At 38.8% G+C, this 60,948-nt stretch overlaps 1 protein-coding gene across 3 annotated transcripts; it reads left to right on the top strand.

Moving 5' to 3' along the window:
* The first annotated feature begins 665 nt into the window (after positions 1-665).
* On the top strand, positions 666-53,458 carry CSGALNACT2 (chondroitin sulfate N-acetylgalactosaminyltransferase 2). Of its 3 annotated transcripts, XM_068547518.1 has the most exons (8): positions 666-773; positions 19,037-19,971; positions 22,163-22,379; positions 23,682-23,783; positions 27,049-27,227; positions 34,920-35,014; positions 45,512-45,593; positions 51,005-53,458. In XM_068547518.1, the coding sequence occupies exons 2-8, from the start codon at positions 19,311-19,313 to the stop codon at positions 51,295-51,297; spliced, it is 1,629 nt and encodes a 542-aa protein (XP_068403619.1). In that variant the 5' UTR covers positions 666-773; positions 19,037-19,310; the 3' UTR covers positions 51,298-53,458. The 3 variants fall into 3 exon arrangements, with proteins under 3 accessions (XP_068403619.1, XP_068403620.1, XP_068403621.1); XM_068547519.1 differs by lacking the exons at positions 34,920-35,014; positions 45,512-45,593; positions 51,005-53,458 and adding an exon at positions 24,660-24,751 and having other exon boundaries at positions 27,049-27,136; XM_068547520.1 differs by lacking the exons at positions 666-773; positions 19,037-19,971; positions 22,163-22,379; positions 23,682-23,783 and adding an exon at positions 24,672-24,751.
* Positions 53,459-60,948: the final 7,490 nt, after the last annotated feature.

Here is a 60,948-nt window from a genome sequence, read left to right as displayed (position 1 = left end):
GAGTGTAGGGGATGTCAGGGCCACCCACTAAAGTCATACAATTTGAGACCTCGAAGCCATTTTCTAGAAAGTCTACCTCAACCCCCTCCTTTCACATATACGGAAATTCAGATCCAAAGAAATGGAGTGACTGGCAGCCCAGGGCTTCCTCGCTGGGGCCTCACGCGCAGCCCAGCCCTCCTGAGGATGCTCGGACACTTCTTGCGACCTGTCAGTCCTTAGCTCAGTGCCCACGCAGGCACTCATCGCCCCCTCCAGCTCCCAGGGCAAAGGCTCCCGGGCAGGAAAGCGCTGCCATCCTCCGCTGAGTCCCTCCCTCCTGCAAAGCCAGCCGTCCGGCCGGAGGTGGTACTCCCATCCCTGCAGACGCTTGCTCGAGCAAGAGTAGTTTCCTGCCTCCCGCACTCTCCTAGCCTCCACAGATCGTTTTTGGGGCTACACGCGCGCGCGCACACACACACAGACACATTTGTAACAGATACAGGGTTAATCAGTACTAGACGCCAATTGCTGAGCTTTTCTATGCCAAGCACTGGGCGCGGGACGGGCGTGGGCGCGGGACGGGCGTGGGCGGGGCCGGGGCGGGCGCGCGCCGCGGCGGCGGCCTCATTTCCTCACGCGCGCCGGAAGTGGAGGTTGTCGGCGCGGCGGCGCGCCGGGACGGTGGGCGGGGAGTTGGTGGCGGCCCTAGCGAGTCGGGTGCCGCCCAGGTGTGCCCGCGGCTGGGGAGGTGGTGGCGGGGTGGTGGCCGCCGTGCGCAGCCGGTGAAGTCGGTGAGTACCCGGGCCACCCGGCCTCGCCTGCCCGCGGCTCCCAGGGCTCGGGCCCGGCCCGTGCGGGCTCTGGGGCGCGGGCCCCGGACTGTGGGTTCCCGTCGCGGTCGGGTCACCTCACGGACGAGCTCTCCTGGGGGCCCTGTCCCCGTGGGTTCGCCGCAAGCCCTCCAGAGTCTGCTCCGGTGTCAGGAAAAGCCGCGGTTTTTCGGAGCCGTTTGACTTGTCTTTTCAGAACTGTGCTGCCGGAGACCGTTGGTTTGCGTGTGTTTTATTTTTATCCCTTTTTTTTGTTTTTTAAACCAACTCACCACCATCTCTGCTCCCCTCAGTGGGTAAACTGTGTAGTCAGCTGTTACCGCTTTATTGCGTTAAATTAGTATTCTCTGGCGGCAGCCTTTCTATGCCTGCCAGACGCTAGGCACCTTTAAAAGATGCATATTTGTGTAGGAACTAGTGGCGCCGAGGAGACCACGGGACGGGAAGCCTCTTGCATTTTTAGACTTCTTGAAAATTACACTATTCCTGAGCAACTTGCCGAGGAATAATTTGTAAACGCCATAGTGAAGCTTTTATTTATGATGTTATTGGCAGAATGAAAATTTGATTATAAATCTGAAGCTTTTATCCGTCAGACTACTTTTGAGATTTATATGCAATGTCTGGACATTTAACTATCATTGAAGGTTCTCAGGAGCTGGGCCTTGATTTTTGCTGGAGTTAATGTTGTATTAAAACAGGACTTCGAACGTGGAAGTAGGAATCCAAGTAGTAGTTTATGACTGAAGATGTTAACGTTCATTTTGTATTATTATTCTGATACCATTTGTCTAAAGTTGTCTTATTACTTAATGTAAAAAGGATGTTGGATATCCAGTATTTATGGCTCAGAGAATTTTGACATAAGTAAACACAGTTTTAGTTCCCTCAGTTTGGAAATTACATTTTTTTTCTTTCTTTTTGATTGAGATATAAAATATCTATGAAGTCATCAAGCGCATAAATCTTAGTTGTACACCTCAGTGAATTTTTATGTTTTTATTAACTTGTGCAACCACCAGCTTTCATATTATACCTGTAGAACATTTCCATCATTCCAGGAGTTTCCCCCTGCTTCTTCCAAGTCAGTTATACCCCTGCCCACCCCCCATCAGTATTCTGATTTCTGTCATCATCTATTAGTTTTGTCTATTTGGGGCTTGATATTAATGGAATCCTACAATATACTCAGCATATTGATTATGAGATTCATCCATAATGTTTCATGTATCAGTAGTTAATTTCTTTTTTATTGCTGTGTAGTAATCCATTGCATCATTATATGGCACTCCTCTGTTGGTGGATATTTATGTTTCCAGTTTTTGTATATTATGTATTTTGAAGAATGCTATGAACATTCTTATAAATGTCTTGGTGAACATCTGTGCATTTCTGTCAGCTGTGGAATGGCTAAATCATAAGGTAGGTGGAAAATTACGTTTTAACCATCATGGAGTCTTCCTTTTTAAAAAATACAATTTGTTATTTTAACTTCTATAACATTAAAGATTGGTAAAAAGCATAACTATTATGATTTCAAGACTTAAGTGATTCATTACCATATTATTATTATTTACTCCTTGGATTGCACATCTATGACAGTCTTCTACCAGACTGTCATTATTTGTTTAACTATCTGTTAGACAAGTCTGTTAGATAGAGCTGGTGATGTTCTGTCCCTGAAGCTTCTTGTATAACACTTAGGTAAGAACTGTGTTACTCAAGTTAGTGGTTGCTAGGGGAAATGAAACACCAAAAGGATGTGCCTCAAAATGGATTGAAGAATCATAGGATTGCAAGTCAAAAAACTTACGTTGTTGTTGTCATACTGCACAAAGTCCTAGGATAAATGTAAAATTGAATTATAAGGTTAGTTACAAATGTGAATTTACTATAGGAGTACAGTGATTTCCACCTGTACTGAGATACTGATACATTTATAATGGGAACAGACAACAAAAATCACTGAACATTGTGGGAAATCAGTAGCATGTAAGAGATGGCCCAGACTGAACAGATACAAGGACTGGACCTGAAGCAATGTAGTTCATGTAAGAAAAAGAAAAAAACTTTAAGATAAATGTTAATATGCTTAGATTTCAGATGGTATCATGCCTACTGAACATGTACAGGCTGCCCTGAAAACACGCAATCAGTTCTTGAATATTAAAACATAGAAAGTAGGGAAAAATAGCTAATGTGGAAAATGGATCCAGGAGAGGGCCAGTGTACATCTAATAGGAATTCCAGGAGGGAATAGAAATTGGAAGAGGAGAAATAACCACAGAGATAACAGATCATGAAGGTAAGAGTATCCAGGAAGAATCTTGGGCAGCCTGATTAGACTTCTAATCTGAGACATGGAATGCTGGATGACAGTGGAGCAGAGTTTTAAGAGTGCTCGCTGGACATTTTTTTTTTCCATTGGACATAATTCAAATTCAAAATCTTATCCCTAACCAAACTGTCATTCAAAGTGAGGGCAAAATAAAGTCATTTTCACCCAGAACCACTAGGAATACCTCAGGATGTACTATATCAAATGAAAAATTAATCCAAGAAAAATAGATGTGGAATTCAATAAGCAGTGATCAAAGAAAACAGTAAAACTTATTTCTTTACTCCAAGGCATTGATAACTATAGCTAAGAAATTTAATGCAATACAAAGGAAGGATTCATAAACCAGAGTAGTTACAGTTTTCAAGTCTGTAATCTGGAAGAAATATTTAACGTGATTTTAAAGTTGATTGGGAAGGTGGGTAATAGGTAAAGGCATGTTGGAAGGCTTATCCTGAGTATCTACGCTATAGATACTGACGAGTTACATGTTGGAATGAATGCTTTAAGGAAATTTGTCCCAGCAGTTCCATTTACAGGGATTTATCCTATAGATGAATTAACATGTAGAAAGTCATGTATATACATATAAGATTATGTCTACTGAGATGTTAATAGTGTCAGTAGATTTAAAAGGATACACAAGGGACTTCCCTGGTGGCGCAGTGGTTAAGAATCCGCCTGCCAATGCAGGGAATGTGGCTTCAATCCCTGGTCCGGGAAGATCCCACATGCCGTGGAGCAACTAAGCCCGTGCGCCACAACAACTGAGCCTGCGCTCTAGAGCCCGGGAGCCACAACTACTGAGCCCACATGCCAAAACTACTGAAGCCCGTGCGCCTAGAGCCTGTGCTCCGCAACAAGAGAAGCCACCGCAATGAGAAGCCCGCGCACTGCAACAAAGAGTAGCCCCCAATCACCGCAACTAGAGAAAGCCCGCCGCAGCAACGAAGATCCAACACAGCCAAAAAAAATAATAATAAAATAAATAAATAAAAGGATACAGAAAAACTGGAGAGGGGAATTGGGCCTCTGGGATAGAAGGGAGAGGTGTCACTCTATGCCCTTATATCGTGTTTAACCTTTTTAGCACATGTATTTATTTTGTGGAATTTTATAAATATAAAAAATTTTTAGGAGTGTAAAAATTGTAAGGGTTTAGAGCATGGATTGCCAGATCTGGCTGACCACCTGTATTAGTATGATCTGTGACCTAAGAGTGGCTTTTATATTTTTAAGTGCTTGGGAAAAAAAGAATAATAGTTTGTAACATGAAAATTATATGAAGTTCAGATTTCAGTGTCCATTGGAACACACATGTGCCATTCATTTACGCATTTTCTATGGCTGCTTTTGTGCTACAAGGCAGAGTTAATTGGTTGTGATATTTGCTACTTGACCTTTACCTAAAATGTTTGCTAACCACTGATTTAGAGGCCAGAAATAGACTTCCATATATATAGGAATTTTGCTTGTGATTAAAGTGGCATTTCAAATTAGTGTCAAGAGCATGGATTGTTTAATAAGTGGTAAGAATTGACTATCTATTTGAGGAAATACATTTTATAGTAGGATTATTTCTGGTAGGGAAGCCAAAATTGAGAAGTAATACAGGAAAAGCTTGATAGGTTTAACCATTAACAACAACAAAACAAAACTTTGAGTAATGGGAAATAATACCTAAAACTTATTGAACACTTAATGCTTGTCATGTTTTACTTAGTTAATTGTTACAATAATACTCCAAGGTAGGTGCTATAACTGTACCCACTTAACAGGTGAGAAAACTGAAACTTATTAAGGAACTTGTCTGTGTTGATGAGTTAGAAAGTGGTCGAGCAGATACGTGAACTTAGGCTATCTGGCTCCCAAGACTATTATACAGACAAAAACTGAAAGAATTATTTGTAATTTGTTAACACCATTGTATAGATATTATCTATGTCAGCACATCTGGATCTACCTCATTCCTTTTAGATAGACATTCTATTGTATAAATGTCTGCAGTTTACTGAACCTTTCCCCTACTGATGGATAAAGTTGCTTTTATTTTTACTTAGCTGTTACATATAACACTAGTACACATCTTATGCATGTGACTTTATATACTAGTATGAATATTTCTGTAGTTTAGAATCTTAAAAGTGGAATTGCAAATTGTTGCACTAAAGGGCATGTGCATTTAAATCAAATTTGTCCTCCAAAAAATAAGAATGTGTGTGTGTATGTGTGTGTGTGTGTGTGTGTGTGTGTAGTTTTAGTTTATCGTTCATCAAAGGAATTGTAACATCTTGGAAAGAACCTTGGCAATCCAAGCAAGTGATTTCTTTTTACAGACGAAGCCCAGAAAGGTTAAGTATTATGCTCAAGATTACATAGCTATTAAGTAGCTATGACACTTGACTCTGTTTTTACTGTGCCACAGGCTGCCTTTGGCACAATTTTCTGCTTTATTTATAAAGATATGGGTATTACTCCCATTTGTTTTGCTGAAATCCACGTACCATAAATTTAGTTTTCCCTGGAAACACTTGTCAAAACGATCCATCTGATGTTACTTGTTCTTGGCACCCAACACAGTGGCTGTCTTAGTCAGTTTGGGCAGTTATAACAAAGTACCATAGACTGAGTGCTCAGTGCCAGGTATCCTAGCACCATTTATTGAAAAGACTGTTCTTTTCCCATTGAGTTACCTTGCCACCCTTGTTGAAAATCACTTGACTTAATGTGAAGGTTTATTTCTGGATCCTAAATTCTATCCCATTGATCCATATGTCTAGTCTTAGGCTAGTTCCATGCTATCTTGATTACTGTAGCTTTGAAGTAAGTTTTGAAATGGGAAAGTTGAGTCCTCCAATTTTGTTATTCTTTCTCAGTACAGTTTTGGCTGTTCTGGGTTCCTTGAATTTCCATGAGTTTAGGATAAGCTTGTCAATTTCTGTAAAGCTGGGAATCTGAAGAGGATTGTGTTGAATCTGTAAGTCAATTTTGAGAGTATTGCCATCTTAATAATATCAAGTCTTCCAGTCAATGAGCATCGGTATCTTTCCACTTATTTAAATCTTTAATTTCTTTTAACAGTGTATTGTAGTTTTCAGAATACAAGTCTTGTACTTCTTTTTTTTTTTAGTTGAAGTATGGTGGATTGACAATGTTGTGCTAATTTCTGCTGTACAGCAAAGTGACTCAGTTATACAAACATATACATTCTTTTTTTATATTTTCCATTATGGTTTGTCCCAGGAGATTGGATATAGTTCCCTGTGCTATTCAGTAGGACCTTGTTGTTTATCCATTCTACATGTAATAGTTCGCATCTACTGACCTCAAACTCCCAGTTCATCCCTCTCCCTCCCCCCTCTCCCGTGGCAACCACAAGTCTGTTCTCTGTGTCTGTGAGTCTCTTTCTGTTTTGTAGATAGCTTCAGTTGTGCCATGTTTTAGATTCCACATGTAAGTGATATCATATGGTATTTGTCTCTTTCTGACTTCACTTAGTATGATAATCTCTAGTTGCATTCATGTTGCTGCAAATGACATTATTTCATTCTTTTTTATGGCTGAGTGGTAGTATTCCATTGTATATATATACCACATCTACTTTATCCATTCATCTGTCGATGGACATTGAGGTTGTTTCCATGTCTTGGCTATTGTGAACAGTGCTGCTATGAACATAGGGGTACATGTATCTTTTTGAATTGTAGTTTTATCTGGGTGTATGCCCAGGAGTGCGATTGCTGGGTCATATGGTAATTCTGTTTTTAGTTTTCTGAGGAACCTCCATACTGTTTTCCACAGTGGCTGCACCAACTTACATTCCCGCCAACAGTGTAGGAGAGGTCCCTTTTCTCCACACCCTCTCCAACATTTGTTATTTGTAGACTTTTTAATGATGGCCATTCTGACTGGTGTGAGTTGGCACCTCATTGTAGTTTTGATTTGCATTTCTCTAATAATTAGCGATGTTGAGCATCTTTTCATGTGCCTGCTGGCCATCTGTATATCTCCTTTGGAGAAATGTCTGTTAAGGTCTTCTGCCCATTTTTCAATTGGGTTGTTTGTTTTTTTGTTGTTGTTGAGTTGTATAAGCTGTTTGTATATTTTGGAGATTAAGCCCTTGTCAGTCACATCATTTGCAAATATTTTCTCCCAGTACTCGGTAGGTTGTCTTTTTTTTTTTATGGTTTCCTTTGCTGTGCAAAAGCTTGTAAGTTTAATTAGGTCCTGTTTGTTTGGTTTAGTTTTCATTTCTATTGCCTTGGGAGACTGACTTAAGAAAACATTAGTACGATTTATGTCAGAGAATGTTTTGCCCAAAGAAAACATTAGGACGATTTATGTCAGAGAATGTTTTGCCCAAAGAAAACATTAGTACGATTTATGTCAGAGAATGTTTTGCCCATGCTGTCTTCTAGGAGTTTTATGGTGTCATGTCTTATGTTTAAGTCTTTAAGCCATTTTGAGTTTATTTTTCTGCATAGTATGAGGGGTGTTTTAACTTCATTGGTTTACATGCAGCTGTCCAACTTTCCTAGTACCACTTGCTGAAGAGACTTTTTCCTATTTTATGTTCTTGCCACCTTTGTTGAAGATTAATTGACTGTAGGTGTGTGGGTTTATTTCTGGACTCTCTTTTCTGTTCCATTGCTCCATATGTTGTGTTTTTGTATGAATACCACACTGTTTTGATTATTGTAGTTTTGTAGTATCGTCTGAAGTCTGGGAGAGTTATGCCTCCTGCTTTTTTTTTTCCCTCAGGATTGCTTTGGCAATTCTGGGTCTTTTAGGGTTCCATATAAATTTTTGAGCATGGGAAATTTTGCTATTTCTTGGAATCATCTTTAATTTCCTTTATTAATGTTTTATACTTCTCAGAGTATAAGTCTTTCAGTTCCTTGGTCAGGTTTATTCCTAGGTATTTTATTTTTTTTGGTGTGATTTTAAAAGGTTTTTTTTTTTTATTTTTTTACATTCCCTTTCTGGTATTTCATTGTTAGTGTAAAGAAATGCAACCAATTTCTGAATGTTAATCTTGTATCCTGGTACTTTGCTGAATTCATTTATTAGATATAGTAGTTTTTGTGTGGAGTCCTTAGGGCTTTCTATATATAGTATCATGTTATCTGCATATAGTGACAATTTTACCTCTTCCCTTCCGATTTGGATACCTTTTACGGTAAGTCCCCTACATACGAACCTTCAAGTTGCGAGCTTCCAAAGATTCAAATGTGCGTTCACATGTCTAATCACGTAAGTTAGTTCTGTTTGAGGAGGCACTGTTAGTTTTTGAGGCAGAGGACCTGGACGTAGAACGGTACACAAAGGTTGCAGCAGCCATTCAGAATACAATCCAGTGCTACTGTGTCTTCTATGACAAGAAAAAAAGAGCTACTACCCAGATATCACTGGATCTTTTTTTTAAGATGTTAGATAGAATTGAATCCAGCAAGGAACCAGAACCTGTGCCACCAACGTCAGGCATGAGTGAAATTGCAGCTTGCCCTCCATCTCCTATTGCTGATGATCCTTCAGCTCTACCATATCCCACCTCCTCTCCCTCCTCCAGTCAGTAACTCTTCTTGCCTGTTCACTCGATGCCAGCCCCTATATGCCAGCTGTTTTACTACTGTACTTTTCCAGGTACTGTACTGTAAGATTAAAAATGTTTTATTTTTTGTGTTTGTTTGTTATGTATTATTTGTGTGAAAAGTATTATAAACCTATTACAGTACAGTACTATATAGATGATTGTGTTAGTTGGGTACCTAGGCTAACTTTGTTGGACTTATGAACAAGTTGGACTTACGAACATGCTCTCGTAATGGAACTCATTCGTATATAGTGGACTTACTGTATTTCTTTTTCTTGTCTGATTGGTGTGGCTAGGCCTTCCAATACTATGTTGAAAAGAAGTGGTGAGAGTGGGCATCCTTGTCTTGTTCCAGATTTTAGTGGGAAGACTTTCAGCATTTCAACATTGAGTATTATATTGGCTGTGGGTTTGTTATAAATGGCTTTTATTATGTGGAGATATGTTCCCTCTGTACCCGCTTTAGTAAGAGATTTATCGTGAATGGATGTTGAATTTTGTCAAATGCTTTTTCTGCATCTGTTGAGATGATTGTGTCGTTTTTGACTTTTCTTTTGTAATGTGGTGTATTACATTGATTGATTTGCGTGTGTTGACCCATTCTTGTGAACTTGGGATGAATCCCACTTGGTGGTGGTGTATGATCTTTTTTATGTGTTGTTGGATTCAGTTTGCTAATATTTTGTTGAGAATTTTTGCATCTATATTTATCAAAGATATTGGCTTATAACTTTCTTTTTTGGTGGTATCTCTGTCTGGTTTTGATATCAGGGTGATGGTGGCTTCATAGAATGTCTTTGGGAGTGTTCCCTCCTCTTCAGTCTTGTGGAAGAGTTTGAGAAGGATCGATATAAGTTCTTTGTATGTTTGGTGGAATTCGCCTGTGAAGCCATCTGTTCCTGGACTTTTGTTTGTAGGGAGTTTTTTTTTTTTTATTACTATTACAGATTCTATTTCACTGCTAGTGATTGGACTGTTCAAATTATCTATTTCTTCTTGATTCAGTTTTGGTGGGCTGTATGTTTCTAGAAAGTTGTCCGTTTCTTGTAGGCTGTCAAATTTGTTGGCATATAATTGTTCATGGTATTTTCTTATGGCTTTTTATATTTCTGTGGTGTTGGTTGAGATTTCTCCTTTTTCATTTCTTATTTTGTTTATTTGGGTTCTCCCTCTTTTCTTCTTGGTGGTCCTGGCCAGAGGTTTGTCAATTTTGTTTATCCTTTCAAAGAACCAGCTCTTGGTTTTAGTGATATTTTCTATTTTTTTTAAATCTCTATTTTATTTATTTCCTCCCTGATCTTTATTATTTCCTTCCTTCTGCTGACTTTAGGTTTCATTTGTTCTTCTTTTTCTAATTCTTTTAGGTGGTAGGTTAGGTTGTTTTCTTGAGATTTTTCTTGTTTTTTGAGGAAGGCCTGTATCACTGTCAACTTCCCTCGAAGAACTGCTTTTCCTGCATCCCATAGGTTTTGTATGGTTGTGTTTTTATTGTTTGTCTCAAGGTATTTTTAAATTTCCTTTCTGATTTCCTTGTTGACCCATTGGTTTTTTAGTAGCATGTTGCTTAGTCTCCATGTAATCATTTTTTTTTTTCATTTCTTTTCCTGTGGTTGATTTCTAGTTTCATGCTGTTGTGGTCAGAGAGGATGCTTGAAATAATTTCTGTACTCTTAAATTGGTTGAGGTTAGTTTTGTGCCCTAGTATGTGGTCAGTCCTAGAGAATGTTCCATGTGCACTTGGAAAGAATGTGTTCTGTTTTTTTTTTTTTTCAGATGTAATGTCCTGAAAATATCAATTAAGTCTAACTGTTCTGTTGTATCATTTAGGATCTCTGTTGCCTTACTGATTTTCTGTTTAGAAGATCTGTCTATTGATGTGAGTGGGGTGTTAAAGTCTCCTAATATTATTGTATTCCCATCAGTTTCTCCCTTTATGTCTGTTAGTGTTTGTTTTATGTATTTGGATGCTCTTATATTAGGTGCATATATGTTGACCAGCGTAAAATCTTCTTCTTGTACTGATCCTTTTATCATTATATAGTTTCCTTCTTTATCTTTCTTTATGGCTTTTGTTTTGAAGTATTTTGTCTGATACGAGTATTGCAACTGCAGCTTTCTTGTCATTTCTGTTTGCATGAAATATCTTTTTCCATCTCCTCACTTTCAATCTGTGTGTGTCCTTTTCTCTAAGGTGGGTCTCTTGTAGGCAGCAGCATATTGTAGGCTCTTGTTTTTTTACCCAGTTTGCCACTCTGTCTTTTGATTGGAGCATTCAGTCCATTGACATTTAAGGTAATTATTGATACATATATATTTATTGCCATTTTAAACCTTGTTTTCCAGTTGATTCTATGTTTTTTCTTTGTTCCTTTTTCTTTTTGTGGTTTGATGATTTCCTTTTATTTTATGCTTGTGTTCTTTTTGTTTTTTGTGAATCTGTTGTATGTTTTTGATTTGTGGTTGCCCTGTTTTTCAAGTATGGTAACCCCTTCCTATATCTGCTTGCTTTAGATTGATAGTCATATAGGCTCTAACACATTCTAAAAAAAAGAATCTACATTTTCTTACTCTCTTTCCCCACATTTTATGATTTTGATGTCCTTTTTTACATCTTCACGTTTATCCTTTTGCTGTTCCTTGTGTTTATCATCGCTTTCACAAACAGGTTTTTTCTTTTTCTTTTTGCTCTGTATACCGGCTAATTTAAGTGATTTACTTTCCAGTTGTGATTTCCTCCTTCCTATATCTTCCTGCTTCTTTTCTGTTTAGAGAAGACCTTTCAATATTTCTTTTAGGATAGGTTTAGTATTGCTGTATTCTTTTAGTTTTTGCTTATTTGAGAAATTCTTTATTTATACTCTATTCTAAATGATGACCTTGCTGGGTAGAGTATTCTAGGTTGCAGATATTTCCCTTTCAAGACTTTGAATGTATTTTGCCACTCCCTTCTGGCTGCAACGTTTCTTTAGAGAAATTAGCTGATAGCCTTATGGGGGTTCCCTTGTAATTAACTCTGTTTTTCTCTTGCCTTTAGAATCCTCTTTTTACCTTTAACTTTTGCCGTTTTTATTATAATATGTCTTGGTGTAGGTCTGTTCGGGTTCACCTTGTTTGGGACCCTCTGTGCTTCCTGCACATATCTGTTTCCTTCTTTAGGTTTGGGAAGTTTTCAGCCATAATTTCTTCAAATACATTTTCAATCCCCTTTTTTCTTTGTTCTCCTTCTGGAATCCCTACTATGTGTAGATTGGCACACTTTATATTATTCCACAGGTCTCTTATATTACTTTCATGTTTTTTTTTTTCATTTGGCTTTCTGTCTGTTGTTTTGATTGGGTTATTTCCATTATTCTATCTTCCGGATCACATATTCTTTCTTCTGTGTTATTCATTCTGCTATTCGTTGCCTTTAGCTCAACTTTCATCTCAGCAAATGAATTTTCCAATTTTTCTTGTCTCCTCCTTATAATTTCTAGTTCCTTTTTACAGTAATCTTCATTTCTGTTGATACCCTTTCTTAATTTCTTCAGTTTTTTGATTACCTCCTTTTTGAACTCGGTGTCTGTTAGACTAAAGAGGTCTGTTTCATTGTTTGTTCCTTCAGGGGAATTCTCTGGGTCTTTTAACTGTGAGTGATTCCTCTGCTTCTTCATTTTGCTTATATTTTTCTTACTCTGTGAGTTTAAGAGAAACAATTATCTACTGTAGTCTTGGAGGGCTATTTATATGCGGGTGTGTCCCTGTGTAGCTTGTGTTTAATATTTTTTTGGCTTGAGGGCTGTTTTTGGTTTGGATGCTTGCCGTCTCTTTGCTCAGCATGTGCTGCCCATTATCCCCTTGATGGGGGTGTGCAGGTGCATAGCCCACACATGCTTCCAGGGAGGTGGAGGCAGTAACCAGCATCCACTTGCAGGACCCTTGCCAGTGGCAATGGTCTGCGCCCACTTCTGGAGTCAGAGATGGCAGCAGTGGCTCGTGCCCAGTCCTGGAGCTCGTGTAGGAGGTGTCCTGCCACCAGAGAGCATGTGTGGAGAAAGAAGCTCCTACGGCCATCCCACCTCCTCCTCATGCGCCCCAACGATGGCGCCTTGCCTCTCTGGCAGGACCAGGCTTCTTCCCTTACTCTTTGAGTTGTGGCACACAACACCCTAGCCCCCTCAGGCTGTCTCCATGCAACCAGCCCCAGTATTCTCACCAGGTCTGACCTCTAAAGCCCAAGCTTCAGCACCCAGCTCCCACCCACCCCAGCGGACGAATGACAAGCCTCTCAGGCTGGGGAGTGCTGGGTGGTGGCCCCGACCATCTGTGCAGGTCTCTCTCCACTTTGCCCTTGCAAACAGGTTGCTACGCTGTCCTCCAAGGCTCTGAAGCTCCCCCTCTGTGCTGGATGATTTCCCCACCAGTAAGGGGACTTCGCAGTGTGCAGAAACTTTTCCTCTTTCACAGCTCCCTGCCAGGGGCACAGGTCCCATCCTGATTCCTTTCTTTCTTCCTTTTTTTTTTTTTTTCTTTTTTCTTATGTCCCACCCAGTTACGTGGAGATTTTCTTGCCCTTTTGGAAGTTTGAGGTCTTCTGCCAGTGTTCAGTAGATGTTCTGTGCGAATTGTTCCACATGTAGATGTATTTTTGATGTATTTGTGGGAGGAGGTGAGCTCCACATCCTACTCCTCTGCCATCTTGATCCGATCTTTGTACTTCTTTTGTTAAAATTATTCCTAAGCACTTTTATTCTTTTTAGTGTAAACAAATTGTTTTCATAATTTTATTTTCAGATTGTTCATTGCTGGTATATAGAAATGCAGTTGATTTTTGTGTATTGATCTTGTATCCTGAGTTCCTAATTTCTTAGGATTTTCTTTATGCAAGATCACATCATCTGCAAATAGAGATAGTCCTCTTTTTTTTCAATTCAGATGTCTTTTATTTTGTTTTCTTGCCTAATAGCCCTGACTAGAACATCCTCCAATACAATGTTTAATAGAAGTGATGAGAGCAGACATCCTTTTCTTATTCCTGATCTTAGGGGGAAAGCATGCAGTCTTTCACCATTAAATATGAATTTAGCTGTGAGTTTTTTATATATGCCCTTTATCAGGTTGAGGAAGTTGCCTTCTATTCCTCATTTGTTGGGTGGTTTTATCAGGAAGTGGTGCTGGATTTTGTGAAATGTTTTTTCTGTGTCTATTGATACAATCATATGGGTTTTGTCCCTTATTCTATTGATGTGGTGTATTGCATTAATTGATTTTCAGATGGTAAATTCACCTTGCATTTTTGGGATAAATCACACTTGGTCATGGTGTTTTGTGTTGATAGATTTAGTGTGCTAACATTTTGTTGAGGATTTTTGTGTCTATATTCATAAGGAATATTGGTCTGTAGTTTTCTTTTGATATCTTTATCTGGTTTTAGTAGCACAGCAATACTGGCCTTATGTAATGAGTTGGGAGGTATTCCCTCTGTTTTTTGGAAGAGTTTGTGAAGCATTGGTATTCTTATTAATTCTTGGTTGAATTCACTGGTAAAACCATCTGATTCTGGACTTTTCTTTGTGGGTAGTTTTTTGATTACTAATTGAGTCTCATTATAAGTCTATTCATATTTACTATTTCTCCTTGAGTCAGTTACAGCAGTTTGTGTCTTTCTAGGAATTTGTCCATTTCATTCAGTTATATTTGAAAGCAATTTAAATAATAACAGAAATCTTGGGGAATTCCCTGGCGGTCCAGTGGTTAGGACTCAGCACTTTCACTGCCGTGGCCCGGGTTCAATCCCTGGTCCTAGAACTAACATCCCACAAGCCGCGCAGTGTCGCCAAAAAAAAAGAAAGACATCTTGTAATTATCCATGTAGTTAACATTTCTGGTTTCTTCATTGCTTTGTGTAGATCCATATTTCCATCTGCTAACATTTTCCTTCTGCCTAAAGGACTTGCAGTGAAGGTCTGATGGTGATGAATTCTTTTAGCTTTTTAATGTCTAAAAAAAAGTTTTTTGTCTTTGTTCTTGAATACTTTTTCTGAATGTAGAATTCTAGGTAGACGTATTTTTCCTTTCAGCTCTTTAAAGACATTGCTCCATTCTCTTTGTTTTTTGTTTTTGTATGATGTGTTTTTTTTCCTTTGGCCACTTTTAAGATTTTCTGTTTATCGTAGGATTTGTGCAGTTTGATTATCATGAGCTTTGCTTTAGTTTTCTTTGTGGCTCTTGTATTTGGTATTCGTTGAGCTTTTTGGATCTATGTGTTGATAGTTCATCAGATTTGGAAAATTTTCAGCCTTATTTCTTTCAATATTTCCCCTAGCCCCCTCCCCCTTGTTTGGAGACTGTAATTACATATATATTAGGCTGCTTGAAGTTGTCACACAGCTTACCAGGTGCTCTATTCATGTTTTTCATTATTTTTTCCTTCTATATTTTGAATAATTTCTGTTGCTATGTGTTCAATTCATTAATATTTTGTTCTGAAATATCTGCTGTTAATCCCATTCAGTATATTTTTCGTCTCAGAAATTGATGTTTTCATCTCCTTAGTTCAATTTGGATCTTTTTTTTAATGTCGTCTGTGTGTCTCCCTATCTTTTTGAACATGAATATCTTTTTAAATACAGTTATAATAACTGTTTTAATGTCCTTTTCTGTGAATTCCAGCATCTGTGTCATTTCTAGGTCAGTTTCAATCATTAATTTTTTCATTATGGGTTGTGTTTTTCTTTTTTTTTTGTATGCCTGATCGTTTTTGTTTGGAGGGCAAACATTTTGAATTTTATTTTACTGGATGCTGGATATTTTTATATTCCTATAAATATTTGTGAGGCTTGTTGTACAGTTATATGGAAACCTTTCAGGTCTTGCTTTTAAGGTTTGTTGGCAGGATCAGGCCCATGTTTAGTCTAGAGCTAATTATTTCCCACTACTGAGGCAAGACCTTTTTGAGTACTCTACCCAATGCCCCATGAATTTTGAGGTTTTCCAGTTTGTCTGGTGGGAACAGTCACTATTCTTGGCCCTGTTTGAATGCTGAGTTCTGTGTCTTCTAATTTTTTGTGTACTTCTGTCCTTAGCCTCAGTTAGTTCCTTCATATGCCTGCCCTTATCAGTGCTCTGCTGCACACCCAAAGGGTGTCCTCTTGAGATCTCTGGAGTTCTCTCCCTGTCCAGCTCTCTCCTCTGGTACTATATCCTTTGAACCTAGCTGCCTTGGTCTCCTCAGACTGTCAGCTCCACCTCATCAACTCAGGGAGTTACCTGGGCTCTACTTAGGAGGGGACTCCCTGTGCTATGGCCTGGAAACTAAGGCAGAAAGCTGTGCAATCACTTGTTTTTTGTTCCTCCAAGGATCAGTGTACTTTATTACCTAATGTTCAGTATCTTGAAAATCATTGTTTCATATATTGGGGTTTGTGGTTTTTTTAAATTGATTTTGTTTGTTTTTAGTTGTTTCCAGTGTGAGAGTAAATCTGGTCCATGTTACTTGATCTTGGCTATAAGAGGAAGTCTCTTTAGTCTGTTTTAGAGTTTAAGAATTGATGGCTCCTAACGTTTCTTTCTACTCTGAGCTCCTTGATTTTGTTTTACATATCTTTGACAGCTCAATTGCCCATTTCCACAGTATGCCATTCTCTCCTCAGAACACTTAACTATCTGCTGTTGGTGCTTGGAAGGTTGCTTGGGATTAACTCTGGGTTATGAATGAACCTGGTTTATCATACAAACAGACTACATAGAATGATGGCAGTCAAGGTGTAACAGCAGAAAATGGGTGTGTTCTCTAATACTATTCTTAACATATTTAGAGTTGTCATAATCTAGTTCTTTAGGATGTTGTTAAAGAGTTCCCTTCAGGGAACATAAAGGCAAATATGACTTTAATTGGAATCTTTTATGTTTAACAACCACAGAGCTATGCAACTAACATTTATATTCTAAAATAATTACAGGGACTTCCCTGGAGGTCCAGTGGTTAAAACTTCACTTTCCAATGCAGGGGGTGCGGGTTTGATCCCTGGTCGGGAAGCTAAGATCCCACATGCCTCATGGCCAAAAAACCAAAAAACATAAAACAGAAGCAATATTGTAACAAATTCAATAAAGAGTTTAAAAATGGTCCACATCAAAAAAATCTTCAAAGTAATTACAGCAACTTTTCTTTCATTTCAGTGTATAATATTCAACCGTAAGATATTCAGCTGTAAGATAAGCATGTAAGATATCTCAGACCTGTATTCTGCTTAAAGGAGGGAGAAAGAAGACCTTGGCTTTAATGCTGCCACTTAATAGTTATATAACCTCATTTAAATCTTTTCATTTCTGAACCTATTTTTCCTATACAAAAGAAGATACTAGCAACACTATTCTGAAAGGATGACATGGGAAATGTATTAAAATACCTTGTAAATCAGTATTTTTCAAGATTTTTGGATCACAACCCACTTATAAATACATTTTATGTGGATAGCTCATGCATATGTATGTGTGTGTATTTGCAACACAAAATTTACTACTATATGTGATATGCACCAGTATTTCCTGTTCTATTTCACTGAAAAGTAAACCTTTGGTAGTGACCCATTAATGGGTGATATCTCACAGTTTAAAATACATTGTCTATATAAAGAAAAAAAACTATGAGGTACCATATTAATATAAGATTGACATACTTAGCTTATATACTGTTAGTTCTGTCATCAAGTTCAAATATAGTATAGTTAAATATATATAACTTTATTAACTTATTCAAGATTATGTTCCCACATTTTTAGTTTTAATCTTTCTTTTCCCTATAAACGGGCTAGTAATAACTTATAGTTAAGAGATACCTCTGAGTTTTAACTTTTAAACAATGAAATTTAAGTGGTTTCTTATGCTAAGAATTACAGTTCTGAGACATGTTAAAGTCCTAGAACTAATACTAGCTTTGTTTTTTACTTAGTTTTCTTGATATGGTACCAATTTTTTTTTCCTGTTTTTTTCTATATCACTTAAAATAAATAAGATTTATAAGCAGTAAAACAGATGCCATCATAGTAAAACTTGTGAATTAAAATTTTAAGGATACTTGGTTATCTTTTGGTTAACTAAAGTAATAAATGGCTAAGGGTAGTTAAGTCCATTGATTGTGATCCACTAGCCAAAAGAAGTTTGAATCTATCCTACATTTTGTATAAATATGTGCCACAAAAAACACACATTGCAGCATTTTTCACAGAAGGCATCCAGGCTTTCCTAATCACCAAGAAACTGACGAGGGCTGATGTTCTCTAGTGACCTTCTTCCATAGGTTCTGCTGCACTGGTAGAAACCAACTCTGTTAAAAGCAGGCGGTAGTATCACATATTCTTCTTGACAAACCCTTCATTAGAATAGAAGTTCTCTCTGCAGTGGAGGCCTTCCCTGCTTCCTGTCTCCTAGGTTTAACCTTCTCTATTTCTAGAATTAAGGATCCTTAGTTTAGAAAGAAACATGGAAGAGCTCCCATAGCTGGTTGTGGTATAAGCGATAGCATGTAATTTTGTAAATTTATAAACGGTTCTTGGATTTTCTTTCCCTGTAGATAAATATGTTCCTGTTTTTCTTTATATAGACTCCAAACTTTCCAGAGTTGTAGGAAATCTGTTGCTGTGTAATACAGTGGAAAGAATTATGTGATCTAATGCTCAAATAATCTACTGGAGGACTTTGGATGTAAAAATGTTTCTTAGTGTGTTTTCCAGATGTCTGTGACCTTTTGAAATTGCTTTTCCTCCCAACTTAATTTTAAGGCTCTTAGATTGACTGAGTTGAGCTATAGAAATTAATGAAGTAGAATGCTTGAACTGAATAAACTGGAAGAAAATATCTCTCTCTAGAAAGCCATTAGCAACATAACAAAAACATTTTATAGAAACTCAGCTCCCAAATGGTGATATGTATAGGTGGGAAATGGCGAGTTAATTGAAATATTATGTTAATAAAGAGTTATACGTGATGTAATTTTCAAATAGTTAGGGACCAATAGAATCTGTCTATTGTAACACAAACTATGCTAAACATAAGTTTAATGTTTCTTTGATTCATTCAGGTTATGGATGTGTAGACATTCTGGTTGGAAGTATTACATGTGATATTTTATTGTTTCATAAGGTATTTTTCTTAATACTTTCTCCCAGCGTTTACTGAATATTCTGTATTGTATTAGTGCCTCTCCTGGTGCTCTGTCTATGGTAGTCACATAGCTAAGTTTACTGAAGCTGTCAACAGTGTGATATACTTAAGGAAACAAAATTCTGATTGATTCTGATCTGTTTCTTTCAGAAAAATCACTACCCATGTCATGGATTTTATCTGATTGTGTAGATCAGATTTCCTTATTCTGGATATCATGGTAACAGTATAGGAAATATGAATTATTTCTCATTTCTGCAAGTAGAATTCACTGCTGAAGGAAGAAATTTTTTAAGCTACAGCCAAATTCATTTTGGTACCTTTTATGGAAATCCTGATTTTGTTTTTACTTTTTTATAACCTTTCGCAAAAGGTATGAACAAGCAAAGAGCACATCTCATTAGGCAAGTCCACATTAATAAGAATGCCTAGAAGAGGATTGATTCTTCAGACCCGGACCCACTGGCTACTGTTGGGTCTCGCTTTACTCTGCAGTTTAATATTATTTTTGTACCTTCTGGAATGTGCCCCCCAGACTGATGGAAATGCATCTCTTCCCGGTATTGTTGGGGAAAATTATGGCAAAGAGTATTATCAAGCCCTCCTACAGGAGCAAGAAGAACATTATCAAACCAGAGCAACCAGTCTGAAACGCCAGATTGCCCAATTAAAACAAGAATTGCAAGAAATGAGTGAGAAGATGAGATCACTGCAAGAGAGAAAGAATGTAGGGGCTAATGGCATAGGCTATCAAGGCAACAAAGAGCAAGCACCTAGTGATCTTTTAGAGTTTCTTCATTCACAAATTGACAAAGCTGAAGTTAGCATAGGAGCCAAACTGCCTAGTGAGTATGGAGTCATTCCCTTTGAAAGTTTTACCTTAATGAAAGTATTCCAGTTGGAAATGGGTCTCACTCGCCATCCTGAGGAAAAACCAGTTAGAAAAGATAAGCGAGATGAATTGGTAGAAGTTATTGAAGCTGGCTTGGAGGTCATTAATAATCCTGATGAAGATGATGAACAGGAAGATGAGGATGGTCCCCTTGGAGAAAAACTGGTATTTAATGAAAATGACTTCATAGAAGGTAATGTGAAAACAGTGTTGGTCCATAGTTATGTTAGTATGACAAAATTCTGTTATTGTATGCTGTAATATGTCAGTCATTATCCACAGTATTAAAGCATTTAAATTTTTACCCACTAAATTCCACCAAGAATTTGAAGTGGCTTTTTAGAAAAAGTTATAATGTGATCATGATAAAATAGAAAATAAGGACCAGGGAAATAGAATAAATCTAAGTTTATATAGCAAAATACTCCCCAAGTTGAAGGGCTCTTAGGGTTGTATATGTATTTGCACGTATATGTATTTGCATTCATCTCTTAACTGGTCTTGATGTTCCTTTTTTATATTTTTTAAAATGTATGAACTAAGGCTCAAGATTTGAAAACCATTTGCTAAAGGAAAGAAAAAGAACCTAATTTAGATTAGTGATTGTTCTGTATTTTGAGTGGAGGAGAAACGCATGTCAGAACATCAAGAGGCATACATAGTTTTGAAAAGCATATTTGGCATTTGGAAAAGTAAAGAAATAAACCTATTTTCCTAATACAGACTGCAGAAAGGGCATAGGATTTTTATATGTCAAAATGGGACATGACTCAAAAGTTGAGGAACACTTGTATAAATTTAAGATATTTGTTGATTGATATAAATAGGAATAATTATAAATCCCAACCCGTCTCCATCTTAATACCCCCTGCTAGATATTTAATTGTAGACTTAAAACCATTTTGGATACAAATATGTCTTGAAAGTTGTCTTTGCTCGATTCTGTAAACAGTATACCACGTGTAGTTTTTTTTTTTTTTTTTGACCCTAAATCATCATGGGTATCACTTGTTGTAATATAATATAATACCTTGAGCCTTTGGAGGCCATCAGGGAGGGCCTTGTGCTTTTCTGTGGCATTTTAGCTGTCTTCTCCCTATAGCCACCTCTTTTTTCCCCTGTCACTTCCTGCAATTTTTGATGGGTTGTTTCTTTCAAAACGCTTGTAATTTTTCTGAAAGCTCAGCTTTTTGTCTTTTCACTGTATATGTTTGTAGCTTATGGCAGAATTGAAAGCTGCAGAGGAAATAAGATAACTAAGATACGTAAAATGTCTTCATGTCTGCCTAAAAAGGAAGGAACCTATGCCAGTTTTATATTCTGCAGCTTCTGCTTTTCTTATAACTCTCCTCGGATTCTGTCATTTACAGGATTTTTCTCTGCATCTAACACATTTTGTCCCTTGCTTTTCCTCCATTGTGCTACTTCCCTCATCAAAAAAAATAATTACTTACAATGATTTAGTAACTCCTGTTTCTCTACCAGACTTCAGCTTCGATGTCACTTCTTCTGGGAGGTGATCTCCAACCTGCAAGTTTAAGATAGCAGTACTTCTTAACTTCTACCCTGTGTCCCATCTCATAGCACTTGTCATAGTATATGGCATTGCCCATTTCCTGATTTGTAGTTCCTGATACACTGTAAGCCTCAGGAGGAGTGGGACCAGTCAATCTTGTTCACCATTTTATTTCCAGATATTGACTGACTCACACATCTATAGGTCTAACCTCTCTCCTGAGTGTCACACTTAAAAACCAGATTGCCCAATAGACTTCCATACTTTATTCCCAAAGGTGTCTCATATCACCATGTTTAAATTTATACTGATTTTTCTTTGTCTGACTTCATTCTATCCAGAGTCTTGTGTGTTTGCATGTGTATATCACTGTATTGTTATTTCTTTATTTTTCTGTCTTCCTCACTAGACTGACCCTTCCAAAAAACTGGGACCATGTAGCCCTCTTTATACCATCAGTGCCTGACACAAATGCACTCAATTCATTTTTGTTAAGCTGAACCAAGTAATAGATGATTTGACTCTCAGGTCCAGAACTTAATATTGCTAGAAGTAATTTCTTTATTTTAATCATTTGGTTTCTGTGTTGATAGGCTCTGCTATTAAAGTCATGTATGAAAAGGAATCATTGTCATTTGGAGCATACTTTATGGGTTGAATAATATAGCAGAGTGGTGAACATTTTTTTAACCTCTCCTTTTAAAGAAACAGTTGTTGTTGACTGTACTGTGGGGATAAAATTTTCACAAATGTATAAAAATCCTACAAGTCTGGTATCACACTTTTGATCTTTGAGTAAAATCAATAGTCATATTGAACTTGTAAACTTTGACATGGAGACATCTTTGTTCCTAACTCTTTCCTTTAGGTTATTATCGCACTGAGAGAGATAAGGGCACACTGTATGAACTCTTTTTTAAGAAAGCAGACCTTATGGAATATAGACATGTGACTCTCTTCCGCCCTTTTGGACCTCTCATGAAAGTGAAGAGCGAGATGATTGACATTACTAGATCAATTATTAATATCATTGTGCCGCTTGCTGAAAGAACTGAAGCATTTGCACAGTTTATGCAGAACTTCAGGTAACTCCCGGGGCTTAGTGATTTGACTGAGCACTCCTAAAAAAAAAAAAGCACATTTCATGCCATTTTATTTAATTTACCTCCACTGAGTATGATTACTTAGAATTACAGAACAATTTTTTAGGCTTTAGGGAACTTTATGTTTTGATATTCCCTTTTTTCTTAAGGCATGTATAGTATATTGCGTTATTGACAACTTGAACTGTGAAGTAAATTGAGGGTGACAACTATTAGAAACTAAATTTGATTACCTTTATAATTGTGTTTGAATTCATTTTAGGACAAGTTGAATTTTTAAAAATAACGTTATTGACGTGTAACTTACATACAATAAAATCGACATATTCCAAGGATAGAGGTTTCATGACTTTTGACAAATGTATACACCCATGTAACTGCCTCTCCAGTTAAGATATAGAACATTACTGTCTCCCCAGAAAATTCCCCGAGAACAATTTGAATTTCAAAATTGAAAGAAATTTTAGAAATACAAATATTCAAGTAAACGTGGGAGAATGTTATTCCATCTTGGGAAGCAGAGACTATAGCAGTTTTTAAAAGAATTTTTTTCTTTTTTTTAATCATTATTTTTAAATGCTGAAGCGTTAAAAAAATTAACAACTACATATTAGGGTAACGATTTGAGGAAAGTTTTACTTTTTTGTTTTAATTGGACAATTGTCATGTTTTTAATACTTTAATATGATAGTTTTAATTCTTTGTAGTCCCGATCTTTGTTCTCATTGAAGTTGTTGGATGTAAAAGTTAGTTAACACAGTTCTGTTGCAGAATATCTAGAAGTCATGCTTCCGAATGAGTTTTACGTTTTTGAAATTGCTTGCTTGAGATCTGATTTCCTAAAGCATTTTTTAATTGCCTTTCTTGGAATTACCTTCAGATGCTACATTATTCTTTACAGTTACTAATCTCAATCATGACAAATATTTACTCCTTGATGATAAGTATAATTTCTCTAATTAGCCAATCTGAAGACAAAGTAACTCTTGACCCCAAACTTGAGTTATTTATTTATTTGGTTTTGAACTGATTGAACTTATTTCCTTGAGTAGCTTATAATTTGCTTCTGAAGGCAATACCAAAGCAAAAGTTCCAAAAATGTTTTAAAATATGGCAAAATTCAGCAATATTGCCAGTTTTACATTTACTTAAAGCTTTGTGTGATTTCATTCTAAATGAGTAATGCTTCATTTGTTTTCTTGTTAAAGCTTCATGTGATTGCTTTCTGAATGAGTAGTGCCTCATATATTCTCCTGAATGAACTTTATTTTTCATTTCTGTTAGGGATGTATGTATTCATCAGGACAAGAGAATTCATCTCACAGTGGTGTATTTTGGTAAAGAAGGACTACCTAAAGTCAAGTCTATCCTAGAATCTGTCACAAGGTTGGTGAGCCATGTCCACATTGAAGTCCTTTATATATAATAATAGAAGAATGAGAATTTCAGATACTTAATGAATGAATAATTTTGAATAGCTGCTGTTAAAAATTGGCTGAGCATGTGAGTGGTGGTGCTAGTAAGTTCCTCATTTCACCCCTAAGTTCACTCTAAATGACTCATCTTCCCTTAACCTCTTAGACAGTGTGGCATGATTAGGGTGCTCTCACTCTGTGGCCCACTCACCTTGTATATATTTGCCTCTATTTATTCTTCCATTTCCTTCTTTTTGAACTCTTTCCCTTTTTCTAAATCTAATCCCTTCACTTTGATATCATCTCCTGAGCTTGTCTCTCTTGCTTGCCACCTTTCTTTCCTTCCATTTTCCTGAGTTCCTTCTCACCCTGCAAATGATGCTTAGGTCTCCCCTATCCTTAAGAGACCCCTACCTGACTCTACAGTACCCAGTAACTGCTATTAGGTTTCTGTCCTTTCACCTAAACCTCACAAAACAGTAGCTATCTAACCAAGCAACTCATATAGTACCTGGCACACAGTAGGTGCTCAGAGGTTTGAATGAATGAATTAGTAATTCCTTAATACTCCATTATTAATTCTGTAGCTTCTCAGCCTTTTCATCTCTAAGTTATGGGCCCAGAGTTATGACCTAACTGCCAAATTCAACCTTTTCTCTGTCATCCTCTCTGCTTTCTTACATTTGATACCTAACCAGTACTTCCTTCTTGAACCTCTCCTCTGATGTTTGTAAAATGTAAATATTTTGTAAATGTAGATATGTTATAATGTAAGATATTAGGTTGATTGACTTTTCTGACCACATCAACTCTGTATCCTTTACTTGCTTCTTTACCTTTCTGCTAGTTGTGGCCATTCCCTAAGAGTCCAGCTTTGGCCGGCCATTCTTCTCGAATCGTTCAACTAACATTCATTGAGTCCCACCGACTATGTTCCAGGTACACTGCTCGGGAGTCTAACTGGGGTGGTTGGGATAGGACTGGGCACAGAGGAGGGAGTTGCAGTCCCTGCCCCAGAGGGACTCTCACAGCACTGGAGTATGAAAAACAAACATTGTCTTCTCCTCCGCCTTCACTGGCTCCTCCTCCTGATGGCCCTCTCTCAGTTCAGACGAAGGTTCTCATGATTCCCTGGGCTTGATGTCTGAGGGCCAGCGTCTTTCACTCATTCTCTACCTCTGATTAATCGGTTTCTGCTCACCGCACAGGACCTCTGTTCTGTCCTTTCCTTGCTGCTGCCACCGCTCTAACCCATGCTCCCCTCCCTCCATTTCTTCCCTTTGTCTCTTCCCTCATCATTTTCAGATCACCTACTAAGTACCAGTGACTCACGTTGGTGTTATTGAAGTTGTCCCTGCATTAATCAAGACTCCTCTGTGGCAAATGACGGAAACTTATCTTGAATTTGGTTGAGGAAAATGGGAGCATTATTGAAGAATCTTGGATAACTCCCAGAATTAAAGGGATTATTATAACCAAATTTAATGAGAAGGAAACCAAAACAGCTTTGGTACCTTAGGGACTGGGACCAGAGACTTGAATACCATCAGAATTCTCTTGTCTTCTTGTCTGTTTTTCTCTGCATGTTGACTTCATTCTCCTGTTGCAGATTGGCTTCTTCCACATATGAGGTATATGGCTCTTGGCAGCTCTGGGCTCATATCTTCTCAGCTTTGCCATCAGAGAGGAAAGAACTTTCTCCCAGATCCAGTTGAGAAAATCCCAGGGAAGGACTTTTGCCCACTCTTGAGCCAGTCACTATGGCCAGGTGGGGTGGGGGTATTTTGATTAGCCCAGCTTGAGTCTGGTCCTTGCCCCTAGGAAATTACTGCGGTTGGGGTATTCTGTGATTACTTCCTCCACTTGGTGCTGGGAGTGTGAGATGGTGATCGGCAGTTTCCCCAAAAGAAGGGAGAGATTTGCAACCTATAAAGGGCGCGGGGGAGGCATGGGCACTCAGAGCACTTGGAGTCCACTCCATGCACTGTTTGAGTCTTTGCTTCTGTCTCTCCATTTCCCATTCTATACTATTTTAAGAGTAATCTTTTAAAAATGTTCCTTTTTTGATCCAGCTGTCCCCTAGTGCAGCAGTTCTCCAACTTTAACATCAGTAACCTGGAGTGACTTGTCCCAGGAGAGACGCAGAAGCTCAGCTCCTCCCCTAGTATCTGATTCAGGGGCCTGGGGTGGGGCCTGAGAATATGTATTTCTGACCTGTTCCCGGGGAATTCTGATGCTGTGGGTGCATGGACTTGGCTGTGATAAACCACTGCCCTGGTGGAAAGACCCTGACTCCTCCTTGACTTTAGAACACTGACCAAGTTCTTCAACTTCTCATGGAAGGTACTCCTTAGTCTGACCCTTTTCTGGTCTTCTCTCATTGTTCCATTTTAGAATCCCTGTGTTCCAGTTTGACTTGTCTGATTCCTGTTCTTTAAAAAAACTTTCTACTTTCTTACCTCCTTGCCTTTGAGAATAATTAATTGGAATGACCTTTACACTCGCCACTGAATTCAGGATTTTAACTAAGGCATAACTTAAATTCTGCTTCTAACATCTTCTCTAACTACTTCAGACAAAAGCAATCTTTTTTCCTCAGAACTGCTGTTCATTCATTCATTCAGAAAATATTTATTGAACTCCTACCCTTTGAGGGGCGTTGTGTCCATAGTAATGAACAAAACAAAATCCCTTCTCTCATGGAGCTTACATTCTAGTGGGAGACACTCAAACAAACATGTCTGGTGGTACTGAGGAAAACAAAGCTGGGCAAGGGGATAGAGATTAAAGAGAAGGGAGGTCAGGGCTACTTCACATGTACCATGAGGGGATCCCTCTGATAAGGGGACATTTGAGCAAAGATCTGAAGAACTAGAGAGAAGAGCACTCTTTGTATGTATCATTCATGTGGATTGCATTATTTATTATCAAATATTATGCTATTTTTCCAAGTGTATACTTCTTACCTCCCCAGTAGGTTTTTAAGATCCTGAAGGGTAGTGGCCTATTAACACTTATTAACTTCACACCACTAGCATGTTGCCTCAAATGTGGGCATTTAGTTGACTGTCTGTCCCTGATGATGATCATACACATGAAACTGATCATTGCCTTTCCTTATATGAATGTAGACCCAACATAATAAATACCTGAAGGTAAAATATATTTTGTAAGTTGTGTTAAGAGAGTCAGCTTTAAGTGGGACTTACCATTTGTTGTATGTGCTTTCCTCATAGTGAGTCTAATTTTCACAATTACACCTTGGTCTCATTGAATGAAGAATTTAATCGTGGACGAGGACTAAATGTGGGTGCCCGAGCTTGGGACAAGGGAGAGGTCTTGATGTTTTTCTGCGATGTTGATATATATTTCTCAGCCGAATTCCTTAACAGCTGCCGGTTAAATGCTGAGCCAGGTGGGTAAAATGTTGGTAGGTGAGTTGAGTGTAGAAGTTAGAACAATGTCAGCACATCCCATATTTTGAATCAAGTTAATTATGTTTTTTAAAGATTATATTTGGTGTAATTTAGCTGGAATATTAAGTAGAAAAGTGAAAATTTGCCCCTCTGAAGTTCATACCCCTTGTTCTTTTATGGCCAGATTCCAGTGTATACATTTGGATTCAAATAAACAAATGCAAAGAAATAAAAAGTCTTGAAATTGACAAGGAGGAAGTAGCACCCATCAAAAAAGAGCAAAGCAGTAGTGTGATGTGTGAGATTCAGAAGCACTCTACCTCAGGCAGGTGGTGCCAACACACATGCGGGCATGCACTCACGCAGAGGTCTAGATACAGATGGTGCTTGGTCTCCAGACTGTGCATTTTGGGATGATTACTATACTTTGTTTTACACTGTACATATTTTTTGAAAATGTTAAGAGCAAATGACATTTTTATATATCAAATATTATTTTAAATGTGAAAAGGAAGTTTTCTATATTAAAAAAATCTCATAGTAAATTTTTTTTATATAGAACTACTCATATTGTACAAATTATTATCTTCTTATTAATCATTTTGGTTAGGGATGGTTGTCAGGAACTCTCTGAGAGTCAAGTGGGTAAATGAGGGTTAGATTTACCTTTTTTGCACCAGGCAAAAATATATATTTTACATTATTTCTTTAATGTAAAAGAAATAGATTTGCCTCTGGGAAATTGAGCTCCCCTTCCGTAAGTGGGTTTTAATGAAGATGAGGTGAACATCTGCTGGGGATCTTGTAATAAAAAGGCTGCCACATTACTTACAGGGTCCTTGACAATTTCTGAGTGCTACATATTATCACGTCTGATTGAGACCAGTCTCAGCAAGGGGTTCTCTGTTGAGGGGAGATGGGCTAGTTAGTTAGTCTTAAAGGGTCCCTTCAGTGCTGACAATTTGAATGCTAATGACAAGGCCTTTTGAGGGGGCTATTACATCAGGTATTTTTAACTCAGTCTTCCCAAGTTTTCCAAATCTTGTTTAGATCTGTCTGCAGTTCTATATTCTAATTATTCTTTATGTATCCATTATACAATATCCTTTGGATTCACTGTTTCTATGATTCATTTTGAAGGGTGAGTTTAACAGAAGTTTCTAAGTTTCTTGGTGATTGTCAGAGGTTAACCTACATCTGTTACTGCTAATTCGATGAAATAATGATTAATAAATGGTTCACCTCAGGAACAGCTGAGAGAATGCTTTTGTGCATCGCCCCAGGGTCAATGGGAATAAACATGTCAAAAGGGAATAAAGCACCCTTTAGTCTTTTTTTCTCTGTTCTTTTTTTTTTTTTTTTTCACACACACACACTGTATTTTACTTTTACAAGAGATAGACTGACACCAAGCATTGTACATGGATGACCACAACAAAAGCAACAATGATTGCAATTACCAAACATGAAACACACTCATACTATGTCATAATATTGACATTCAGTCCAGTAATCCTCCACTGCAACAGCTCCTTTACTTTGCAGTGAAAATTGATTTGTATATTCTTTGCCTCTGAGTCCTTGTGGGATTTTTTTTTTTTTTAATTCAGACAGAAAGTCACAAAAATTATACTCATCCTCATCAGTTCACTCAGTCCCATGTAATTAATTTTTTTTTTCATCTTGATCTTTTGTTAGCACTTTTATGAGTTCATCAGTTTTTCATTAGAGTTCTGAAAATGCTTATTCATTCAGTTCAGCAGTACAGTCAGTTACCAGAAACCTGTACTTGTCAGAGTCTTTTCCATGAATTTCTTGAAGATGAAACCCTTTTATAGGAACATATTTGCAAAATCATCAGAGTACACCCAGAACTGTCTGTAAATGACAAAAGACTTAAAAATGACCACGGTTAAAGATTTGGTGAAAGTTCATAATAATGCAGTTGACAAGAAAATTAGTTATTTCTGAGATATACATTTTAAAGTAATAACTAGGATTATTACTTATAACATTATACCAGAACATATAAGATTTTTAGAAATTTCATGTAATGTCTGAAACATTTATATTAACATATTTCCATACATATTTCCATACAAATACAAATATAAGATTTTTAGAAATTTCATGTAATGTCTGAAACCTTTATATTAACATATTTCCATACATATTTCCATACAAATACAAATATAAGATTTTTAGAAATTTCATGTAATGTCTGAAACATTTATATTAACATATTTCCATGCAAATAACCCAATGAAAGTTTAGTATTAGTTGTTTTGTTTGTTTTTTTATACTGCATGTTCTTATTAGGCATCAATTTTATACACATCAGTGTATACATGTCAATCCCAATCGCCCAATTCAGCACACCACCATCCCCACCCCACCGCAGTTTTCCCCCCTTGGTGTCCATATGTCCATTCTCTACATCTGTGTCTCAACTTCTGCCCTGCAAACTGGCTCATCTGTACCATTTTTCTAGGTTCCACATACATGCATTAATATACGATATTTGTTTTTCTCTTTCTGACTTACTTCACTCTGTATGACAGTCTCCAGATCCATCCACGCCTCAACAAATGACTCAGTTTCGTTCCTTTTTATGGCTGAGTAATATTCCATTGTATATATGTACCACAACTTCTTTATCCATTCGTCTGTTGATGGGCATTTAGGTTGCTTCCATGACCTGGCTATTGTAAATAGTGCCGCAATGAACGTTCGGGTGCATGTGTCTTTTTGAATTACGGTTTTCTCTGGGTATATGCCCAGTAGTGGGATTGCTGGGTCATATGGTAATTCTATTTTTAGTTTTTTAAGGAACCTCCATATTGTTCTCCATAGTGGCTGTATCAATTTACATTCCCATCAACAGTGCAAGAGGGTTCCCTTTTCTCCACACCCTCTCCAGCATTTGTTGTTTGTTGATTTTCTGATGATGCCCATTCTAACAGGAGTGAGGTGATACCTCATTGTAGTTTTGATTTGCATTTCTCTAATAATTAGTGGTGTTGGGCATCCTTTCATGTGCTTGTTGGCAATCTGTATAACTTCTTTGGAGAAATGTCTAGTTAGGTCTTCTGCCCATTTTTGGATTGGATTTTTTGTTTTTTTGATATTGAGCTGCATGAGCTGCTTGTATATTTTGGAGATTAATCCTTTGTCCGTTGATTCATTTGCAAATATTTTTTCCCATTCTGAGGGTTGTCTTTTCGTCTTGTTTATGGTTTCCTTTGCTGTGCAAAAGCTTTGAAGTTTCATTAGGTCCCACTTGTTTATTTTTGTTTTTATTTCCATTACTCTAGGAGGTGGATCAAAAAAGATCTTGCTGTGATTTATGTCAAAGAGTGTTCTTCCTATGTTTTCCTCTAAGAGTTTTATAGTGTCCAGTCTTATATTTAGGTCTCTAATCCATTTTGAGTTTATTTTTGTGTATGGTGTTAGGGAGTATTCTAATTTCATTCTTTTACATGTAGCTGTCCAGTTTTCCCAGCACCACTTATTGAAGAGACTGTCTTTTCTCCATTGTATATCTTTGCCTCCTTTGTCATAGATTAGTTGACCATAGGTGCGTGGGTTAATCTCTGGGCTTTCTATCTTGTTCCATTGATCTATGTTTCTGTTTTTGTGCCAGTACCATATTGTCTTGATTACTGTAGCTTTGTAGTAGAGTCTGAAGTCAGGGAGTCTGATTCCTCCAGCTCCATTTTTTTGCCTCAAGACTGCTTTGGCTATTCGGGGTCTTTTGTGTCTCCATACAAATTTTAAGATGATTTGTTCTAGCTCCGTAAAAAATGCCATTGGTAATTGGATAGGGATTGCATTGAATCTGTATGTTGCTTTGGGTAGTATACTCATTTTCACAATGTTGATTCTTCCAATCCAAGAACATGGTATATCTCTCCATCTGTTGGTATCATCTTTAATTTCTTTCATCAGTGTCTTATAGTTTTCTGCATACAGGTCTTTTGTCTCCCTAGGTAGGTTTATTCCTAGGTATTTTATTCTTTTTGTTGCAATGGTAAATGGGAGTGTTTCCATAATTTCTCTTTCAGATTTTTCATCATTAGTGTATAGGAATGCAAGAGATTTCTGTGCATTAATTTTGTATCCTGCAACTTTACCATATTCATTCATTAGCTCTAGCAGTTTTCTGGTGGCAGTTTTAGGATTCTCTATGTATAGTATCACGTCATCCGCAAACAGTGACAGTTTTACTTCTTCTTTTCCAATTTGTATTCCTTTTATTTCTTTTTCTTCTCTGATTGCCGTGGCTAGGACTTCCAGAACTATGTTGAATAATAGTGGTGAGAGTGGACATCCTTGTCTCGTTCCTGATCTTAGAGGAAATGCTTTCAGTTTTTCACCATTGAGAATGATGTTTGCTGTGGGTTTGTCATATATGGCCTTTATTATGTTGAGGTAGGTTCCCTCTATGCCCACTTTCTGGAGAGTTTTTATCATAAATGGGTGTTGAATTTTGTCAAAAGCTTTTTCTGCATCTATTGAGATGATCATATGGTTTTTATTCTTCAATTTGTTAATATGGTGTATCACATTGATTGATTTGCGTATATTGAAGAATCCTTGCATCCCTGGGATAAATCCCACTTGATCGTGGTGTATGATCCTTTTAATGTGTTGTTGGATTCTGTTTGCTAGTATTTTGTTGAGGATTTTTGCATCTATATTCATCAGTGATATTGGTCTGTAATTTTCTTTTTTTGTAGTGTCTTTGTCTGGTTTTGGTATCAGGGTGATGGTGGCCTCATAGAATGAGTTTGGGAGTGTTCCTTCCTCTGCAATCTTTTGGAAGAGTTTGAGAAGGATGGGTGTTAGCTCTTCTCTAAATGTTTGATAGAATTCACCTGTGAAGCCATCTGGTCCTGGACTTTTGTTTGTTGGAAGATTTTTAATCACAGTTTCAATTTCATTACTTGTGATTGGTCTGTTCATATTTTCTGTTTCTTCCTGGTTCAGTCTTGGAAGGTTATACCTTTCTAAGAATTTGTCCATTTCTTCCAGGTTGTCCATTTTATTGGCATAAAGTTGCTTGTAGTAGTCTCTTAGGATTCTTTGTATTTCTGCGGTGCCTGTTGTAACTTCTCCTTTTTCATTTCTGATTTTATTGATTTGAGTCCTCTCCCTCTTTTTCTTGATGAGTCTGGCTAATGGCTTATCAATTTTGTTTATCTTCTCAAAGAACCAACTTTTAGTTTTATTGATCTTTGCTATTGTTTTCTTTGTTTCTATTTCATTTATTTCTGCTCTGATCTTTATGATTTCTTTCCTTCTGCTAACTTTGGGTTTTGTTCGTTCTTCTTTCTCTAGTTTCTTTAGGTGTAAGGTTAGATTGTTTACTTGAGATTTTTCTTGTTTCTTTAGGTAGGCTTGTATAGCTATAAACTTCCCTCTTAGAACTGCTTTCGCTGCATCCCATAGGTTTTGGGTCGTCGTGTTTTCATTGTCATTTGTCTCTAGGTATTTTTGTATTTCCTCTTTGATTTCTTCAGTGATCTCTTGGTTATTTAGTAACGTATTGTTTAGCCTCCATGTGTTTGTCTTTTTTACGTTTTTTCCCCTGTAATTCATTTCTAATCTCATAGCGTTGTGGTCAGAAAAGATGCTTGATATGATTTCAATTTTCTTAAATTTACTGAGGCTTGATTTGTGACCCAAGATGTGATCTATCCTGGAGAATGTTCCGTGCGCACTTGAGAAGAACGTGTAATCTGCTGTTTTTGGATGGAATGTCCTATATATATCAATTAAATCTATCTGGTCTATTGTGTCATTTAAAGCTTCTGTTTCCTTATTTATTTTCATTTTGGATGATCTGTCCATTGGTGTAAGTGAGGTGTTAAAGTCCCCCACTATTATTGTGTTACTGTCGATTTCCTCTTTTATAGCTGTTAGCAGTTGCCTTATGTATTGAGGTGCTCCTATGTTGGGTGCATATATATTTATAATTGTTATATCTTCTTCTTGGATTGATCCCTGGATCATTATGTAGTGTCCTTCCTTGTCTCTTGTAACATTCTTTATTTTAAAGTCTATTTTATCTGATATGAGTATAGCTACTCCAGCTTTCTTTTGATTTCCATTTGCATGGAATATCTTTTTCCGTCCCCTCACTTTCAGTCTGTATGTGTCCCTAGGTCTCAAGTGGGTCTCTTGTAGACAGCATGTATATGGGTCTTGCTTTTGTATCCATTCAGCCAGTCTATGTCTTTTGGTTGGGGCATTTAATCCATTCACGTTTAAGGTAATTATCAATATGTATGTTCCTATGACCATTTTCTTAATTGTTTTGGGTTTGTTTTTGTAGGTCCTTTTCTTCTCTTGTGTTTCCCACTTAGAGAAGTTCCTTTAGCATTTGTTGTAGAGCTGGTTTGGTGGTGCTGAATTCTCTTAGCTTTTGCTTGTCTGTAAAGCTTTTGATTTCTCCATCAAATCTAAATGAGATCCTTGCCGGGTAGAGTAATCTTGGTTGTAGGTTCTTCCCTTTCATCACTTTAAGTATATCATGCCACTCCCTTCTGGCTTGCAGAGTTTCTGCTGAGAAATCAGCTGTTAACCTTATGGGAGTTCCCTTGTATGTTATTTGTCGTTTTTCCCTTGCTGCTTTCAATAATTTTTCTTTGTCCTTAATTTTTGCCACTTTGATTACTATGTGTCTCAGCGTGTTTCTCCTTGGGTTTATCCTGTATGGGACTCTCTGCGCTTCCTGGACTTGGGTGGCTATTTCCTTTCCCATGTTAGGGAAGTTTTCGGCTATAATCTCTTCAAATATTTTCTCTGGTCCTTTCTCTCTCTCTTCTCCTTCTGGGACCCCTATAATGCGAATGTTGTTGCATTTAATGTTGTCCCAGAGGTCTCTTAGGCTGTCTTCATTTCTTTTCATTCTTTTTTCTTTAGTCTGTTCCGCAGCAGTGAATTCCACCATTCTGTCTTCCAGGTCACTTATCCGTTCTTCTGCCTCAGTTATTCTGCTATTGATTCCTTCTAGTGTAGTTTTCATTTCAGTTATTGTATTGGTCATCTCTGTTTGGTCTTTAATTCTTCTAGGTCTTTGTTAATCATTTCTTGCATCTTCTCAATCTTTGCCTCCATTCTTATTCCGAGGTCCTGGATCATCTTCACTATCATTATTCTGAATTCTTTTTCTGGAAGGTTGCCTATCTCCCCTTCATTTAGTTGTTTTTCTGGGGTTTTTTCTTGTTCCTTCATCTGGTACATAGCCCTCTGCCTTTTCATCTTGTCTATCTTTCTGTAACTGTGGTTTTTGGTCCACAGGCTGCAGGATTGTAGTTTTTCTTGCTTCTGCTGTCTGCCCTCTGGTGGTTGAGGCTATCTAAGAGGCTCGATGGGAGGCTCTGGTGGTGGGTAGAGCTGACTCTTGCTGTGGCGGTCAGAGCTCAGTAAAACCTTAATCCCTTCTCTGTTCTTTTGCAAGGTTATAGTTTCATAGCCTAACTTACTGATATGTTATAAAATCATCATCATGTTCATCAACATGAGGTTTCACTAACCTGTACATTGATAAAATACAATATTAATAAAATAAAATCATCATATGTAACAAAGAAACACTTTAACAAAGTCGTAGTAGATATCGCAATAAAGATCAGTGCTTTATTTTATTACTTCTTTTTGTGATGTAAACATATTTTAATTTATAGGCAAGAAGGTGTTTTACCCTGTGGTGTTTAGTCTTTACAACCCTGCCATTGTTTATGCCAATCTGGATGTGCCCCCGCCTGTGGAACAGCAGCTGGTAAGACTCTTACTGTCGGTTATGAAAAGTCTCAGAGATCCTTGCCTGGTTCCTTTATGTTTGTTTCACAAACAGAAAACATAGTTTCAGTTAAAAACTGTAGTTACTATGAACACATTTTCATAGTGTACCCCCTCCATAAAGTGTGATTCTCGCAGGGGGTTGGGGGGTGGGCAGAAAAGTTTAGGCTACAGAGAAAAATTCAGGTTCTAGATTGTGAAAATTGTACGACGGTCATTTCTACCAACTTATTTTTAGTAATACTAAAAATAAATTTTAATTTTAGAAACCTTACTAACTGGAAATTAAAACTGCTAAATAAATAAGAAGGAATAATATACTATGGGAAATTACTTAGAAAGTCTTGGAATGGGAATGCCATATATCAGAACTTATAGTTATTGACAAAGTTATAAAAGTTTTGAAAAAAATTTAAATAAACTTATGTGGAATAATTTAGATTTACAGAAAAGTTGGAAAGATAGTGTAGAGAGTTCCTGTACTTCACCCAGTTTCCCCTATTGTTTACATCTTACATAGCCATGGTTCATTTGTCAAAATTAAGAAATTAACATTGGTAAGTTACTGCTAACTACACTATAGATTTTATTAGGATTTCACCAGTTTTTCTACTACACCTCCTCTTTCTGTTCCAGGATCCAGTCCAGGATACTATATTGCATTTAGCCTAATCTTTTATTGTTAACATTAAGAACAAAAAGGAAACAAATGAACTAAGAAGACAATTTAACATGTTTAAAAAGTGAAAAGTAACTCCAGGAAAGAAATAAAGGCAGAAATTAATGAACCAAAAATAATAGATTGACAAATATAGGAGCTTATTCTTTATGTGCAGAAAAAATGTAATCATAAAGTGGGCAGATTCAGGGTAAAAAAGAAAACACAACATAGGAAATTAGAATAAGAAAACATTAAGAGAAATCTATTTCATGTAGTAAGTTTAAAAAATTCTAAATAAAAGGAAAGATTTGAGAGTTTATGAAATATTAGCATGAACTAAATTCATGTAAATTTTTTTTTTTTTGTACTTTTATTTTATTTTATTTTTGGCTGCACCGCACAGCATGCGGGATCTTAGTTCCCTGACCAGGGATCAAACCCACGCCCCCTCCATTGGAAACATGGAGTCTTAACCACTGGGCCACCAGGGAAAGTCCCTCATGTTAATATTTTATAAAAGCTCATGTTAGTATTTTATAAATAAAAGAGATGGAAGCTCTGAAGAGACGAAGAGCAATTAAAAATACTAGAACAGTTATCAAACATTTAACCTGCAGATACATAGATATGTTTCACTGGTGAGTTTTTCCAAACTTTCAAAGAACAGGTAATATTAGTGCCATATGATCTACTTAATATATTTTAAGAGGCCAGCATTATCTTCATACCAACCCCTGGCAAAGCATGTATACATAAACACACACACACACACACACACACACACACACACACACACACACACACTTCTACCTTATCTGTAGGCCAGTATTACTTAGGAATATAGATACAAATGGGGTCAAAGTGGAAAACTGAGCATCTACATCTGTCTTATCTGACACCCTAAATCCTTTGTAGAAGTGAATTATTAAAAATAAAAAGGCATATTCGTATTGGAGAATGAGAGAAGTGCCATTAGGAGATTTAAATTTTGAGAAATTTCTGTAAGATGACAATAGTCATAGAATTGATTAATGGAGGAGAGAACAGTCTGGAACATATTCAGGACAACACCGAAGATGGAGCTGCCTTGCATCCTCTGAGCTCATAGAAGACAGGGAGTGGTAGAGTATCTGTGCTTCTCTGGGAGGTGTGCTGAACAGCAGGCATCACAGGCACTGACCTGCAGGCTGAGGCAGTGTGTGTGGTCCCTGGAGCTAGAAAGGCAGGGTAGGGTCCTAGGAATACTGAGTTGTAGGGTGGATAGGGAGCCCCAGACTCCAGAGGTGAGCTGTTGTTGGCACATTCTGCCCAAGACCACGTTTAGCCCCTCCTTCACTATTGCTGGAGATAGACCCCTGTAATCATAGCTAACAACCAGGGGTTTTTGAAACAAAAATGAGTAGCAGCTAACCACAGCTAGCCAAACATTTGAGGGAAGCTAACACAATGAAAGAGACACCAAATTTTAATAAATAGAAAAATTAACACATGAGAATATGAATACAGGTAGAAAACAACGTTAAATATATCTTTAAGGAAATTAGAGAAAATGTTAATTTCATAAAACTATTTGTTGCTAAAAATAGAATCAGAACTTGGAAATTGTGAAAATATGAAACTCAGTAAATGGGCTGAATAGCAGATGGTCACAGTTGAAATAGTTTATAAACTGGCAGACAGGCCAAGAGACAATGTGAGAGAAAAATTGAGATGTGGGAAATCAATTCAGAAGCTCCCAGATTGTTTAATAGGAGTTCCAGAAGGGAAAGAAAAGAGAATAGAGAGGGGAGGAAATAGAAGAAAACTTCAAAGAACTAAGGAAAGATAAGTCTTCTGGCATTTGAGAACAGAAGTCAAGGGACAATCCTAATAGTTTCCAGAGATACCAAAAATAGCAAAACCTAGCTTGTCTACAAAGGAATAATAGGTTGGCACTCGTGGCCTTCGTGATAATATTGGTATTAGAAGATAATAAAATGATACCTTGAAAATTCTGAAGAAAAATAACTTCGATTATAGAATCCATATTTGACTTATTTGAGGGCAAATTAGGCATTTTTGAACACTGAAGAACTCAGAGTTTATTTCTCACAGACCTTTTCTAATTCAGCACAATGAGAATGAGCACATTGAAAGAGGAAGACCTGAGAATAAAACAGTGGTCAGGGGCTTCCCTGGTGGCGCAGTGGTTAAGAATCCACCTGCCAATGCAGAGGACACGGGTTCGAGCCCTGGTCCAGGAAGATCCCACATGCTGCAGAGCAAGCCCGTGCACCACAACTACTGAGCCTATGCTCTAGAGCCCGTGAGCCACAACTACTGAGCCCGAGTGCCACAACTACCGTAGCCCGTGCGCCGAGAGCCCGTGCTCCCCAACAAGAGAAGCCACCGCAATGAGAAGCCTGCGCACCACAACGAAGGGTAGCCCCTGCTCGCCACAACTAGAGAAAAGCCTCTGCGCAGCAACAAAGACCCAATGCAGCCAAAAGATTTTATTTAAACGCAGCCAAAAAAATTTTTATTTAAAATAAAATAAATTTTTTTTAAAAAGTGGTCAACAACAGCAAGAACCTAGTAAAACTTTAGTTTCTTTAAATAGTTGTTGATGAAACACATAATAAAAAAGAAGTTAATAGCAATTTAGGATTAAAAAGTCAAAGGGTATATACATGGTATACATACATGTATGACCTAACTCTGTCCCAAGAGACCCAGAAGCAGTGACATCTTTAGAGTAAAAGGCATACCCAGCTCCCAGAACTTAGTGCTGGGACAGGAAATAGAGGAGCCTGGAGCATCCTGTAGCTCTAGAAAGTAAGGAAATATTCAAACAACAATAGGATGAGGGTATGCCAGAGGGACACAAGAGCCTGAAAGGGCTCCCAGTGGCAAAGCTGGAACAATTTGAGCAACAAAATAAATAGCCTAGTACTGGATTATAACACCAGCATAAAATAAATATCCATGAGTCCATACTGATATAAATAAATTTGTGAGTGAGTAAATAAGTAATAATAATGAATGAACTGGATAGATTGATAGGTTGATTAGATTAGATAGGGGGAAAAGAGACAGATCTTCCGTACCGAATTCTAAATAACTTGTAGATACTCCCTTTTCCAGAAGGTGGAGCTAGGTGACTCACTTCCAAAGAAACAAGTATGAAAAAAAGAAAAACTAGTAGGTTTCAACGGAGAAACCTGGCAGACACCACCTTAAACCAAGTAATGAAGGTTAACATTACTAGTGTTGTCATGTACCCCCTCATAAGATGTAACAAGAAAGGCACTTCACCCCTGTGGTCTTTCTTCCAAAAACCTATAACCCCAGCCTAATTATGAGAAAAACTTGAGACAAACCCAAATTGAGGGACGTCCTATAAAATACCTGACCATTACTCCTCAAAACTGTCAAGATCATCAAAAACAAGACTGAGAAAATGTCACAGTTTCTCAGGAGACTAAGGAGACATAACACCAAATGCAATGTGGTCGCCTGGACTGGATCCTAGAACAGAAAAAAGGACATTAAAGGAAAAACTGGTGGAATCCCAATAAAGTCTGCAGTTAGTTAATAGTAATATACCACTGTTGGTCTCTTAGTTTTGACAAATGTACCACAACGGTGTAAGATAATAACATTTAGGGGAAGCTAAAGCTACAAGAGAAGTATATGGGAACTCTTTACTATGTGGCAACTTTTCTATAAATCTGAAATTATTTCAAAATAAAAAGTTTATTTATAAAAATTTTACTTGGAAAAACAAACCAGAAGAAGTGCAAAATGGACTCAGCCTATGAGGGTGAAGAGCTAATATTCTTGTCTGGTTTGGGAGGATGTGGGCGAAGAATGATTTGAAAGTGGATTCATTCTAAGATGTTGTATAGAAAAATAAGTTTAAGAACTTCCACTTCAAATTGTAGTTTCACCAGTTTGTAACCATTGCAAGTTATTTAACCTTTCTAGGCTTCATTCTTCTCACTTAAAAAGCATAAGACAAAAGTTTGCTCTCCATAATGTTTAAAGTTGTATTAGAAGTAAATAGGAAATACACCAAATAGGAAAAAAATAGTTAAAAGGCATTTGATAGTAATTCACAGTAAACATATTTAAGTAGACTTTCTTACTAAGAATGCGTTAAAACAGCAGTGCGATACTTTTCTTCTGTGAAATCGCTGTTTTTAAAAACAGCCATGTGAGTGAGGCTGGCAGGATAGGGGCTCCTCCGTCCCTGCCAGTGGTGTGGAAATACAGGTGAGCTTTCTGGGTCAGGAGTTTTCAAACAGGTTCATCCCTCTGATCCAATAATTTCTGCTCCCAGGAGTCTCTCCTGAGGAAATAATCAGAGGTGTAGAGTAGCAATATGCATAATATTGACAAGATTAAAAGCAAGCAAAACTGTAATAATAAAATGATAAATTGAATTATAGTATATACTGTGGTGAATGTTGTGTGTCAAGAGGAAAATGTTCATGAAATGGAAATAAATACAACAGCATAAACGTAGAGGCAAATGTGAAGTTAAAAAATGGTAAATGGTGTATATATATTTTAGATATTTTAATGCTATAATAGCTAGTGTTTTTATGTACCCTTTTGTTTGTGCAAGGTACTGTGCTGTTTTTTATACACGTTAACTCATTTAATCCTGTAACAACCTCTGAGGTGTATGCTATTATTACCCCTATTTTACAGATGAGGAGACAGCTGTGCGTGGATGAGTGCCCCTCCCCTAATGCACAGCTGGCCAGGATGGGGCCAGGAGCCCGGGCAGTGTGGCTTCATAGTCTCCACTCTGTTATATTAATTCATCAAATAGTGAGCGTCCATTCTATGCCAGCCATTATTCACTGCTGGAACCCCAGCACGTAGAACCGTACAGACGTGATTGTTGTTCACAAGAATCTTTAGTCTGGTAGGAAAAGACAGAAAATAAAATCAGTTAACAAATACCATGCAGATCATTAAAACAGGCTGCGTTGTGAAGAGTGATTAGGTGGTTTCTGTGTTGCGTTGGGTCAGAAAGGCCTCTCTGAGATGGGGCTGTTGGAGGGGCTTCCGAGTGAAAGGAAGGAACCTGCTACACAGTGACTGGGGAAGGCAGTGCCAGGCAGAAAGACAGCTAGTGGATTTCCTAAGGTGGCTGGAGCGCAGGGGGCGAGCGGGCGCAGAGCTGGGCCAGGTCATGTAGAGCTTGCTGTACCCCTGTAAGGGGTTTGAATTTTATGTAAGTGTGGTAGAAAGCCTTGGGAGTTCTGGTTCTGTGGAGAATGGATTGTGTGTGGCTCTAACTGCAAGTAGCCAGTTAGGCTTTTGCAGTAGACCAGGGGCGGTGCTGCGGCTTGGGTGAGGATGGTGACTGTGGAGAAAGGTTTGGGTGTGATTTAGAGACAGAACTTGCTGGTGGATTAGATGTGGGGAGTGAGGGAAAGACAGGAGTGGCAAGAGGAGAGATCAGGACGTCAATGTGAGCATGGTAGGTGGGTGTTGGTTATCAGACGTCCAAGGGAAAGTGCCACATTGCCAGGGGGATTCGTGAACCTGCCGTCTGTGAGCAGCTGAGGGCTGGAGATGTAGGTTGTGTGTGGATAGCTGCATCTCCCACATGCTTAGGAGAAAGAGTAAACTGCAATAAAATATTAACAATCAGGGATTGTAGACAATATGGGTTTCCTTCTACTTTCCTCAGTGAAAATGTGCTGATTTAAAAATCAAACAAAACCAATGACTCTTTTCCCCAAGTCTGATAATATTTGAAGAATTTTTAAAGAAACTAAAGTTATAAATGAAGTCATAATATTTATAAAATCAGAATTGGCCTGGGGTAGAAATGTCAGAGTGGATGTTTTAATACTTTGCACCAGGATTATATATATTATATATTTTTTGACAAAGGAGATAAGAATACTAGAGCCTAATCTTGGTTTTGCCACAAAACTTATGCCTGTATAAATTTATTTATTCATTTAACAAGTATTTATTGAAAGCCTGTCCTGTGCCTTGCATTGTTCTAGGTACTAGGGATATAGCAGTGAGCAAAATTAATAGCGAGCAAAATTAACAAAAAGTCCTGCCCTCAGGAAGAAGCCTTCCGCCCCCCCACCAAATGTTAAAGGAAAATTTGTATTTCATTTATTAGCTCCTACTTGAGCCAAGTCCTCAGTACTGCCTGGTTCCTTCTGTTTTCCGGAGTGGTTCTCCCGTTCTGCACAGCAGCTTTTTCAGACTGTCCCACTCTTCTCCAAAGCTGCTTCCTCTGCAGACCTGTATATTCCCGTATTCCTGCTATCTGCAAGAATTTCCGATCTGTGGTTGCCCTGCAGGTCACTGAAATTCATTGTGTGCAGAACCTGGCTCCACAGCATCCATCTCTGGGCTGGTCCTCCCCCGCCCCCAACCCTGTGCTCCTGCTCTTGTGGGGGAGGTACCGTCACATACCCATTGTCAGGACAACAGTCTGCGGTCATCCTTGGGTGATCCTTCCGTCTCATCCCCTGCTTCTGCCCATTGAGTCACTTGCTAACTTCTGTCAGTTCTGTGTCCTAAATCTTTTCTACATCCATCAAATTTTTTTTCTTTCTGTACATACCATGACAGTCTATCCCACCAGCTTCTTATCCCCAGATTATAACTGTTGCCTCTTAACCAGCCTCACTGCCTCCATTCTTGCCTTCTTACCTCTTCTCTCTCCTTATCTCTTCTCCCTTATCATCCAGAATGATCTTCCAAAAGCATCGTCTGATCACATTACTCCTTTTGCTCCTGCTCTTCAGAGAACCCCTATTACCATTAGGATAAAGCCCAAACCATGTGACCAGGCACATGTAGTTCTCTCTGATGTGGCCCTGCCGATCCCTCTAGGCCAGGGGTCAGCAGTCTGTGGCCTGCAGGCCAAATCCGGCCTGCTGCCTAGTTTTGAATGGCCCATGAGTTAAGAATGGTTGAAAAATATTTTTAAAAGGATAATATTTCATGGCACATGAAAATTATATGAAATTCAAATTTCAGTGGCCTTAAAGTTTTTTGGAACACAACGTGTTCATTTGATTATTTAATTGTTAATGACTGCTTTCACACTACAGTGACAGAGTTGAGTATTTGAGACAGAGATTCTATGTTCTGCAGAGCATAAAATATTTACTGTCCAGTTTTCTATAAAAGTTTCCTGAGCCCTGCTCCACATTTGTGGGCACCTCTACTTCTGACCCCAGTGTTTTAGTCCCACCATCTTTCACCCACAGTGCTCTCTTCCATCACAGGCCTTTGCGTAAACTGTTCCTTTGCCTGGAACTTTCTCCCAGCACATCTTTCACTTGACTAACTCCTACTTATCTCTCAGATCCCAGCTGTAACTTCATTTCTTGGAGGAAGCTGTCTCAGAATGCTGCAGCTTGGGTGAGGTGCCTGTCTTTCTCCTCTCTGTCACCCTCCTCACATCCATATCCTCATTTCCCTCCTTACCCAGCTCAGACTCCATGGTCAGCTGTTATCCACAGCCTCTTCTTTGGCATACACTCACCTCCTTCATCCCTCACTCCTTCCAGTGTTTTCTCTTAGAACCCTAACCTGGTTAAGGGCAACTCTGTCAGCCAGGCCCCAGAGCAGCAGAATGTGGAGAGTGAGAGACACACAGTCCCACTACACAGCATAGCTTTAAACATGACCACAGGCCTCAGGGGTCCCAGACTGCCCTGAAATCCTGTGCCTTACCCTAGCCCACCCACTCTTTGTCCTCCAAGCCTGCCACACTATCCTTCTCACGCCTCCCAGCAACCCTCACCACTCCTTACTCTCCACGTATCTGTTTCGTTTAGAAAAGAGAAGCAGTTGGGTGTTCACTTCCTTATTCTCCTGTCATGAGATCCATCGACCTCACTGGCTCTGTATCACATTCTCAGCCTCTCTCCAGTCCCAGTGGAGGAACTGCCACATTCCTTCATAAGGCCAGCTCGTCCTTTTGTAGTGAACTACATGGAGCTCATCCCTCATGCCTAAACAAGGGCGCCCCTCAGCCATTCTTCACTCTCTCCTATCCTAACATTTTGCCTCTTCTAGATCATTGCCATAATGATCAAAATACTATACCAAAATACTATAATACCACTTATGTTTGGAAAATGTCATAGCTGTTTCTTGACCTGGGGCCTCATTCTTCTTGCCCTTGTTTTCTGAGCTCTTGCCACAGTTGTTTCTTTACTGTTTGTCAAACACTCCAAGTGAGCTCCTCCCTCAGAGCCATTGTACATGCTTCTGGAATGATCTCCACATATTTGCATAGCCGACTCCCTGATTTCTGTAGGGTCCGTGCTCAAACGTTACCTCCTCATAGAGGCCTTTTGTGGCCATTATATCTAAAATAGGCTTTCTGTCTTGCTCTCTGTTTAGCCTACGGCATCTTTCTTTCTAGCATGTGTCACCACCTGAGACCTATATTTATTTATTGGTTATTTTCCCATCAAAACGGAGGCTCTGTGGTAGCAGGGATTTTGTCACCTCTGTTCCCTGCTGGGTCCCAGCTCCCAAAACCAAGTCCAACAGATTAAACACTTGTTGAATGTATGAATTTTAAAAGGAGGTTTATCAAGCTTCAACTTTTACTTCATTCTGCAGGCCCAGTGTCATCAAAGCCCTGATTTTCTTTTTCTTTCTCTGCTTGGACTTCAGTGGTGACCTCTCTATTTTAAAGCTGGTTTCCCTCATGGTGGGAAAGGACTGCAGCAGTTCCAAACTTCACATCTATACCCTACACCAGGGGTTGACAAACTTATTCTGTAAAGAGCCACATAGAAAATATTTTAGGTTTTGCGGACCATACAGTCCCTGTTCCAACTATTTAACTCTGCCATTGTACCACAAAAATACCCATAGACAATTTGTAAACAAATGAGTGTGGCTTTGTTCCAATACAGTTATTTACAAAGCCAGGTGGGAGTTGCTTACTCCTGCCTTACACCATCCAAAGAGAGCAAGTGTCTTTTCTAGTAGCTCTCAGAAGAATGAGGGGGCTTTGTTTTCCAAAGTTCCCAATAGCCCTCCTGTTTTAGCATGTGGACCTGAACTTTGTCTAATGCCTAATCAGTTCCTAAGTGAGTAGGGTGAGACCATCTCACTGGTGTAGCGTGCTCGCGGCCCAGTCTGACGCTGCCAGTGGAAGGAGCGTCCCTGAAGCTCATGGGCTGCATGGGACCAGGTAATTACCAGGGCAAAACTGTACACAGTCAGGAAAGCGGTAGGGGAATGGATGCTGGCCAGGTACCAAATAAGGTCTACTGTGTAGAAGTGATCAGTGTATTACAGTATGTGCTTGTGCAACTGGTGTCCTCCTTAAGCAGAATGTAAGCCCCCTGAGGTCAGGCATCAAATTCTTTGATTATTAGTAACCTCAGCTTGCACCTTGTACAAGGCTTGAACAAATTAAATTGAAAGTAGAGAACAAAAGTATGGACACCAAGGGGGTACAGCAGGGTAGGGGGTGGGGCGGTGGTGGTGGGATAAATTGGGAGATTGAGATTGACATATACATACTAATTTGTGTAAAATACATAACTAATAAGAACCTGCTGTATAAAAAAAGTAAAATAAAACAAAATTCATAAAACAAAACAACAGAAAAGTAGCAAGAATCCTGTGCTCATGGGGATTACTGTATTTTTGTTGGTTTTGTAAGGATCTAATAATATAAAGGCATCTGATCCATTATCAATCACATAATGACAGGAAAAAGTATTATTTGGAAAATATTTTAATTTGTTTCATTGTTGATTGAAACTACTAGTTTTTGAGGGATTAAATTGAATTTTGTTTTTTAACCTTAAGGTTCACAAAAAGGATTCTGGCTTTTGGCGAGATTTTGGCTTTGGAATGACTTGTCAGTATCGATCAGATTTCCTGACCATTGGTAAGTACACCTTACATTTAAGGATAGGACTTTAGGTGTATACTGTAATATGGCATTTTTCTAAAACGTCTCAGATCTAAATATTTTCCTATTAAATTTTGAATGTCTGAGATTACCTGAAGAGTCTGGAAATATGAAAGGCAAAGTGAGCTTATAATTAGTGTCTTTGAATAGAAAAATGAGGTCATAATGATAAAATAAAATACCCATATTTGCAGTTGTTTCGAGTACTCTTAACAAAAGATCTGTACCTAGCTTTGGTGGTGTACTCATGAATTGTTACAGCTAGAAATAATGTTGGGTTATCTAGTCCAAGGGCTTTCATATTTTTTACTTGGAGAGGAAACCACCATTTTCTTGAACATAATGCAAAATCCCAGTATTTAAAACAAATGGAAAAACGCCTGCTCTTTCTAGCTCTGGTTGAAGTTGGAGTGGGGAACTTGGAATCACTGGCTTAGTCATCCACACCCCTAAACCAAAGCTAACCATGAAGAATCTCATCTAAGCTACCTGCCCCACTGTACCTTTAGTCTCACCCAGCAAAAATTAAAGCATCAGAGCCTAGCTTAAGGAAGCAGGCTGAAACCTGATTCATTCATTCCATGTCTCCTGATTCATTCAGGGGCTACCTTTCCACAGTGTATTAGAATATATGGTATATATATTTTTTAATAGAATATATTTTGTGTATTTTTTAGGTCCATCTTACCTTCATTTTTATAATCAGCCATTTGTTTTGGAAATTCCTACACCTTGTCTTTTTTTTTTTTTTGGCCACGTTGGATCTTCGTTACTGTGCGTGGGCTTTCTCTAGTTGCAGCGAGGGGGGGTTACTCTTCGTTGCGGTGTGCAGGCTTCTCATTGTGGTGGCTTCTCTTGTTGCGGAGCACGGGCTCTAGATGCGCAGGCTTCAGTAGTTGCAGCACACGGGCTCAGTAGTTGTGGCACACGGGCTTAGTTGCTCCGTGGCATGTGGGATCTTGACCAGGGCTTGAACCCATGTCCCCTGCATTGGCAGGCGGATCCTTAACCACTGCGCCAGCAGGGAAGTCCTCCACCTTGTCTTTTTATCTCTGAACAAATGATGGAAAATCAGCAAATAGTAATAAAAAAGACTATTACATGAAACTAATGCCTTTTTCCCTGATTTCTTGCTTAATAAAATAGTAAGGATACATCACTGCCTTCTGACCTCTGTTATTTCTCACGGCTCCTTTCTCATTGTTTTTTCCTTGTATTTCTATCAGATATATGTTGGAGCAGTTAATGGTGTCCCACATTTCTCTGAGACTGTTCGTTTTTCTTCATTCTTTTCCTCTTTTCTTTGTATTGCATAATCTCAATTGATCTATCTTCAGGTTCACTGATTCTTCTTTTGTTAGTTCAGATCTACTGTTGAGCTGCTCTAGTGAATTTTTCATTTGAGTTATTGTGCTTTTTAACTCCAGAATCTCATTTCTATCTCTTTAGTAATATTCTCTTCTTGATGAGACATTGTCATCTTACTTTGTTACTTTTTTAAGCATGATTTCTTTTAATTCTTCGAACATATTTATAATGGTTGTTTTGAAATCTGCTAAAACTGACATCTGGGTGCTCTCACAGGCAGTTTCTGTTGCCTGCTTTTCTTTTGGTATATGGGTCACACTTTTCAGTATTCTTTCAATACTTTTTTGAAAACTGGACATTTTAGATAATATTTTGTGTTGATTCTAGATATTGACTCCCCCTGCCTCCAGGGCTTGTATTTTGTTTTGACTTTGCTTATTCATTTATTAATTGACTTGCCTTTACTATTTTAGTGAATTCTGTCTCCCCACCCCTCTGCCTCCCAACAATATGAAGCTTCTCATGTCACTCATCAGGGCATGTGCACAGCCATCCTGGGATGACGTTGGATTTAGCAGGGCTCTCTTTGACTGTCTCTTTCCATTCCTGTTGATGTCACTCCTACCTATTAGGCTGTTAGGCTGCACTAATTTGCTCACTGATTTGACAGTGCTCTGGGACATAAATTGCTCCATAGTCTGAACCAATTAAATTGAACCCTTTTGCAGGGTAGTTTTTGAGGCAAGTTTTTGAGGTTTGCTTGGACCCCAGGAGGGCTCTTCTTAGCTGTCTCTTTGCCTGCCTCGCTCTGGTAAACTGGCTGGCCTACATTTTAGCTTCTTCTAATGGGGCTACCAGCCTCCTCTTAATTGTTTACCACCAAATCTCCAGTATTTTCAAGAGCCCCCTTAGGCCTGAATTTCTGCACATTCTCTTTTAAATAGAGTCAGTTCCTTTGGGAAAAGCTCTGGAGCATTTGTTCTTATGGACTGCTGCTTCCCCTGAGAAAAAGCTCTGAGCCTCTGCTCCAGACCTGGGGGTGGAGATAGTGGCACACTTCTCTCAGAGGGACACCCCTGCTTTATGAGCAGGACATTAGGTGGGAGCAGTAGGGCCTACTCCCTCTTGGAGAGCCTCTACCCTATGAATGTGGGCTGGGTGAGAAAGGGAGCCCCTGCCCTCTCAGTAGCACTTGTTTGCAGTTTAGCCTCTTTCATTTGGAGCTTCTGTTCTTGTCCCTCTTTCCTGTCCTTCTGGTATTCCCATTATACATATGTTACACCTTTTGTAGTTGTCCCATAGTTCTTGGATATTCTGTTCTGTTTTTTCTTTTCTTCCCCTCCCCACCCCCCACCCCCAGTCTTCTTTCTCTTTGCTTTTCAGTCTTGGAAGTCTCTATTCACCTGTTCTCAAGTTCAGAGATTCTTTCCTCAGCCAAGTCCAGTCTACTAGTGAGCCCCTCAAAGGTATTCTTCATTTCTGTTACATTGCTTTTTATTTTTAGCATTTCTTTGTGATTCTTTCTTAGAATCTCTCTCTCTCTGCTTACATTACCCACCTGTTCTTGCATGTTGTCTGCTTTTTCCATTAGAGCACTCAGCGTATTAATTATAGTCGTTTTAAATTCACAGTCCTTTAGTTCCAACATCCCTGCCATATCTGAGTCTGGTTCTGATGTTTGCTCTTTCTCTTCTGATACTGACCAGGGTTCTTAGCCTTCCCCAAGCAATAGAAATTGACTAGAGGCCAGACAAGAAATTCATGCAAGGCTTTATTGGGGCCCCTGCTGCAGCAGCGGGGAGTGAGAACAAACGACAGGTTCCCTTGCTTGCTCACTCGCTGAGGCAGGGTGAGCTTGTTCCTTATATGGGGTGAGGGTAGGCGTGTGTCCAGGGGTCGGGCCAGAGGGGTGGCTTAGGTCGTTTGCCCACCCCTTTGTGGTGTTATGTGCAGGGGGCATGCACAGTACGCTGCTTTTGCTCCTGACACCCAGTTTTTGCTCCAGGCTCTTTAGAAGTGGCAGTTGGGTTTTTCGGTCTTTTGTATCTTTCTATCCATAATTTGCCCCAACTGCGCATTCATGAAGTTATTTTTCGTCCCATACGGTTTCTTTGTATTTTGTTGCTCGAGGAGAGGTGTGTCCAGGTGTAAGCACTGCAGCACTGCAGCAAAGGGTCCCAGGTCCCAGCCTGTCTCACTTCAAACTGTTTTTTGACTTTTAGTTTGCCTAATTTTTTTCTTCATAGCTGAACATGATGTACTGGGTAAAGGAAACTGCAGTAAATAGGCCTTTAGTGATGGTAAGGTGTGGGAGAAGAGGAAGTATTCTGTAGTTCTATGATAAGGTCTCAGTCCGTCTTTAGTGAGCCTGTGAGCCTGGACCATGAACTTCACAATCGTTTCACAGACACAGCCCCCAATCTTAGGTGGGACAGGATGGCTAGAGTGGGCTGGAGTTGGGTATATCCCTTCCCCCAGATAGGTTAGACTCTGGTAAAATAGTTTTTCCCGAGCACAGGCCTTATTAAGAAGAACAAAATGCCCTGGCATATTTTAGAATGGTTACTTTCCCCCTCCTTCTGAAAGCGCTAGGGGATTTTTCTCAAGTCTTCACTGTGAGAACCTGGTAGACCTAGAGGTAAAACTCACAAAAGTGTGCAGGCCTCTCTGGAATTTTCAACTCTTAGACTTTTCCACTGAGCCTCTAGCAATTCATCAATTACAGTTCCGATTTTCCTACCCCAGTACTGGTTCCCCTGGAGATTTCTATTAGTCCATTTCTTCCCTAATAGTTGTGATTCTGTCTTACCCACCTATCTGTCCCTTCACAGTTTGCCCTGTGACTTTATTTTTCTGAGGGATCTGAAAAGAGTTGTTGAGTTTTCAGTTTGTTCAACTTTTTACTTGTTGTCAGGATGGAGTGATGACTTCTAAGGTCTGTACATGCTGGACCAGAAACCGGAAGTCCTCTGTTTATTTTCACTATCTGTACCGTCTCCAATATTTGAGGAGCTTATTCGTATCTACAAGGAAGAAAAGCCAAGATATAATCAGGCATAGCATTTAGTAAAGCTGTGACTATTTAAAGTAATATTTTTAAGAGATCTCAGGATTATTGTCATCCTATGAGAGTGAAATTAAGTGACATAGAATTTGACAAAAGACATAATTTGGAAACCTAGCTTTTAATTAAATAATTAATTTTTTTCTCCATTTTTAAGAATCTTTTCTAGCTTTTCAAAAAACTCAAAATAGTTTGTATTCTCCATGCTTCTTTAAAGTTAGTTCAGCTTAAACCAATTTGAAAATAGTGTGAACTCTGTCTCCCTTGCTCTAAGTAAGGCTCTAAGTGACATTTACATTGCCAGGTCTACTTGATTCTCTTTAAGTTCTTAATTGAGCAGCACACACTTGACCATTTCTTTCTCAAGATGCTTTCCTCACTTCACTACTGTGATAGCACATTCTCCAGAATTTTCTCCTTCTTCTGGGGCCACCTCTCAGTCTCTTTTGCTGACTTGTCTTTCTCTGCCTGTTTACCCTCTAGATATTGACATTTCTTAGCATTTAGACCTGGGCCCTGTTTTCCCTGTAAACTCCAGTAATTTCACCCACTTCCATGGCTTTAAATCATCTGTGTGCCCATTCTCAACTTTATGTGTCCACCTTGTCCATTTCTTCTGTTTTCCCTTCCGGAAAGTTTTCTGTGACCCAGAAGAACTTGGATCTCAAAGGATAGAAAGAAAACATAATAAAACATTAATGGTGGTGATGTTGTGGGTGATTTATATTTCCTTCTCCTTTATTTGACTTTCTAGAGGTTTTCTATAGAACTCTGAAGTTTACAAAGTATTCTCAAATGTTTAATCTCATTTTGATACTCTCAACAACAGATTGTGAGCTTCTAGACGTCAGCTGGTAACTGGATTTCTAAACCAGGATGTCAGTCCTCTACTTCAGGTGTCTTTGGATTATACTGTGCCATCTCATTTGAAGCAGAATGTTTTAAGTCTTTATCAGGTTTGACTGTGCTCCGGCTGCCAGGCAGTTATTTAACAGTGTGAGTTTTGATCCTGCAGGTGGATTTGATATGGAAGTAAAAGGTTGGGGTGGAGAAGATGTTCATCTTTATCGAAAATACTTACATGGTGACCTGATTGTGATTCGGACTCCGGTTCCTGGTCTTTTCCACCTCTGGCATGAGAAACGCTGTGCTGATGAGTTGACCCCCGAGCAGTACCGCATGTGCATCCAGTCCAAAGCCATGAACGAAGCCTCTCACTCGCACCTGGGAATGCTGGTCTTCAGGGAGGAGATAGAGGCGCATCTTCACAAACAGGCATACAGGACAAATAGCGAAGCTGTTGGTTAATGTAATCAGTGACACGTTAGTCTGAACCACAAACCAGCACTATTTATTTAGCCTTAATTCCAATTCCAGATGCAGTGCCTCTTTCAGAGAAGACATGCTTATCTTTTGTGTTCTTGCTGACATTACTTTAGCAATTTAGTGTGAGAAGAAAAAGCAAGTTTTGCAATGCAGAGTCTCTGTTTTGTGAGTATACTTCACTATGGAATCATTGACAAATCAAAATCTGCTCTTTGTTCTAAGAGTAGCTTTGAGTTAATTTTACCCGGCTTCATGTTCTGATGTGTATCCTGGTTGCGTCTGGGCTGAGGGGTGGAATGTGTTGTGCTGAAGGTGGGTCGGGAGCATCCTGTTCCCAAAGAGAGGACGGAGTGTTATGGATGGAGTGTGTGGATAAGGGCTCTTCACCTACCGACCACTGAGTCAACCTGCTTGGTTTTAAATTAAGATCTTTGGGCAGTTGCTTAAAGAATCCTTTTTCACTGAAACAGAGGATAATTAAATGACACATCTGAAATCCCCAACTAATCAAGAGAAGGCAGAGACAAAAATCCCTCAACTTTGTGTTGCCTAGCCCCCTCAATGTCTGTTTTTAAACAAATGGGTAATAGTAGAAAATACTAAGGTTATAATCTGTGGCTTGATTAAAAATATAATGTGTTACTAATTTAGCATCATGTTCAGGATTAGGAGTCAAAGTTGCTGTAGACTGTTTTGAATAAACAGAAATAAACATGGAAACGTCTTTAACAGAACAGTTAATTATGCTGGAGTATAGGACACTAAACTGGTGTCTGGGACATCAATTTACATGAGCCAGGGCCCTATCAGGGCCTTCTTGCGGTGACTCAGAATAGATGAACATAGCATGGTGTCGTGTGTTTTTTGCTTTGTGTTGTCTTATTTAGCATGGATCCATATGTATGTATTATCCTTTTTTTCTAATATGTTAATTAAGCTGCGTCTGTGTTATTGTAATACTTTGAGTTGAGGGGGAGTTTCACTGAAAGAAGAAAAACAAAACAATTTAATGAGGTATACCATAAGATCATAACTGATTCGAGAAAAGAGGAGGAGGGGAAGGTTGTCTAAATGGAAATCTGAATTACAGAATATTTTAGAGAAATATATAACTTGCAGATAGAATGATGTTTTAATTGAGGTGTAAATTATATTAATGAGACAAGATGAATAAGAAATTATATTCAGATATGACTGTACTATGTTATTTATCACACATGGATCTTTTACTATATGGTCAATTGCTAGATCCACAAATTGGAGATATGGTTAAAGGCATGCATAGATTTTTGAACCTTTGGCTTTTAAAAGGGACCTATATTGAATTCTTTCTGTTTGTATAGAAACCCCTGAAAATTCATAGAAGACAAATCATTACTCTTTTTGCTCAGTAAATCATATCATCTGTAATATTATAAATACCAAATTTCTTGGTGCTACATGAATTCAATTTTATAATAACTCTTACTAAATATTCTTACAAGTTTTTAGTTGGGGTAGCATTTAGGCTTAGTTTTTTAAGATGTGTAAACTGTTCTCTGCAAAATTGTTTAGGCCATTGTCTCCTTTTATATACAGTTATTTATTGTGAAGACCAGTGAATTAAGGTATTTAAAGTGAGAGAACATAATTATTTGCAAAAGTGAGTTGTAGCTGGTTTTTTGACAGAATCAAATGATTTTTTTTCTCCTTTTTTTTTTTAAAAAAAAGCTTTTCATTTAAAGATGGAAGCTAAACAATGGAAACATTACTCTGTTTTTGACAGTAAAAGGTACCAATAAAGTATTTTATTACCGAAAGTTAAATGAAAATGTGATAAGTTAATTTCTTTCTGTTGTAAAATATCATAAATACAGAAAAGTGTATGACATGTAAAAGTGTACTTTAAAGAATAGTAAAGCCAACGCTAGTGCACCAGCTATTCAGATTAGGATATAGAACATTACCAGTGAAAGGCCTCTGTGTGCCCTTTCTCGATCACATACCCTCACTCTCTCCATAATAGTCACTATCCTGATTTTTGTGATAGTTTTTCACTCATTTTTCTTCACAGTTTTCCCAACTATGTATGTGTCTCTACCCAATGACTATTTTGCCTGTTTTGAATTTGTATGCATATTATTTCATTATACTCTAACTTTCAGTATTTCGTTTTTGAGGTTCACTCATGTTAATCTCAAAATTAATTCATTTTCATTACTGACTAGTATTCCACTGAATGAATATACTGTAGTATTATTCTACTGTTTATAGATATTTGGATCATTCATAGTTTTTTTTTTGTTTACTTGTTTGCTTTTGCTATCACAAGCAATGTTGTCATGAATACTGCTGTGCGTGTCTCTTAGGAGTGTGCGAGAATTTCTCTAGGAGTAATGATGCTAAGTCATCGGTTGTGTGTACGTTCAACTTACTTTCCAAAGTGGACCACCTCCAGCACTGTAAGAGATTCACTTTGCATCCTTGGCAATACTTAATTTTGTCAGGCTTATTAATTCTTGCTAATCTAGTGGGCTTTAGGCATGAATTGTAATTATAATTTCATTTCCAGTCTTTTTGCCCATTATTATAAGTTCATAGGAATTCTTCACATATTCTGGGTACCAATTCTTGTTGGTTAAATGTTTACAAGTAACTTCTCCCAGGATGTGGCTTGTCTTTTCCCATTCTTGATGGTACTTTTTGATGAATAAAAATTAACTTTAATGTGTTCAGTTAATCTTTTTCCTTTATGTTTTCTTTTTATTACTGATTTTATGACCTCATAATAGAGAAGGGTATCTTAAAGCTATTGTTCTGTATTATCTTCTGAATACCTCATACATAGCTTTGCTTTTTCCCAGTCATAAAAGTGGAAGAGGTTTTGTGTATTATGTGACGTAAGGATTGCATTTCACTTTTTTCCAGCGTTGCCTTACTATGAAGTCCATATTTTACCCACAGATCTGCAAAACCACTCTTATCCATCAGATGTCATACACACACAGGTCTGCTCCTGGGCTCTCATCTGTTCAGCAGATTAGGCTGTCTCTCACCACGTCATCACATCACAGTCTAATATTACTGTAACATTATAGGAGTTGATATTTCTGAGAATTAATCCACTCACCTTGTTCTTAAAGATTGTCATGGCTGTTTGCAGCCTTTGTACTTTCATATAAGTTTTAGAATAAGCTTGTTAAGTTTAATGAAAACTTCTGTGAATTTTTATTAGAATCTCATTGACTCTATAAGGTCACTTTGGGGAAAATGTACATCTTTATCATACAGAGCCCTCTGATCCTTGAACATGACATTATCTATTTTGGTCTTTATTGTCTTTCAATTAAGTTTTATACTTTTTCACACAGTGGACTTTCGTGTATTATTTTTTTAGATTTTTTTCCCTAGGTAGTTTGCATTTTTGATGCCATTGTAACTATCTTTTATTTATTTTTATTGTCTATTGCTGGTATTTAGAAATCAGACTGATTTTTGTGTGTTAATTTTTGTGTTCAGTAGCCTTGCTGAACACAATTAATTCTAATAATGTATTTCTAGTTTCTTTCACACTTTTCTGTTATCTATGAGTAGTAGAAGTTTTGTTTCTTATCAATTTTTATATCTTTATTTTTCTTGTCTTACTGTGCTTGTTAGGATTTGTTGTGCAGTGTTGACTGGAGTGATAGTAGAGGACTTCCTGCCCGTATTTCTTATTTCAAGGGAGACATTCTCAGTGTTTCATCAGTAAGTATGGTATTTGCTATAGGTATTTTTATAAATACCCTTTATTAAGTTAATAAAGTTACCTTCTATTATTACTTGGCAAGTTTTTATCATGCTTGAGAACATTTATCAAATATTTTTACTATATCTTTTGAGATAATTACATGATTTTTTCCCATCTTTAATATGTTAAATTGATGAATTAGGTTAATTGTCTGAAGTACCCTTGCATTCCTGGGGTCAATGCCAATCTGTCATGATGTGTTATATTATCCTTATACATTGCTGGATTCGGTTTGCATGCATACACAAACACATATTTATTTACATATCTGTATATATTTGTGTGTGTATGGGTGTGTATATTATATATGTACTTTTTTCAGGTGTTTTTCATCTGTGTTCATGAGTAAGATTGCCTGTATGTATTATACTTCCTTTCTCACCCTTGGGCTTTTCTATTAAGGTTTTACTAGCTTATAAAATAAGTTACAGGTGTTCCTTTGTACTCTGTTTCTAGAAAAGTTTTGTAAGACTGTAATTATTTCTTCCTTGAATATTTGACAAAACTTCCTGAAAGCCACCTGGGCCTGAACTTTTCTATATAGTAAGATCTCTGATCACTGGTTCAATTTATTTAATGATTGTGGAACTGTTCAGATATTCTGTTTCTTCTAGAGTCAGTTTCGATTGCGTTGTTTTAGGTAAGGTGCTGTTTTCTAGGAATTTATCCTGATAAATTTGAAATTTTAGATGAAATATACAAAGTTTTTTGCCATTTCCTCTTGTGATCTGTGTAATATGTACGCGATCTATAGTGATAGCTTCTTTCTCACTCCTGATACTGTTTATTTGTGCTTTTCTTTTTTCTTGAATAGTCTTGCCGGGTGTTGGCAAATTTTTCTCAGTCCTTCCAAATAACTGACCCCCTGCCAGCCACATATGAGAGACCCAGTTGCTTCACGTCCTCCCCAGCACAGTATTTTCAGTGTTTTAAATTCAGACTCTTTAATTTCTGCTGGGTGTGTACAGTTATCTCCTTTTGAGTTTAGTTTAGTTTATCATCAGGAAAATGATGTTGAGTATCTTTTCATATGCTTATTGGCCATTTGGATATCTTGTTTGTGAAATGCCTATTCCAGTTTTTTGCCCTTTTTCTTTAATTGGCTTTTTTTTTTAATTGATGTGTAGGAGTTACTTATATATTCTGGATATGAGTCTTTTGTCAGATTTATATATTGCAAATGTCTTCTCCCAGGCAGGGGAGTGTTCTTCATTCTCTTAATGTTATCTGTTAATAAGCAAAAGTTCTTAGTTTTAATAAAGTCCAGTTGATCGGTTTTCTTTCTTTTATGGCTAGTGGTTTTGGTGTCCAGTTTTAAAAACCTTTGCCTACTCCAAAGTAAAGAAGAAACACTCATGTTTTCTTTTAAATGCTTTATCGTATTGCCTTTCGTATTTAGATCTATGATTCATATGGAAATAATTTTTATATAGTATGCAGTAGGAGTCAAGAGTCATCCTTTAGCATTTCTTTTAGTGAAGGTCTGATAGCAAACTCCATTTTAGTGTGTAAATATCTTTATCTCATTTAAGAAATTTTTTTTTTTTTTAATTTATTTTTGGCTGTGTTGGGCCTTCGTTTCTGTGCGAGGGCTTTCTCTAGTTGTGGCAAGCGGGGGCCACTCTTCATCGCGGTGTGCGGGCCTCTCACTATCGTGGCCTCTGTTGTTGCGGAGCACAGGCTCCAGACGCGCAGGCTTAGTAGTTGTGGCTCACGGGCCTAGTTGCTCCGCGGCATGTGGGATCTTCCCAGACCAGGGCTCGAACCCGTGTCCCCTGCATTAGCAGGCAGATTCTCAACCACTGCGGCACCAGGGAAGCCCCAGAAATATTTTTTGAAGGGTTGAGAATTCTAGGTTGAGAAATCTTTTAGCACTGTCAACTTTAATAATACAATCAGTTATTTTACCAGGAAAAGCAAGTTTATTCGGGCATAGCCAGAGGAATTGCAATTCTGGGTATGTGAACTAAGGTGGACGGTGGACCATAGGCAAATCAGAGAGCAAGGAAAGGAAACTTGCTTCTCTAAGGTAAAAGGGGGAATTGGGAGGGACTGTATTAACCCAAGGGTCCATTGGAGGAAGTTGGGAGTTCAAAGTATGGAGGCTTCTCATTGGTGGGCTTCTGTAGTCTCTGACTGGCTGGCCTGTGCTCAGGGGAGAGAAGTTTTCTTCTTCCTGGTTGGTGGTAAAGCGGGCAACACCTTTCTGTGATGGAGATGTTTGCTCGCTCTCTTCCTTCCTGTTTGGAGTAATTGGTGATGTGTAGCTAGGTATGAGAACCCCCCCTCCAGGCCTGTCCCGACTCTAACTCTAGCTGAGGTTTTTTAATTCCACAGCACATTGATGTTATTATTCCACTGTCTTCTGTCTTCAGTTATTTCTGTTGTGAAGTAAGCTATCAGCTTAACAGTTGATATGCCTTTGAATGTAATCAACCTTCTTTTTCTCCAGCTGTCTTTAAAATCTCTTCTTTATCTCTGTTCTGTATCACCATGATATGTCTGTGTGCAGATTTTGTTTTTGTTTTTTGTTTTTTATCCTGCTTGAGACTCTTTGGGCTTCTTGGATTGTCTTTTGTCAGTTCTGGAAGATTCTCAGCTATTACATTTTCATTGTCTCTGCCTTCTTCTCTCTCTCTTCTGTAACTCTGATAACATATGTTAAACCTGTTTCATATTTTCCAATCTTTGTCTCTCTGTTTTACATTCTGGTAATTTATACAGAATTTTGTCCAAATGGATTTGGAAAAGAACCAAATAGAGCATCTAGAAATGAAAATGAATTTTTAAAATCCAATAGGTGGGTTTAACAGAATATTAGACACAGCTAAGGAGAGACTTTTAAAACTAGAATATAGGTTAGAATGTTTGCTTCTGCTGAGTAACTTAGGGACAGTATCAGTTCAGGGCCATGTTAAACTAAATTCTCAGCTTAAAGTATTTTTGACCAGTGTGATTGTGTGGCAAAACTTTGTAAAACTCACTGACTTGTGGTTATAAATTATCAGGGGCAAATTTTCCCCATCTCCGTTCAGTGCCGAGGTTCAAAACAGGCAATCTTCCTTAACCCCCTTGGTGGGGTTGGAGTAGGAGTGCTTTATTTCAAGTTCACTGTTACTTACACCGAGGGGTGGCTTCTGGGGATGTCAGCTTTATGGGCTAGGGTCTCCTATTTGACCCTTCTTCTTGAGCAAGCTCTGGACTTCCTTCTCTGTCCCCCTTGTGGATTGAAAAGTGAAGCTCTGGGTTTCTGCCCTCACTTGGATGTTAAAAGTTTTGCGTAAGTTTATTAGTCAATTTCAGTAGGCAAGCACTTAGTCTTTCATGCTGCCAGAAACGAACAGGTGCTTGACTTAGACTTCCTTGGATTCTTGACAGCATTGTCCCCTGAACATTGTTGCTGAAGACCCATACCTGAGAGTCCTGGGTGTGCCGAGGTGGAAGCATGTGGGCTTTGGGCAGCAGCCCTTCACCTTCCTCCCAGTGTCGTGAATGCCGTTTTGAGAATAAAGACAGAAATTATGTTGGCATGATCTAAGGTTACCAGCCTATAGGTGGATAGTAAGTTTTTCATTTAGAAAGTAGTTATGAATCCCAACTTCGTGTGAATTTCTTCTCCTGTTTCTTTTTTTTTAAGATTTTTAGTTTTTTTTTTTTTTAATTTATTTATTTTTATTTTTGGCTGCGTTGGGTCTTCGTTGCTGTGCACGGGCTTTCTCTCTAGTTGCGGCGAGCGGGGGCTACTCTTCGTTGCGGTGTGTGGGCTTCTCATTGCGGTGGCTTCTCTTGTTGTGGCGCACGGGCTCTAGGCGCGCGGGCTTCAGTAGCTGTGGCACGGAGGCTCAGTAGTTGTGGCTCGCGGGCTCTAGAGCTCAGGCTCAATAGTTGTGGCACACGGGCTTAGTTGCTCCGCGGCATGTGGGATCTTCCCGGACCAGGGCTCGAACCCGTGTCCCGTGCATTGGCAGGCGGATTCTTAACCACTGCGCTACCAGGGTTTATATGTTTATATGTTTATATGTTGGTTATATTTGACACTTAAGTGATTCTTTGGTAATGTTAGAATATATTTGTATTGACCAGGACTTGAGTTGTTCCTTTGAGAAGGGCACTTAATAATCCTTTGCTTCACTTTTCCCAGAAGATTCCTCTCTCTGTGGGAGAAGTGGCATTCAGTTTCATCAGGGGTGCCACTGCTGGTACACAGCTAACACTGACCGCTTCTAATGCAGCAGGCATTGCACTTTCTGCCATATAACATTACAGCAACCCATGAGATCAAGAGTATTGTAATTCCATTTTAATCATGGGAAAATGGAGGCTTAAAAAGGCAGACACCTTGTCCAAGGGTACCCAGCTGGGAACTGGAAACTAGGACTCAAATCCAAAGAGTTTAGCTCTTGATTCCTTGCTCTTCCACTTACCCTGTCTTGCCTCCCTGAGGAACATGGCACACATTTTACAAATGTGTAGGTGTGATAGGTGCATAAAAATCTTAGTTTTGTCACAGAAGTCTCTGTGGCCTTAGTAGAGATTCTTGGCTTATCTTCCTGTCACATCTGATGCTGTTGACAGGTTTGTCCCTGAAACGTGTGTGTAAAGTGAAAGGTGGTAACCCTCGGTCATCCCATGGAGTTAGGAGTTGCAGGCTGCGCTGGTCGCTGGCCACACAGCTACACGCCAAGAGGCTTCTACACAGAAAGAGCTGAGGCTCTAGTGCATGAGACGGATGCCAACAGTGTGATGTGGATGGTGGGGCGAGGCCGGAGGAGCACGAGTGCCACTCACCAGGAAGATGTAAGGAGGCTCAGAGAACGTGTGTGAGAGAACGGGGTGGCAAGTGTACTGGAGAAGGTGCACGTGCACAGCATGTGAGTCTAGTGCCCGAGCAGCAGCGTGCCCCTGGGAGAGGTGGGCAGGAGCCGAGTCCTGCAGAACCCTACCCACCAGGAGAGCTTCTCCAACTTGCCTGGGCTCCCCGCTCCCATGTTTCCCATTCAGCAGGTCTGCGCAGCGGCCCTGAGAACGTCTCAGACAAGTTCCCGGTGTTGCTGCTGCTGCCAGGCTGGGACCCACACCTTGAGCAGCACTGCCTGGAGGGACCACCCATGGGTGAAGAACAGGGCCGTGCCAAGCCAAGCCAGCCCGCCTCCTGCTCCCAGCTCCGCATCCAAGATGCAGACCAAATGACGTGCTGCTCCTTCTTCAGCTGAGGTGGGTAGAAACTTCCAAAAATAACTTCACCCCAAGAAAGTAAGGATGCCCTTAAATGGAAGGACCTAAAAAGTGTTGTCACTTACCCAAAAGTCACTTAGGCATCCTCACAGGGGTCCTCGTTTGTTCCACAAACACCTGAGCACCTACTGTGTGCTGTTACTCCGCAAGGTACGTGGAGGGGCAGCAGGTGATGAGGCCCCGCAGGCCTCGCCTTCTGTCCACTAGCTACTTAAACGTACGCAAGGTTAGAAGTTCTGTTCTTCAGTCGCACTGGCCGCATTTCAGGGCTCAGTCCCTCTGTGTGGCTGGCAGCACTATACTGGGTGATGCAGTACAGAATACCCCCCCAGCAGAGTGCTCTGCTGGGCGCTGCTGCTCGAGCGGGCTGAGTTGGGCCTGAAGGAGCAGAGTCAGGTCTGGCGAGCTGTCACGGGCAGACCTCATCCAGCCTGGGCACTGGTGACAGGGTGGCAGTGGGAGACAGGCCAGAGAAGAGCAGTGTCTCAGTTCTTTTCCTTCAGTGCCACAAGCTCTCGTGTGCCCCTCAACAAATCCCTTTTATTTAGTGCTCCTGAGTGTGACCCATTGAAACAGAAGGAGAACCGCGCAGCAGAAAGACGTCGGCAGGCTCTCCCCAATGTCCCCAG

This window comes from Eschrichtius robustus, chromosome 7 (genome assembly GCF_028021215.1).
Source record: "Eschrichtius robustus isolate mEscRob2 chromosome 7, mEscRob2.pri, whole genome shotgun sequence".
In the NCBI taxonomy this organism is placed as follows: Eukaryota; Metazoa; Chordata; class Mammalia; order Artiodactyla; family Eschrichtiidae; genus Eschrichtius; species Eschrichtius robustus.
The sequence above is the reverse complement of the archived record's forward strand: the minus strand, read 5'-3'. Positions and strand labels throughout refer to the sequence as shown.

What these genes read in the sequence shown, in the direction of transcription:
- CSGALNACT2 (XM_068547518.1), top strand. Translation starts at nt 19,311, where the DNA reads ATGCCTAGAAGAGGATTGATTCTTCAGACCCGGACCCACTGGCTACTG. An exon ending in ATCCTAGAATCTGTCACAAG is followed by an intron (nt 23,784 to 27,048) that starts GTTGGTGAGCCA and finishes CTTTCCTCATAG; the next exon opens with TGAGTCTAATTTTCACAATT. An exon ending in ATCAGATTTCCTGACCATTG is followed by an intron (nt 45,594 to 51,004) that starts GTAAGTACACCT and finishes TTGATCCTGCAG; the next exon opens with GTGGATTTGATATGGAAGTA.